The sequence below is a fragment of the Lepidothrix coronata genome, unplaced genomic scaffold (genome assembly GCF_001604755.1).
Source record: "Lepidothrix coronata isolate B3197 unplaced genomic scaffold, Lepidothrix_coronata-1.0 Scaffold172, whole genome shotgun sequence".
Lineage (NCBI taxonomy): Eukaryota > Metazoa > Chordata > Aves > Passeriformes > Pipridae > Lepidothrix > Lepidothrix coronata.
In genome coordinates this window covers 2,007,509-2,069,553 of record NW_016690352.1, presented here as the reverse complement: position 1 = coordinate 2,069,553, position 62,045 = coordinate 2,007,509, and the positions used below count along the sequence as shown (strand labels likewise).

The 62,045-nt window shown below is 37.6% G+C and overlaps 1 long non-coding RNA gene across 1 annotated transcript; it reads left to right on the top strand.

Annotated features, from left to right (window-relative positions):
- The first annotated feature begins 21,393 nt into the window (after positions 1–21,393).
- On the top strand, positions 21,394–33,327 carry LOC108504663. The gene is made up of 4 exons (XR_001877201.1): positions 21,394–22,000; positions 23,466–23,539; positions 32,327–32,392; positions 33,221–33,327. It is a non-coding gene; the product is annotated as an uncharacterized LOC108504663 (long non-coding RNA).
- The last annotated feature ends 28,718 nt before the right edge of the window (positions 33,328–62,045 follow it).

The window sequence follows — 62,045 nt, the reverse complement described above, 5'->3', positions numbered from 1 at the left end:
TTTATTCTCACAAAATAAAGCAAATTGCTTTCCTCCATCCTCAAAAATGATTAAAAACCAAGAAAGAAAAATTTTAACTCTAAAAACGAAATGAGAATGTGAACTCAAGCAAATAAAAGGGTTTTATTAAAACAAGGTTATTTCAAAGATTTACAAATATGTATGTATATTTCTAAGAAATTGTTACTAATTGCTGGACTGAACTTTCAAGTAAATACATATATGGCAGATTACTTATTAGTTAGTGGAGTATATACTTTTTAAAACTGTTTGATTTTCAAGGCAAGCAGCTGTCCAATCTGACCTTCTAAGATGTTTGTTCTGGGAAGAAGAGCTAATGAGAATATCACAAAGAATAGGATGCAATAAATAGAAGCTCCTGGTAGGGATTCTAGGGAAAAATGATGAATAGAGTATTTATCTTTCATGTACATTCTTTGTTTCAGTCTTTTTCTTCTTCACCACATTTTTTGTTTTTCTTCCTTATCTTTTCCCTATTTTTTTCCTTTCTTAGCCTTCTCTCAGCACTGCTTCCTGTTCTTAACCTACACCTAATCTTTCTTTCTCTCTCCAACACTTAATATATTGCCACTGAAATATCTGTCTAGAGCCACGACTTTGCTAGAGGTAATGGAAAAGAGGAAAACGTGGATAGTAGCTATCTTCCTGCTAAAGGAACTGTATGTGGAAGGTCAGTTCAGCCCACAAAAATGTCCATGTAAAAGTGCTTACAGAGAGATGTCTTAGAAAACTCCTTTCACACAGGACTGGCATATAATGTGGTTCCCAAAGTAAAATGCACTTTTCCAGCAGTTGGTAGTTCCAGCAGCTCCCTAATCTGCGACTCCCTCCAGTGGCTGGTCTACCATAGTTTACAAAAACAGATTTACAAACATTTTTTTTCCATGAAGCTGGCTATGGCAGAGGCTAGGCAAACAATGCTGCCAAGAAAATGATGAATGGAGGCAGGGGACAAATAGAAGCAAACCCCTTCATTTTTGATATCTGTTGTCACAGAGGACCAGAAATAAACACCGCTCTTGTGATGCTCCACTGAACAAAGCCCCTCAGTCAGATACTGTAAGAGATAGGCCAACCTCACATCCTTCTGCTGCTGCCAAAATCTCTTGCTGTTGCCTTGCATGAGGACATGTCTCATGTCCTAATTTTGAAGTTAACATGCTTTATTTTTTCTACAGGAGTTCATATTGTTCACCTGAAAAGCCTAACTGGTGCAAAATTATGCAGAAAGGAGAGAAAGGTAATTTTTGAAGTGGGCACATGGCAAAAATTGAATATATGACAAAAACTTTCCAGTTTCTGTTTCTGACCCTATATAAACAAATGAGATTTTAAAGAGAGAGTAATTTTCAAAAGTCAAGATAATATTGGGCCTAGAAAAATCAAACAATTTAAAATTCATGAAGGTACCATCTTCCTATTTATAAAAGGTTAAGTTCCCCTAAGCTATGAAAGAAAAACACCCTCTGAAGACCTCGGAAGGTAGTAAACACTGGTGGCAAGTGACAGGAATTGATCCTGCTTTTCTGTGCCTGTCATGTCTCTAAATTTTATTTCCACCATTTCTAGGGTACCGTGATAAGAGGGGCAGAAAGAGGAAAAAGATAGAGCTGAGGCAAGACTATGGCCCGAGGGCAACGGTACCTGGGTCTCTGACTTTTTCTCAATTAGTAGGTCTCATTGCCTGACTGCGAGATGCGAATCTAACTGGGGACTTAGACTGTTGCAAGGTATTGATTAGCCATAATGTGAAGTCAAATCTGAATAAAAAAGCATTGTGATCAAAAGCCTTTCATTGGAGACAGCATGCCCTCCAAGTCAAGGGTCTGCAGAATCTGATGAGCTCTGTTTCCTTTTTGTCTGAGAGAGATTTCCACGGTTTACTCATAAAGGCTCTCTTGATAGGAATGTCCAGTGGACCCTCTGTCAAAAAACCTGATGTCTCAGATTTGACAGGTGCTTGTTAGTTTTTCATCCCAGATCACTCAACGTGCACACAAAACTAGAACAGATGATGGCTAATAATGCTACAGTTCAAGTTGACTGCCTCGTCATTTTTGCTGGAAAATTCACTGATTCAATCACTAACATTAAATTGTCTGCATTAGAGGAAAACAAAGCATAGCCAACCATGAAACATATTGGTTTTCTGGCTGCTAGGATTTACACAGCTCAATAGAATTTCTCAATGCAATTCATTGCATTGCCTTGTTTGATAGGAAGAGTTTATCCAGATCACATATAAAACAAAATAAATTGCTGTTCTATGAAAGAAAAAAGACAACAACAAAACCCCCTGCAACTGAGAAAATTGAGAGATCCATTTTAATTCATTTTGTCTTTTCATGGAAATTAGCTTTCTTCTCACTAAAAATGTTTCCAGGGAAGGAAATGATCCTCCACACCTTTACTTGAATGAACAATGTACTTTCAAACAGTTCCAGTCCACTGGGATGTCATATGAATGTGGATTTCTGCTCCATCCCTTGTGAGTTGGGGTTGGTTTCTCTCAAAGCTCAAGGGAGGGTGGAGGTTTATTTTTATGGACTGCTCACATGAAGAATTTACAAGCCAAGGGTTTAGGCCAACAGAAATGATGCATTTTGGTAATAATATCTCTGGGCATTGTTATAATAAAGTCCACGGTCTGTCTCTTCTTCTGTAGTTTGCAATCTAAACCCCAGGGCACAGTAGGATGATGTTATGATGGTGGACTGTGGGACTCACTGGAGGTAACAAGAGTTGCGATTGATAAGGGTGTATGAGAACACTGGAAATGGAACAAAAAAAAGATGAATGTTTTTGCTGAAAAATATCTCACATTACACATTCTTAGGTATTTTTGAGCCAATTAGTGAAATGAGTGCTCACTCTGAGATCTTATAAATTATGCTTTATACTTGAATAGCCTTCTCTCGTACTTTCAACATTTCTTGCTTCCAAGGAGCTGCCTGTACTTTATATCAGGAAAAAACAACAAAAAGCAAAAAAAAAAAAATATCCTTCTTCCCCACCTCCCCTTCCAGCACTGATGAAAGACCTTCCCAAGGTATCACCCAGACAGTCTGGGATTAGGGCTCAGCCCCTTTCTCTGCTCAAAAAGATTACAATATTAGTCTCCCTTCCCATGGAGCACCCCAACCACAGGTGTATGAACTGCCAGTCCTGCCACAGAGCTTTCACATGTGTATGCGTTGGCACAGGCACTGTTCTGGGGCCAGGGCAGCCCCCATCAGAGCAGGGACTGGGGGTACCTCATGCTTGTTCTAGTGACTGGGAAATAATTTACCTGACAAGAACAGAAACCAAACAAGGGCAACAAAAAAAAACCCAAACAAAAAAACCCAACAACAACAACAACCACCCCCCCAAAAAAAACCCAAAACAAAACAAAAACCAAAGAAACAAATAAAAAACAAAAACACCCACAAACAAACAAACAAACCAACCAACCAACCAAACCGTCCCCCCCAAAAAAACCAAAAACCCCCAAAAACCCCAAAAAAACCCAGAGAAGCAAAATTAATCAATTCAAACCATGCTCATAACATGAGCTGTTCCTGGCTAGGTACAGAACTGCAAAAGCCCTGTTAAAGAACTTTTGGTAGTTACAGTAACAGGTGTACGATTCCTGGCAGACACATTCACGGACAAACACACACACAGGGCAAAGAACAGAGAGAAAGGAGAAACAGGTTGCTCTTACAAAACTGGGGATGAGACGGAGCCTTGAAACACAAGCAAGCAAAACATGATTTGTGGTGTCCAGACACAAAAACCTTGCAGTGGTTCCAGGATGAAAACCCTCTGAGATATTCAAGACAAGGCCCTGTTACAAGATGGGCCTTCAAGATGAGCCAGTTGAGTCACAACAATCCAGTGCAGCATTGCAGGCTTGGTGCATGCGGCTGAGAAGCTGCCTAGCGGAAAAAGACCTGAGAGTGCTGGTTGACAGCCAGCTGAACATGAACCATCAGTGTGCCCAGGTGGCCAAGAAGGCCTGTGGCATCCTGGCTTGTATCAGAAATAGTGTGGCCAGCAGGACTAGGACAGTGATCATCCCCTTGCACTCAGCACTGGTGAGGCCACACCTCGAATCCTGTGCACACTTTTGGGCCCCTCGCTCCAAGAAAGACACTGAGGGACTGGAGTATGTCCAGAGAAGGGCAGTGAAGCCGGTGTAGGGTCTGGAGCACAAGTCTTATGAGGAGCAGCTGTGGGAACTGGGGTTGTTTAGACTGGAGAAGAGGAGGCTTGGGGGAGACCTTATTTGCTCTCTACAACTACTGAGAGGAGGTTGTAGCAAGGTGAGTCAGTCTCTTGTCCCAGAGAAGTGACAAGTGATAGGATGAGAGGAAATGGACTCAAGTCGCCCCATAGGAGGTTTAGATTGAATTTTAGGTAAGATTTTTTCACAGTAAGGGTTATCAAGCACTGGAACAGGCTGACCAGGGAAGTGGTGGAATCACCATCCTTGGAGTGTTCTAAAGGTGTGTGGATACTGCACTTAGGGACATGGTTTAGTGGTAAACACAGCGATGCCAGGTTAGCAGGTTAGCAGGACTTGATGATCTTAGAGGACTTTTCTAGCCTAAATGATTGTAGGATTCTATGAAATGTCTCTCCTTCTCCCCAGTGGTGTTTTCTATCACAGGAAGACAGCCTGTATGGGTCTTTTCCATCTATCTTCTAACAAATGGCAAAATTGTGAGTGACTTCTCCAGGCCTTCAGCCCTCATTGCTCACAGCACTCTATTTCCAGCCCTTTCCAGCTCAGCACAAGGTTGTGAAAGTATAATGGATCCCAAAATATTTCTTGCTGCAAAGTATTCGTTGTGGTAAATGTCAACTATAGCAATAAGGCACCAAAGGCTGTGCATTAGCAAGCTATTAGTGCATGCTGAGAGTGCTCTGGTTGCCTTCTAATGCACACTGCAATAGCCATTATGGAGTATGACTCATTATTTTTACATTTATTTCACATTTTTAAAAATTGTTTTCAAAACACTTTTGCACAATTTCAGGAGATGTGTTTTTTCATAAGGAAAAAAGTGGTCCTTATGAACAAAATGTGAAGAGAAAATGGTAGGCAGAGATAGTCTTCAGTGCTTCTGAGTAAATCTGAAATTGACTGATTCTTTCTTACCTCACTCACTTTCTTGTGGTTTTTTGACTAGCATAGATCGATCTCTCCTCACAGAGTCATCCTTCTGCCTTTGCAGTTTCAGTTTGCAATAATCTTATTTGACTAAAAATAGCACTTTGGCAGGTACGTGACATTAGGTTCCTGTGTTTCACACCAGAAAAACTCAAAATGTCCATAAAAGTAATACCTTGATCCTGGAAAGCAATATATGTCTTCAGAGGGGGAAGACACCGCATGTTCTTTCCTTTAACTTCTCATTTCTGCTTCTGTCTCATAATTGTCTTTGCTTATGTCCCATCCCCATAAAAAGCTGAATTTTTTGCTCTTTGCTGCCTTTTCGTTTTTGGATATTGAATTCAACAATGTGAAAGCCATGCACAAAATGTAGTATAGGTGTAGGCAGGTTGCAATTACAACTCCTAAGCCTGCTATGAAAAATAAGGTTATGATCAATTAGGCTAGGATTAATTCTGCCTAACTTTAAACACCTAACTGAGGTGTTTAAATTAGGACTGTAATTGCTCTAGGCTGCCTTAGTAATAAAATGAAGGTTAGATGCCTCCCAAATATGTTTCATCCAACCTAAGGGCTAAATCATCTTTTACTGACAAGGCTTTACTTGACAGCGCTTCTAATTTTATCAGCTAAATGATACGGGTAATCTGACTTGGGATGAATCTGGGCCCTTTTTTTCCCAAGCTTTGCTACACTATTTAATGGTTTGGTACCTACAGTGTGAATATATATTCTTAAAACCTTAGCTGTCTCCGTAATACTGGAATGTCAAAATAATGGTGTATTTTACTGTTGATATCTGAGTAAAATTCTATGGGGTCCTTTGTGAAAATGCCCTGGAGAAAGGATGTTTAAGGAACAGACTGGAAAAAATATAGAAACTTACAAGGTATTTGGCACCGGAGCATGTAAAGATCACAAAATTCTTTGCAAAACGATTGAGCATGAGAGTGGGAGAAGGTTGTACTGAAGTGCTGAAGCCAATTTTTGAAATATAGGAGAGTTTAAATACATATGGAATCAGACACTGCTATTGAATAAAACTGACACTGAAGGAATATTCAGTGTTATGTTACAGCCTCTGAAAACATAGCAAATGTCAGAAATTTCTCTTTTAAAGAGTCCTCACTCTTGTTCAATAACTTCAACTGTCAGAGTGTGGAGCTGTATCAAAAAGGGTTTCACAGAATCAAAAGGTTTGTTTCCTAGCAACTCTGTCAACAAATTTAAATTGCTGCATATCATGGCTGTTCCGTAATCATTTGCATGCAAGATTTGTAAACACAGATTTTCATTGTGAATCCTGTTGTCATGGCTGGTAGGGAGGCAAAAGCGGACAAATTCTCCAAGGCAGGGACAATACTGGTACCAAATCAAAAGATGCAAGTCAAAATAAAAGGTTCTGTGTAGCTCACTTGACCAAAATCTTTTCTAGTTTACTTTGCTCATGAAGTGCAAACTGCAGAGGCAGCAAACCAAGCCATAGATGTAGCACTGCAGTATTCCACAAAGTCAAAAGACTGAATATTCCTTTTGTGATAACAAACATCGAGGATGATATTTTGCACCTTGTTTACACAATAACCCAGAGGCCCAGCTGCACTGCAAACAGACACATGTACACTAGATTTAAATAAACTTGTTTAAATGGTTTGTTATACCAGTAATATTATAGCTGAGGTGATAAGTGACTCAGCTGCTGGGCATTCACCTGGAATTGGGATCGGCGAAAGGCTTTTGCAGCCTGAACTCAAGGCGGTGCTGGTACAACCGCTGTTCAAGGGCTTCAGATCTTTTCAGATATGACTCATGTGTACCTCAGGGATGCCAGGCTGACATACTTGCCCCTTTTTTTTTTTGCTAGTGTCATTAAATATTATGGTTAGGAAGTGATGAATATAGTCCATTTTAATTTTTATGTTATTTCAATTGTATTTATTATTTACTGAGTGGCTATAACGTGCATGCTACTAGAGAACACACTTTATTTAATATAATGCATTTTAGAGCCACTTTATACAACAGGCTAAACATATACAATATAGGTAAGTCTATAAGTCTATATATGCTCAGTATGATATAATAGACTAAGAGAGTACCCACATTTTATATGTTTATGTTTTCAAATTTAATGAATTCATCTTATCCCACACATCTAATGGCTCATATACAAAATCATAGCTCATTTCACATAATACTTCTGTTATAGGCATTATGTTATTTATTTGTATTGCAGTAATCCCAGAGGCTCCTGCTCAAAAACAAAGCACTATGAAAAACTGGAGAAAGAGACCATCTCAAAGAATTTGCAGTTTGTAAAAGTAAGAGGGCGGGAACATAGATACGAACTGGCAAAATGACATACCCAATTCCATAGTCCAGGCACGAGACAGAGACAAGATAGGGTATTGATTTCTCATCTCTAACCAGGGGTTTAGGAAGCCCAACATACAGTCACTTGGAGTAGTCTATCTCCCTAATTCATATAGCTGTCCTGAACCAAGCCTCCATTTTACTGGAGACCCTGAAATTCCCCTTGCTGCACCTTTATATGTCCAAAATATTATTGCCTGACAAGAATGCTGGCTGGGTGGTGGGATAGGACATGCCTATCTGCCCCACCACGTGATGGGAAGGGAGATGTGTGGGTCTGGGCTTCACTCAGCAGTATTCCAAATATCTTCATTTTTTTCAAACCTTTAATGAAGTTAACAGTTAAATGCCGAGTCACAGATGTGACAACTGTTCAAAATGAAAATACATCAGATGTTGTGATGAATTCCATGCCACTTATTGTCCTCGTGGTAATCTACTGAAAATCACTTAATGCTATTCTTTGTTTATGGCCTAACAGCCTAGAAAACAACAAAACAACTCTTATTGTTGATTGCTATCTAATTATAATGTGGGGAATTTGTTAAGATGTACTTCAGGAAAGGGTTATGACATAATTGCCATGACAGGCACACCACTGTAAATAAAGAAAGAAATAGTTGTCACAGAGGGAGGACAAACACATTATGTACTGCAGCTCTGGGTGTACATGTAAGACGGGCTGTGCTGCTTCTCATAAGCATCTCCAGAGTTCCAGGAAGGAATAGGTGTCACATCAACATATGTGTCTTATTCCACCAGAGTAGCAATGTTGATCGATTTTCTGATGATGCTTATTGATTTTCTGATGATGCTTGTGAACCTCAGGGTTACAATAGAGAAACACAAACAACTGCTCATCTTCTGGGTATGATGAATAACAGAGCTTCATAAATTTGGGAGGATACTACCAAATGCTCTTCTTGAGAAGGAATTAACCTCTAGCTATCACAGGGCTGACATTAACAGATGCAGGTAAGGCCTTAAAAAAGAAAAGTCTTCTTAATAGTGTTTGATAAATTACTTGGTTTCTAGAATCATTTATTCTCTTTTATACTGTTTTCTGTATTGACAAATTCTGTCTTCTGCTGCTTTTAAATTTTTGTGCAAGGCTTAAAGCCTAAAAGCCTGACATCTCTTAAATGGCTGTACAGACTACTGGTAAGCACAACATTTTGCTACTATTATTGAATTTACTGTCCTTGGTAACCTTCCATCTATATGGCTGATTGCCATTTCTTTGACTTTGTTGTGTGTCCTCAGACTGGACCCAGCCAGGCTGTGGAAGTGCCATATCCACAAAGCTCCAAGCTGCACTCCCATCCTCAGAAGCATTGTATTGCCCCAAAACTGATCTTCACAGTACTGTTAGCTCATAATTTGTTCCACTCTTCACTCACTTCATAAATATGTGGATGCATATGCAAGAAATGGTCATTGTAATTATCCCATCCAATCTTGTGTTTAGCATGCACAGTAAGTTTCCTTTAAAATATTCCACTTTGCAGTTGAAAAAAATCTCAGGGGAAAAGAAAAACAAAACCAACAATACTACTTAAAAATTTCTAGCAATGAAAAAAAATATTACTACCAGTCTCCAGAAGCTGGTTCAGCAGTTAGTTTGCTCTGTATTAAAGATCAGTGTATTCTGTGTATGATTTTTTTCCACAGGTTTTTATTGTTTCTTTGTTAAAAGTCAGAAGATCCTTCATTATCAAAGTTCTGTCTTCCATATAGGTTCTTATTGGCTAAGATCACAGTAGATCAGGCATTTTTAAAAACAGCTTTAGCTTCGTAATTCTTTCCTTACAGCAGCTGCTGTACAGCATTCTTTATGCTCTTTTCTAAGCCCTCTTAATTTCCCTAAAATCCTTTTCGAGATAAATATATACAGAATTTCAATAGCAATAAAAATACTTCCAAGTTAGTGCAAGCAAGCAAAAGTCGTTTAATCTCCTCAACTGCTACTTGAGATAGATCTCTTTATACAAACAACAACAGTTGCCCTTTCATTGAACACAGATTCCCTTTCTTTGATATCTCAACCTCTTTCCAGAGTTACAGCTTCAAAGGATTTTCCTGTCCTATGATGCAGTCTATGTTTTAAAAAAACAATGCATGCAGCTGTATCTGTAATATACATTCCTGTTTGCATGAGTGCTTATTATCTGTAGTTCCACAGCTCTTTAGTTATCTTTGGTACAGCTACTTCTGCGCTGGGCATGTATGCTTGCAGTAGCGTCTGCCTATGCAATCTGCTTACTGACTCTCCTCTATGTTTCTTACAAAGTATAAAACATTATGTCCAGGTGGGCATTAACTCATTTACTTCAGGAATTTGTTCCTTCTTTGCATCATCCTTCTTTTCAAAAACTTCTTTTGAGTGGTTGAAGAAAATTTGCAGCCCCACTTCTAAGAAAGGCTTTGATCAACAGAAATAGGATGACTTCCCTTGTCTCAGGCAGCATATAAGTCACCTTTTCCTCCAAGAAATGCAGTGAGCATATGCCAGAATAAATTCAGAAGTGTCTTTTTTTGTACTCTATGAATCAAGGCTTAGTCTGATAAACACACAATTTTTCCAAACATGACAAGCATTTCTTTAAATTCAAACTGGTCACTTGTTTAGCCTTCAGTCTGGTGTGTGCCTCCACATAATTCTTTGTCAAGACTCAACAATTCTTCTTTTTCTTTTTTTTTTTTTTAAATGAGATTTTCTTTTTCCACTTTAATTGATTGTATTTTTATTTTCATCCTAAGAAAGAACAGTAAATTAGGCTACCTTTTTTTTTTTTGTGGGCACAGACTGTGATCACAATGCTAAAAATTTCTTTGGATCTGGAAATGGAGCTATGAATCATAAAGCTTCTGTTTCTGATTCATTTTTAGCTTCAGTATGCTTGTCTTTCTAAAGTTCCTGTCTTCTTGTGAAGACCAGATGTGTGGATCCTGATGTCTCTTATACTTAAATCATCTGTATTTGCAATTGTAAGTGTGTCACAGAAACAACTTCCCCTGTTCAAGGTTTTTGTTTCAAGCTTTCTTGATTTCCCCACTCAAGACAAAGTAACGCTGCACCATCTGCAACCCTCTGGCACTGTGTCAGTAAAACTTCTGGCTGAAATAATTTCCAGCTTCACACTGAATTTGTCTTGGAAATACAAGCTCCACTTAGGTGCCTTCTAATACGCAGTATTAAAAGACTATAACCCAACCCTGGAACTTAAGCCATGCACACAAAGCTATTGTTCTGAACATGGAGCTTGTTTTGCTAGTCACCACATGAGATGTGCAGGAGTGTTACTGTTTTATCTCATCCATTTCTGCTGGGGACTTGGGGTGAGATGCATCTGTGTAATGGACTCTAAGGACATCAAGCTCCCATTTGTTTTACTATTTGCTGTAGGTGGACTGAACCCCTATTTGGCTTTTCTTACACCATTTTGCAATTTAAAATGGTATTAGAGGAATTTAAATACTGTACATTTAATATTTCTCTCTTTATTATTACCTCAGACCATAAACATCCACTCAAAAAATAACGCTTGATATTTTGCTGAAATAAATCTCCAGTGAGTGAGTTTTGCTGCAGCGAGGAGCGTGTGGGGAGAGGAAATCATAAAACCTGTACCCCCAACTCTGTCCTCCCTCCTGACTGAGCTGCTGATCATATTTAGGACCCAATGGGATTGAAATTTGCTATACTGACTGTAATAAGCACCTCTGCAGGACCAAGCACAGCAGCAAGATCACAGAAATAATAGTAAAATAGTAAGAGGTAATAAATGCTCTTTACTTTATTTCTCTTATATAGTGACCTATGAACTTCCTGATGCATCTCTATCATTGTCATCATCCTTGCTATATGCTTCCAGATCTCTACTAGCACAATGTTTCACAGTGCAGAGCACTTTCCATTTTCAAACACAATAAATCCATCCATTATTACTAAATAAATCAGCAAATTAAATACATCAGATGAAGCATTAAGTTAGACAGATTCTCCTATGGCTATCTGCCTTAGTGAAGCTGACATAAACTCTGTATTGACTTTATTAATGAAACCACCTCCAGCCACATATTTGTATGCAAACTGTCATGGGAACTCAGGCATTAGCCACATTTCCCTGCAATTCATACAGTTATGGTCTACAGCTGCTACCTACAATACTTTCAGAAAAGTATTTTGTGGAAGCATCTGCCACTTAGAAGCTTCAGTGCCTGAGCTGCAAGCCTCTGTCCCTTCCATGCAGCTCTAAACAAACCTCTGTTTGCCAAAACTCAGTTGTAAATGCAAGCTATAAAAAAAAAACCCAGCAATGAAGACAGAAAACCTGGCCAATAGCTTCATCAGAAGCTATTTCATCCATGTAGTTTGTCACAGGTTAATACTGGATGCTCCTTGAATCGTGTGACATTTACTCAGTGTTGTGGAAGGTGTCCCTGCGCATGACAGGGACATTGAACTTTAAGGTCCCTTCCAACCCAAACAATTCTGTGATTCTAGGACTGTAGGGAAAGGTGTCACCAGTCCCTTTGCCCTGTCTGCTGGATCTTATGTGCCAGGACCACTGTAGCTCTTACTGTCTACACAGCCTGACAGTGCTTTTGTCTTCCCTTTGGTGAGAAATTTTTTTCTGCAGCTTGATACAAGACCTCAGGTGACCAAAAAGAGAGAATATGCTGCAGATGTACAAGGGGGATCTCACCTAAGGCTAGTTAGCAACATTGCTTCCAAGGAGAATTTACAGATTGGACTAAAGTACAAACTGGACAGATTTCTCTCATAATTTTGCTGACTGGCTTGTTTGTTTCACGTTATCCTGCAAGATTACTTCTTACTTTATTTACATTTTTTTTAAACAGTATCTGCACAGTGATTTGATGAACCCTATGTAATTATTGTTTTATTTATTTCAAATACAAGTAATGATGAAAATAAATAATAACGAATATATCCTCCTTGAATGAGAAAAATAAATGTATATAAACCAGATGAGGAACGCCCGATGAATTATCTTTATTCCTACATCACTGATAAAGACAAGCATACTACTGTTGTTTATCTGAAGTCTTTTAAGCTTTTCATCTAGTGATAAAACACTGAGAGGTCTGTTTGTCATGAGGAGTATGAAACATACTATTCTGATAATATCTGGAACCATTGGTAATAGCTATTGTCCGAGGTAGATGTTGAACACAGGCATTTAACCCGTCCAAACCTTTCCTAATAGATGCTGTTAGTTGTGGGCTCTCACAGCCCTGCAGTAATAATATTCGTTGTAATTGACCCACTGTCTTAGATACTGGGAAAGAAAAAAATCCTGTTACCTTAGCTGTCACTTAAATTTACATATTAAACACTGCAAAATAGTGTTTTTTTCAGCCAGATGGTGTTACCAAAAGGAAAGAAACATGAGAATCTCTAATATTCAAGAATCTTCTGCCCATTGTCTTAATCTTTCTGAGTGAATGTTTGAGCTTATGATACTCATAGAGACCTGCTAAATCTTTGGATTTATTGCTCTAAATCAGTGTAGCCATTGTCATTATTAGACCAGTTGCTAGTAAATACTAAAAAGCATTCATTAAAATGACAGAAATGGTAGTACACTATAGATTTTTTTTATTGTTGTCCAGAATGCATGCTTCCTTTTGAAGGGAATAATGAGAGAAAAATTAAATGAGAGGTCTATAAGGATTTTACCAGTAAGGGGAGCAAAGTGGTAGGAATCCCTTGCTATTGCAGCATCTTTCCTCATTTTTCTCATTTTTGATATGCATACTAATTTGAAGACAAAAGGAGCATTGGTAGTTTTTGTGGGTAACTGGTGGTGAAATTAATTGATTTCAGTGAAAATGTGAGGAGTAATTGCCTTTTTGTTCTTTTTCCTTTGCTCTTGGATGGCCTGTTTTATTTGCGGTACAAGATTCATGAGTTATTTCTTAGTTCTGACATCCCTCAGGCTTGGGCCTTTTCTCAGTTGTGGATATTTGCTCTGATTTAGCATGTTATGAATTTTAAAAGTCCTGAGTTGGGCTTCTCAAAGGTGCTGGGTTAGGTCTTCCCCTTCTATAGCCTCTGCATGGGAACTGGGCACCTATATCCTTTAGGTTCCTTTGAAAACCTCAGCAGCAGTTCCTCCTGAAAAGAATAACAAGGAAGATAGACTTGACAAAGGAGTTGGTCCTTAGTAGCTTCCTTTGTTTTCAATGGAGCTGCAGAGTAATAAGCCTCTGCGAAAATCTTTCTGTTCATTTCACCTTCTAACTGGGAGCTGAGTTCTTTGGAAATGCTGGCCAACAACTACTACATAAGGATGATATCTTAGGATGACAGATACTTTGACAGTTCACAACAGTTAAACAAAAATTGCTGAATTCATGTTATATTTGGAGGTAACTACATTCAAATTTTTCTTCCCCATTTAAAGAGAGATGTTCTGTTTTACCACCCAGCAGGCTGACTGCTCTCATTTTCTTTTTAAATTGAACTCAAAACAATTAAACATTCAGATGAACAGTTCTTCCAGTGCAACACTAACACGATGACATGATAATCAAAATAATTATAGTCCTGGAACATTATTTTCTTTTTAAGCAGTCTGAGTCTCCTACAGAAGAGCCTCCTTAAATTGCATCTTCAAAGAGAAATTTATTGCCACCAATATAAGAGTTGATATTAAAAACAAAAATTGTAAAACTGAAAAAACAACAACCTAAAGGAATCTAAGCTTATTAGTGAAATATTAACTTTTAAAGATCTAGGCAATTTCCAGAGATTTTATAATTAGCAAAGGAAACATTTGGAATTCATTGCACTTTCTGATTGTTAAAACTGTCATAATTCCATTAGCAACTTTAAAAAGAAAATCATTAAAGAAAATATTACCTCTTTGGAAATTTTCTTCCCTTCTCTTAATTACCATGGCATGAACTCCTCTTTTGATAAAAGGGTTTTCCTTGCTATTTGATGACTGACGATTAAGGACATTGTTTTGAAAATGTCTTCATTAAGCATAAGTACTTGAGCTATAGAATTTTTTTCCCTATAACTTGTAGACTAATCCATTGAGCATCTCATTATATGAGCAATTTTAGCTTATGCAGACAATAGTATTGACTTCAATAAGTATGGGTCTGGAGACTAATCCTTAGAAACAAAATAGCAATTTTAAAATATGGATATATGGTCAGCTTTGGATAACTGATTCTAACTGCATAAAGTAAAAGAAAAATGATAAGGGAAAAATGCCTACAACTCTTATTCAGCAAAAGCTCCTGTTTAAATAATTAAAACAGATTGTGTCCAATGTATAAATTTCCCTATAAGACCCTTTTTTTCCATGGAGAGTTGAAGTTTTGTTGAATCTTCTATTTCTAACTCTGAAGTCAATTTGTAGGAGGTGGTGTGTAAAAGCACTTTAGTAGGGAAAAGCAGCAATCTCAATGCATCAAAGTTAGGTGGTAGCAGGGTTATCGCTCCGTGAAAAATCACATAAACATTCCACATATGAAATATTATTCATCAGGGCAAAACCCTCCAAGGGTTTCAAAGATGACAATGGTGTCATGAAACCTTTTTTTGAAAAAGGAAAAATTTATTCCACTGCTAAGATTGATTCTGTCACCATGTAGCAGGCAGTGTGACGAGGCAGAGAATGAACATAATTGAGAAGAGAATTAGCAAACCTTAAATATCTGCTGCTGCAATATCATTACCCATAAACTTGCCCTTTTTCCACCCTCTTTTCCCCAAAGACTGACATCCCATAACTCTAGTGAAAAAGAATGTATTCTTTCAAACAGCTAAATCAACAAGGTCTCACATGAGTAGTGTTGAGTGGTGTGGTTGAATGATTTCATGAAAAACTAATCAAGTATTCATCATTGAGATCAAACACTTCCCAAGTAATTATTATCAAAACCAATCTGATAAGACCTGAAGAAGTGGCATTGCTGATCTAATCAGAAGTAGAACAGAAATAGTTCTCTCAGCTCTTGTAATGTTCAGGTATGAAAGTACAAAAATGTAATTGTATTTTATAATTAAAAAAGAGAAAGCTGTCATATTGTAATCAATTATTTCAGATCAATCATAACAATTTTATTTTTGCTGGTTATTTTATAAGAACACACATTTACAAATTGACTTTTTCATATGTAGATAATGTAATACAGGGAAAAAATATGCCTTAGAAACAAACAATATAGTTTAAAGCTATTTCAGACAAAAAAGAAAGAATCATGTGACTATAGTGACTAACAGAACTAGTAAGTCCATATTTGTCATCTTTTTTCTATAATGATGATTTCTTTTTAGATCAAATTTTAAATACAGAATATTTTTAAAAACTACCATGATATTTGCAGTCTAAGTAATCTTCTATTTTTAACTTGTCTTTATGGATTAGAATTCCTGAGGACAATCTACAAAATTTAGGAATTTTAAAGAATCTTACATGTATTTTAAGCTGCCAAAGTAGAAATTGCAGTACCCTACTCAATTTCTGGGAATGTATTTATCTGGTCATTATTTTCAGGCAAGAGCCAAAATACATTTGAGATAGCATAATACATCATATTTCCATTATCCTGGTTGATTTTGACAATATAGAATTTCAAACAGCTCATATTGGGAAAAAAACCCTATCCTAATTGGTTGATTTATTTAATAATACCAGGCTAGAATCCCAATGCCACTTGCATAAATCTTAGTTGGTCCTAATTCTAATAGCTTTATTAGTTTTAGCTCTAAGGTTATATGATTTCTCAGAAAATATTTTTCCATGTAGATTACTGAAACATATCTGGGTGACAAAAGTCCTTAGAAAAGTGGCCCTTCTTCAGAGTGTCATTTCTTGGATGAGGAGTTTAAAAACTGAGTACTAAATTTCATAGATTATTTTGTGAACATTTGAATTATTATGAGTATATGAATGTGGCTGTGGAGTTTTTTTTGAAATTAATTGATACGTAGAATGCCAGTATTTTAAAATAAATTGCTGATATGTAAATAAAAGTATTAATAAAAATGAACTCTGCTTCTTAAACCTAAGTTCATCATTGTAATGTTGTTTGGGGTTTTTTTGATGCCTTATTCACACTGTGTGATCATAGCCAGGTAAATACGACAATTTACAGAGAGACTAATAAAAGTTAATCCAGATGGAGGAATCTGGTCCAGCCTAAAAGGTAGTGTTTTCTAATGGGGAACAACCTTCTTTCTATACTAATCTTAAAATTAAAACAACAGTAACAATTCTTTTCTAGGCAGGCAGGTCAGTGGTATATATTCAGTAGTCAGAAATTCTTATTATTTATATTGTTCTCAAAGAAAGATTTTGGGGATCTCTTTAAAAAAATATAGGTCTAAATGTGGTTCAATTTTCATTTAATATTTATTTTTAAGACTACAAAATGAAAGGAAGGACATTTTATGTCAACAGTGAAAACTATATCCTTTGTCAAAGTGAAGTTCTGTACAGCTCTGAAAAAAAACACATCTGAGAAAGTTGTTTTACTGCAGAAAATGGCATCTTCATGTCACACTGTTTCTGCTGATTACCATTGATGACAAACATCAGTGAATCATTCACTTGAAAGATAGATCTTGCCAGCCTTACTGTTGACAGGAAGGTTCTACACCCAGAAGAGGCTTTGAATGCAGGCTGGTGCCCTTTTGTCTCATACAACTGGCACAACTCTTTCTTGCAGTGTGATCCAATAAAAAACATATTCTAGTTTCAGCACCTCACAAAAAAGAACTGCTACTCTCTACAGTAATGTACAAACCAGATCTTCAACTATCAAAGCTATTTAAATATTATGTAGTTATTGTAAGAAGCCAAAGTATTTTTTGCTTCATAGACTGTCAGCTGCCTTGACCGTAAATATACTCTATAAGACCTGTTTCTATAGTTTGAGCCCTAGATGATTTCCAGCTGTAGTTTTAAGTATCCCTCCACCTCTATGAGCAAGAGCCTCTATGTGTGTTGAAGATCTTTGTTACTCCAAACACGCAGGCTTCTATTTGTCTTTGAAACCATAGAACACTGGTATAATAAGAAAATGTTTTTAAAAGTGAGACAAAAGCAGTAGGCCTGAATTCTCTGAACTTCATTTGCAGCTGATAGCCCTTTATTTGTAGATAGTTAATCAATTTATTTGATAAGCATACTTTTGACTGGTTATGAGTACAATAACATGAAGTGACTCAATATTAGCTATAAAAACTGTTAATTGCATTCATAGTTGCACACTGAACATCTGCTGTGTTTAAGACTTCTGCCATTAATACATGAAGGAGAGCAAATTATTATTTTCCTTTCCTAGGCACATTTTTTTTGAATGTCATGCCTTCACTGAAGCTGTTTCTCTCCTTAATTGTTGCCATACCAGTGCTGTATTATATTTATATATATATTTTTATACATATATGTAATTATTTTCCTGCAAGCAAGGTATGTTGCAGGAATACAATTCTATGTAGGTCTTATAGGATATGTACTATAGTAACCATGAATTAAGATTTTGTAGTAAATAGCCACAACTGTGTCAGGCTTTACTTTTATGAAGGCTGTATTGAACACAAGATCACTGCCCCTGCACAACTTCAATAAGAATATAAAGAGGCTCCGCTGCTCTCTCCCCACTTCTGCTTTGAGGTGATGTCTCATTGATGTCTCATGTCTTCACTGACCCCATATTTAGAAAGTCCTTAACCTCACAGGACCTTGGATGATTATTCTTACCGTAAATCTGAATTCTTAGATTTATAACCTTTAGATGTTTAAAGCATAAAAGAATGCTTACTCAACATGCTACATCATCCAGGATGGGATGGATCAAAGATGTGGTGACACAATTCAGCTCTAAGTTTTCACTTCACCTCAGTTCAGAGCTTATTGAAAATGCCTGTATCTAATGCTCATTTAGACGGCCAATGGGAATTTAATGATGATCACTGCCCCACCATTGTGCACTGATATGGGGGTTGATTTCAATTTCAGCAACAGAAAAAGTCCCAAAAGATCATTATTTGTGTACTCTCCCTCTAATTTCTAGAAGGCCAACCCTGGCTTTTAGTCTGAACACACTCTGAACACACTCCTCTAATGCCTATAAAAGTAATCGTATTTTAGTCACACTCACCCTGAAAAGCCACATTGTACTGTTCAACAAAGTCCTTTTGAAAGCTATCTGTGACATGGAGTTTTTATAGGTAGAAATAGAAAAGAGACCTCAGATGGCATGTAGCCAGAAAACAGAATTTCACCTTAATACGTTTAAGCAGTGGTCCTCTGCTATTTCTAGGAACCCATTCAAGAGCTTTCCCGAGACTTACCAACATTATCTCAATGGTCTGCCACAGTTAGAGCGACCATCGGTTTGTCAAACTCTGGCAAGACAGGTCAATCTTTCCCATATCTGACCAAGACTATCTCTAATCTGAAGTAAGCAAACAGGAGACTAGCTCTGAGCAGCATATTGTACGTTACATCGTGCACAAGATCTCCAGTCATGGGAAGTCCATAAATCCAGTGGGACATCCAGAGGGTTTGCACAGGTCATGTACATTGACAGATGCTCCTCTGCCTCTATTCAAGGGTTTCTGACTGCAAGAAGGAGACCAGACCGTTATTTTCTTTATCTAAGCAAAGAAATTTTTCTAAATACCTGTGGAAATTCTTGAGGAATGTCCTAGAACCTGCTCAAAGCAATGGAGAGCAATGGTAAAACTCCTATGGTGTTCAACAGAAGTAGTGCTTGGAAAGAAAAAAGGTTGTGGCCCTTCTGGCTGCTTCACATCAAATTCCTATCAATTTTGCCTAATGCCTTCATCCACAGGAGGAGAACTAGATAAGATCTGGCAGAAGAGTCTCTGTAGTACATTCCCTCTGCCAAGCAATGCCTCTGTGAAACTTGACAAATCACATCACTCGGCTGTCTGCTAATTCCCTTCTACTCTTCCTCTGCTGAGGATAGAACAACTATTTCTTCTGTTCTTCTAGTTTTTCTTGCTATGTTTGCTTAGACATCCTTTCTTTAGAGCACAAACTATTTTTGATTTGTGTTCATGTGCTCAGAAGAATACTAGATAGAGTAGTTTCTGGAGAGACTGAAGGTAAGTGTCTTAACAACTCTCCAGACTACATGGACTCCATCTAGTGCCACTGGAGACACACTAAGGAGCTCTAGATGCCTTGTTGGTCTGACAGCTGTCAGACAGGACCTATCATAGATCCTTACCTTCCTTGAGTGGCAGTTGAAGATCAACTGAAACACCCTATGGCAATTTAAATGGCACTATTTGCTTGTGAAGGGAGACAACTGCATCTAATCTGAGATCATTAGTGACTACAGTGGGGTGAAACGTAACTTGTGTGCTGAGAGCTACATGAAGATCTAAATTTAGATTCCTGAATCCTGACCCAAGTCTCACTGTTGGTTTATCTTCAACAGTTTGGAATTGATGTGGGGTTACAGAAGATCAAAGGTCTCCAACAGGTTTTGTATCACACCTGCTAGTTTCATGTAGAAGTCGTGGACATCACTGACAGGATAATTAAGTCTGGGATATGGAATATACTTTTACTGGGACATGCTCCAGACCTGTAATGTCAGCTGTGGCATGCTGCAAAGTTCATTTCCTCCAGTGCTAGAATACTTGTTAGCCAAGATTCATTGTCAATTTTTGTTGCTGTACATTTAGACTGTTGATGCAGTCCTATATGCACAATGGAAATATTGTCAAGTCATTCTCTGAGGAAAACTGCAATGTGCTATTAGAATAATTTTCTTCTTTTAAATGGGACTTTTACAGTAACCATATTATTTCCTGTAAATTATCTGCAGAGTCAAATGTCTTTAGGATGCACACTAGCAAAAGTCAGGATTAATGATTCCCTGATATAACGTAGTTCTTACCAACAACTGAAGACAAAAACACTGACAAAAATGTATTTTCCTTACACTTCCTGAATTATATTAAATTAGAAAATCAATGTAAGTCACCATGCCTGCTGGTAGTTTGTGAATGAATAAAATGTTAACTTTTAATTTTAGGCTTGAAGACTACTTTTGAGCAAATATCTGTGTGAAGCCACTAAAATACCTGGATACAAAGAAAAAAAACCACATGCAGAGCCCTTGCCCTTACTCAGAAATAAAACCAAGCCTCCTCAATGCTTCAGCTCAGTCTTCTTAAATGTGTTACAGATACTGCTGAGCACGGACCTTCTGATCTCTAACAATCCTAAATGCTGCTTTTGACCTGCAGCTGCTTAAAAAATAAATCTGGTTATGATACAGTACCTGTGTTTTCTTAACTTAGCTGCCAAAGCACTGCTTTTCTTTGTGGTCAGGCCACATTACTAAGAACATATAAGAATGAACTTGGTCTATAGGGAAGAACTACAAGAGGAGGTAAGGCAAACAGTGCAAAGAAGATTTGAGATTGCAAGAATTAAACTTTGGGATGAGTAAAGAAGGCTCTGGAAGAAAATCATAGAAGAGGTGAAAAAGAAGCAAAATAATAGAAATGCCTAAAGGAGGCAAACTGGGAAAAATGGTTTTAGAGAAAATGTAAACAGAAACAGTGAAGAGGCATGACTGCAAAAGACAGAGATAATGATGAAGGGATGAAAAAAATCCTCTGAGAGGAGTATCGGTAGAGAAGAGGAGGAGGAAGAAAAAATGGCTTTATACGAGACACTGATCATATTTGAGTAAATAGAGTTGGTTAATGTTATTCTGTCGTGCTTTGAGCCGACCCCCCCGGGAGGGCTGGAAGCGATTGTTCCCAGGTGAGTTTCTGATCAGGGGCCAATCAGAGCTGCGTTTCGCCCCTGTGAAATTAGGATATTACAACAGCCAGAAGGAAGTTGTTGGCAGTGAGAAAGAGAGAGAATCGGAGCCACAAGGGGTGGCCAGGGGCCCCCGAACCCAGGGGGTCCCTGGGCCTCCACGGCCTTGGTTTGGCCAGGACTGGTGTGGTTTCTTCGCTGTTTCACCCCACTACCCTGAAGAGGCAGTGTCACAGGGCTTGAGAGGCCAGCCGGGGGTTGGAGTCAGCCCCCTTCTCCCAGCAGGCAGGCAGGGCATCGGAGCCGAGCCATAGATGGGCCGACGGGTGGCCCGGGAGCTGCAGAAGCAGCGGAGACCGTGCAGAGCTGGAAGAATTCCAGGCAGAGGATGAGAGAAAGACTTGAAGCAGTCTCGCTGCCACTTTCCACCCCCCCACACAATGGCGGGGGAGGAGGCGACCCTGAGTTGAGACTGAGCAACGGAGAGACAGGCCGAGGGGCTCGGAGGTGATTTGGGCGGGGGCAGCCGAAAACCAAAAGAGGAATGTGCGGGAGGAATGCCTCCTGTGACATGTGGAAGTCGAGCTGAAGCTGCAGCTGAAACAGAGAGAAGCCAAACCAAGCAGACTTTTTCTGGGTAAGGACTTTTGTTGAAAACTATTTGGGGTATAATAAAAGACTGAGCAAAACCCAGAAACCCTGCAACCTGGAGAGGAAGAGTGAACATCTTACTCCTTGGGAGGAACCTTCATGAACTAGAGTGAAAGGACTCAAAAGCTGACTCCCTTTAGTTCGTGATGAAGACCTGGTGCAGCAAGTGTTCCCTTGCAGTCCAGGAGGAGACCTCAGCAGAGGCCGAGGAGCTGGTGGGGGTGCAAAAGACACCTTCCTCGATACCCCAATGAGAGAGAGACTTTAGCTATCGCCCTGATGGTTTTTCTTCTTCTGGTTTGATGTGGGAGAGTCTCAGGGGTGGTAGAGATTGTATTAATACCATGTATTTATTTGCTTTTTAGTTTCTATAGTATTTATTGCATTAGTAATAAATTTTACTATAATTTCCCCCCGCTAGCAATTGTCTTATGTCTGAAAACCCTCTCACACTGAAGCAAATTGTGGGGAAGCTTAGAAACTGGATTTTTGGGGAGCTCAAACCACGACATTTTCATACCCAAAAAACTTTTTGTTGGGTCAGCATCCTAGGCATTATCATTTAATTTATTTCCTCCCAACCAAATAGCTATTTAAAAATTATAGTTAAAGCCCCAATAAAAGTGCCGGTAAGAAACAGCACAGTAAGTTCAATTAACATATGTTTACTCAGAACTCACTTAAATGGAAACAACTTTCACAGGGTTAACAGTTTTTTTATTTTTTTTAAATCTTTTTCGTACAAAAGTTATGGGTTATGCAGCCTGTTACTTCCTAGCTCACAGAAATAGTGATCTTTAAATGGCTGCCATACCATATGTTTTCTATTACATTATAGAAAGAAATACTCTTCACCTTCTTTTTTAGAACGGAGAAAGTATCTACAAGGCGGAAGGAACTGCTGTCTGATGATTTATCAATTTTCTCTAAAATATAGATGGGAGGGATGTATAGTGAATGGATAAATAGATAGACTTGACACCATCACGTGACTCCAGGAGTTAAATCTCTAACTTCTGCACCCTTTTCAGACCACAGTTTGGTTAACCTAGCACTATTTTTGCTTTGACTAAGAGAATACCAACAAATCTTGTTCATTTAGATATCACTAGATAATGCTTAAGTAAGCTACTTTTTCTTAAAAGAAAGCTATGTAAAGCTCGATTACATAGATGTAGAAAAACAGTGTGTATAAAACTATTTCTGCCTCCGTTCTTTAAGATCATAAACAGTAATTAAATGGATTAAGAGGAAGCCATAATATCTCTGTGTGGGACGAGGGCAGAAGTGGCAAATTGCCAGCAGAAATCTAGACCTTTGGAGTACATTGAGTAATACATGTGAGTAAGTGTTTTCTCAGCATGAGCCTTTTGTTAGCCAACATTTCAGAGTATTATCCAAATTCCTGGCCTCTGTTTTGGCTCATGTGTAACAACGCTGTGCCCCTGCAGGTGAAGCATGTCAGGAGACAAGAGCCTGAACTACAAATGTGCTGTGAATATTGCAGCCTCCACTGAGCCTCCAGGTAAGATACTTAAAATCACCAGTAAATGCATTAAATGACAGCTATATGGCCAATTTTAACATGCTTTAGCCTGGCAGTTAAACATCTAAGCCTAACCATTATGGTCCAATATGTATAATATTGTCAAGTTGTCTACCTGCCACAGATTTTAACATACTTTTCTAAGCACTTTGATGATTTGAGTACTGTAAGGAGATGGCTGCAGAATCAGAGCTCTCACACCAAGCAATGGAAAGGCAGTGCACACACAAAAGCAAACCCAGCTCAAATACTGATGCAACTACACATAGATGAATGCACTGGACATACATAGCATCTCCCATGGAGTGGTGTCCCCATTGCTGAATCATTAGTGTCTCTGTCCTAGTGCATGGAGATGAGTCTGACACTGCTGTTGTTACCTTTCACATGTAATTTAATGCTAACACTGGTTTTGCTAAATATTAATTGGAAAAATATGTAGTTTGAATGAATATGGAGAAATCAGATTTGTACTATACATAGTATAGTACAAAGATTTCAGACATACACGCAGCAGAGTTAACCAGCTCTGACGATTTTTTTTATACATCTGTAACATTGCTAATAGCAAAAGGAAGCCCCAGACTCACTCCTTTGTGGAAAGGAAATCAGTTGAGAACCTGTTCCTAGTGTAAGTCTGGTGCACTAATTGTGAATCATTTTGAGAAGCTGCTCATTGACAGCTTCATGCTGGGAAGTCTAAATTACTCTGTCCCACTTTTCTCAGAGGGAGAGAATCATTTGTGTAGGTCTTTCTGCAGCTTGAATCCCAGCCTCTACAAAACAAGATGTGCTAAGTAAGGCAGCAGCATTTAGGAGCCTAACGAATGTGCATACACAAGTACTTGTAAACTGGCACTGGTAAGGAAGAGCGCATTATTCAATGTATCCTCTTTGAAAAAAATCAATAAAATTCATATACAGTATGCTCATTGTAAAACGACATGTGCTGCATTTAATACTCACTGACGTGACACTTAACAAACAGTCTTGAACTGAGCTCTATTTGCATTTGATTTCTGTCACAGCTTGGCAAAAAAGTCTGTTGCTTTCATCTGCTTTTTCTTTTTAACACTTCTAACCAAAGATGCACAGGTGTACCTTGCAGGCAGACTAAAAAGCAAAGTGCCCTCTAAAGGGTCTCAAACCTCTTTCCCCATGTGTTTGTAATGTACTGTAATGTTCAATCACTTGCGCAGCCAGTAGAAATAATAAAGGATAATTTTAAGATCTATTGAATATTTTTTGAATTTTAATTACACATATGTAGACAAAAGAGCAGGAAACACAGAATTGTCCCAATCTGGAATGAGGGAGCAGACTTTTAGTAGAAGTCCACAGGACACTGCGGTGGGAGCAAGAAAGGATCACACAACAAGAATAGAAGAAAGTGTAAAAGACTAAAAGACCCAGATTGTAACAGGAGATTTGAGATAATCTGAACTCATGCTGTGACCAATCCCACACATCTCAGACATAAAAATAGGAAGTTTTCCCACAGAGTGATGCCTTTTACAGATCTGCAGCAGATCCGCACTGGGTGAGAGGGTACACTTCTAATAGACTCTAACATGTCTGTGGAAATAAGATCAAAGGTTTGACCCTTAGGTTTTGTGTTTTACTTCAACATGTGAATATTTCCATAATTCTGGTGACTTAGAAAAAATGTGAAATGTTTAAAGCACCTGCATTAATTTGTCTCATGCAAAAGTTCAGTCGATAATACAATAGTAGTACAATTGCATACAAACTAAATATGAGCAAGCTATGAATGGTTCGAAGAGTTGGACTTGATGATCTCGGAGGTTCCTTCCAACCCAGCTGATTTTATGATTCTATGAAACGTTGACAAGGTTTCAACAGCCACTTCCTCTTGCTTGAGGAACTTCCTCTTGCTGCCTCAGAACTTTGATTCTTGCTGGTTTAATCCACCTCCTAGGTGCTCTTCCATGTGCTGACTTGCCAGAGCTCAGGCAAAACTACCCAGGGATTGCCAAGTTTTGGAACTGGATCAGAAATACTGCTAATGTTCCATAAGCGAATCTTAAGTACTTCAGTGTAAAAAGTACCTGAACAGCAATGCCTAACTTTTCTACTCAGGTGAATTGATCCAACATGGGAATTCAATGTATGTAAGAATATTATCTTTGCCTGCTTATCTGTCAGAGATACCATCAGTTTGGTTGAAGTGTGTGACCTGATCCTTTTTCCTGTTTTGCTGAGCAGAAGCCCTGCCATTTCCTTAGGATGTGAACAATTCAGATGGTCTCTGATGACTCAGAAAACCTACTGGTCACATTTAATTTACCTCCAAGCTCACTTCAGGAACACTTTAATCGAAAGCTCAGCCAAAAGACGAGTGAGAGGTAAAAACAATGCTCTCCCTATGACAACATTATTACTATGACAGTTACTCAGAAAGCAAAGTCCTGATCTCCAGATATTGCTCACTTTGATGGGGTTTCCATTCATTGCTCCAAATGCCTAGAAAACCACTCCTGTTAGGCTACAATATATGTCCAAAAATTGCCCTCTCCTCTGGACTGCAGCATCAGCGCTGCTCAAACCTCCAGTCTCTCCGGTTAGGCAGGCCACCATTTCCTCCTCCTTTTCCAAATATCTTTCCTTAAGATCTGGAAATGTCATAGAAGTGATTGATGCAGCCCTGAGTCAGATAGGAAATTCCAAGACAGAATAACTGGGAGGGGAGGATACAGGACATAATCAGAGAAAGAAAAGCTGTGAGTTCAAATATGTTTTGGCAGTTCTGGGAACTGCCAATCTCTGAATTAGCTTCCTGCACTAGCATTATAATCCGTAGGTTATAAGAAAAGTTGAGAGAGAGAGAGAGAAAGGATCCATCTTTTCTCCATGGAAAAGAAAAAGAGAAGGCTCTGGGAGGAGCTTAATCACAGTACACCAGTACTTACAGGATGGTTACAAAGAGGACAGTGTCTCTTCACAAGGAGCCGCATGGAGAAGATAAGTAGCGGTGGATACAAGTTGCACCAGTAGAGGTTTCATCTTGACGTAAAAAAGAAACGTTTACAGTGAGACCAGTCAGTCACTGGAATAATCTCTGCAGGGATGTGATGGAGTCTTCATCACCGGAGGTTTTCAAGATGCAATGGGATAGGTTGCTAGACAACATCATCTAGGCTCCCTTTCCCATGAAAATTTGGACCAGATTATCTTTGTAGGTCCCTTAGAAACTGGGATGTTCTGTGATTCTATGATTGTTCGGGTCTCCTGTGTACATACTCTGGACATGGCCACTGGATTTAGTTATCTGGCTCCTGATTTGGGTCATACATGAGATGAAATGTTATTTTTCATTCTAAATAGCATGGTAGCAGTCAGAAGAGGGACTCCTGAAGACAGGAAAAATAGTCAGTAAAAAAGTAAGGAATTTGGAAAGCCAGTTGGCATTTGGGATTTTGGACCATATATTTGACCTCCAGTCCTTTGAATGAGGTTTTGTCTATTTGAGATAGATGGTTACCTTAAAATACCACTCCCCCAGCCCACCCGTTAAAATCTCTTAAACAGTATATGGTGGGTACTTCTCAGTCCCAATTCCTAGTTTTGTGAGTGGAGATGTTTCCAGAATAGAGACTGCAGAGTCAGTGTGCTAATTTGAAGGGCTGGAAAAGAGTATTCATTTTAACGGAAACTTGTTCCAATTCGTTACAGAAAATGGGACTCCATATGTACAGTAACTGAATTATTAAGTGGACAGATTATATGCCTGAGGACATATTTATTTGGCCTACAAAAAAATCTGTGCATTGTGTTGCAGTAGTTGAGTTCTGGCTAATATAAACACATGCCACACATTCCCCACTCTTTCCTTTAGCTTGGATTTTGATGTTTATTGCTTTAAACATAAGTGTTCAGAAAACAGACACATGCTGTAGAGATTCATGAAAACACTTGGAAGGCTTTTGCTGCCCAGTTTATCCAATAAGAGAACATGTGGCCATACCAGCTGGGGACAGTGGAACTAGCAACAGACATTAAGCTGGGCACAGGTTTTAATTCATTGAGGAATTAAGTCCCCAGTTATCAGATGAGTGCTTCAAATTCTGCAGCTTTCTGAGTCCACACATTTTTACCTTCTAAACATTCATGTATAAAATAATTTTTTACAGCCTGTGTTAATTTCAAATTATGAATATCGAAGGCAGAAAAATGCCTCTGTAATTTATGTAATATTTATTTAAACCATTAAAACAGAATTTGCTAACAGCAAGAAAAGCTAACAGATATTACTACTCAAGGGTTTTTAGCAGGTATGAAGCCTTCTTCATAACAGAGTTATGGAAGACATTCAGAATTTGTAATTATTGAGTTTCAGTTTTAAATTGTTCTGCTTCTTTTATGTACAGATATAGCAATTTTCTGGTACTAGTTGAAATGCAGTTTGGTTGTAAGGTTTCAGTGAAAAAAAATTTGTCTGTTTCTTAATTAGATATAAGATTTCCCTTATTCTGCAAGTTTTCTCTATAGCAAGAATGTAATTTTCATCCAGCCTGTTTCTTGTCTTTGTTTCCCCCAGTTTATCTTGAGTTTTCAAAGGCAATCTTAATATATTTTTATTAATTTTATTTTATTTAACAAACACCCTGCAAAAAAACCCTACTGAAAACTTGCTTTCTAGAAACTTTGCATTGACCAAGAACTTATTAAAGTGTTGCAATTGGCTTAAATTGCATAAAGATAAAAGTTTAGAACAATTGCATGTTTTTTTAAAAGGACCAATTAGCATCCACAAAGGGTAACCTGTCTGAGGGACCTGAATGCATCTAGGTCACCTTTGGGAATATATACTGCACAAATATTACCTGCAAATTCATGCTTTGCGAAAACATAATAACTTTCAGATGAGAGAACTTGAGTGTAGTCTGTTGACATTTTGCTGTTTATCTCTCTAGTTGCTTGTGGCCAACCAAGGTAACCTGTTATGTATATATATGTTTTTATATAAAAATATGTATGCACCCCCCATCTCCCCCAGTGCATGCATGTGTTTATGGGTATGTAGACTGAGACGTATCACTGATTCAGACTGGCATGTGGATCTGACATCACCTTGCCCTGAGTGCTCTCCAGCTCCCAGCTGGTGTTCATTTGTGCTGAGCCCTGACCATATGTCAGGGTAATATTGAGGCATACACTCCTCTCCTTCTCCTTGCCCTCTATGCCTCAGTTGCTGCAGGAGGCAGCCACTGTGGTCTCCAATACACCTCCTTGTCTGGGAGCTTGTGTGATGTGGGACCTGCATGTCAGATGTAGACACTGGAATACAGGGGTTGCATCTGTGCTGTTAAAGGGAAGAGGGAGGGCACATGGGCAATCTCAAGACCAGGACCCCTGCCACTGCTTAGTTTTAGTTTTCTCCCAGTCTCTTAGTCCTCAGGGTTAAGAACATAGCCAATCTGAAACCACTGTGTCCCAATGTGACCCAAAGATCAGTACCTAGTCTGTTCTTATTCAGCAGTGCAGACATACTCGTTAGTCAGGCAGGAGGAGAGGAGCTCAGAGAGCTAGAAGTTATGGTGATCACAGGATCCAGTGAGCCACAGGTGGGGACATATCAGGGTTGCCTTGGAAGCAGCAGCAATAAGCTTTTGAGGGTTCTGGGAGAGGCAAATGGTCACAATGAAGCACTGAGGAAGCAAAGGGGAGAAAAGGTCAGGAACATGCTACTGGGTTCATGGCTCAAGGAGAATAGGAAGGGCAAGAAGAAGAGAGAAAGATAAGAGCCCCGATTGCAGGAACATTTGAAGCAAAAGGAACTTGAAACTTTGAGGACCAAGTCTGAATACTCCCCTACAGCAATGACTATTAGAATGTATATAGCAATGAATATTTATTAGTAAAGAGAATTTTCAAAAGGTTAGTACATATGAAAAATTCTGCCAATGCAGCCTAAGAATTGTTTTTAATAACAGGGCTGGAGGTGGTTGAAATAAATAGAGTGTGTTGGATATCCAGTCTGTAAAGCAGTCAACATGATGAAAAAAGAAGTTCAGTCACAGAATCACAGAATCAACCTAGTTGGAAAAGACCTCTGAGATCATCAAGTCCAACCCATGACCCAACACCACCCTGTCAACTAGACCATGGCATTAAGTGTCACATCAAGTCTCTTCTTAAATACCTCGAGAGATGGTGACTCCGCCACCTCCCTGGGCAGCCCATTCCAATGTCTGATCACTCTCTCTGTAAAGAATTTCTTTCTAATGTCTAACCTAAACCTCCCCTGGCACAGCTTAAGATCGTGCCCTCTTGTCCTACTGCTGGTTGCGTGGGAGAAGAGATCGCCTCTCACCTTGATACAACCTCCTTTCAGGTAGTTGTGGAGAGGGATGAGGTCTCTCCTGAGCCTCCTCTTCTCCAGGCTAAACAGCCCCAGCTCCCTCAGCTGCTCTTCATAGGGCCTGTGCTCCAGTCCCTTCACCAAGAGTGCCAGACTTCAGAACAAGAGCTGCTATGGCCAGCCTCCATCCCCATATACCTGTAATTATCCAGGTGCCTTGCAGCCTTAAAATACAAACTGAAAGCTCTATTTCCTGATGCAATGCATCTGATCTTTTTCTTTCTTCATTTATCCTACTTGTCAGAAGCAAACAAAATTACTGTAACTGCTAGATCATAACTGAATAGCAGAACTAACCTTCTCTGCTGATGAAGGCTGATATTAGTAAAATAGCTTGACTGATGAGAGAGTTCTATGGATACCTTCTATTTTTGAAAATGGACTTTGATTAAAAAAATGATTTCTTTTGATTCCACTCTTACTGAAATTATTTTTTGGATTATTTTAGTCCCATTTTTGTCTCAGTTTAATCAATAGCTTTCCAATATTTGTGCAAATTTTCCAGTTTGCTTGCAAAGTGGCTGAACAGGTTGGTTTTTCTGTACTTGAAATAGGAGATTTCAATGGTTTTAACTGTACAGTGCTAAGTACAAAAAAAAATTTTTTTTTTTTTGGCTAATGAAATCAAAAGAAAAAAACTACATAAGAAGGTGATCTTTAAAATATATTTAGAGAAAGGTGTTTTTTGAATCAATCCTTAAATCCAGAAGGGTTTGAATGAAATCATGGCCCATTGATCTCATGAGTTTTGGAAGATTTTAGTGGGCCATTTTGGCATTCAAAACCAAAACCAAACTCCTAAATATTCTAGGACAAATACAAAATAGTTCACTACAACCAGAGCACCTGATCAATAGTTCTGCTTTGAGTAAGAGACTGGACTAGATGCCTCTTCCTTTCCAGGCTAAAATTTTATTTAAATCTGTGAGTTTATCTACATATTTCACTCTTCTCCTCTAAATGTAAAAGGCTGAGCAAGACAAGTAGTGGCAACAAATGTTAAAGATGTGAAAGAAAACTGACAGCTGATCATGCAAAAGAGACCTATTACTTTTTGTCTATCTCTCTCTTAGCTTTAGGGAATGGGGAGGGATAACTGACTCATGTATCATTAAAAAGTCCTTATATGGAGAAAATGTGTTCAAAATTAAAATCTATAATATTGTGCATTGTATTAAGATGTCTGCATAATTAGACTGTATTTTGCAGGATACATTTTTCATTAAAAAGCCTGGTCTGGGATACATTCATATGTAATTTCAAAGAGGCAATTAGTATCAACAGAATGAATTAGTTCCTAAGCCAATAATCATTACAAATTCCAAGAGATATTTTTAGATATTATAGCCTGTGCACACACTTCATATTACATTAGCACACAGGAGGGTACGAACATCACTGGATTTCTCTTTTATCTATATACTTTACCTATGTACATTATCTATATTCATATATGTATATTTTAGTTCTCACTGCAACTAAAGAAGGTCTTGGAATTCACCTTAAGGGTACCTGAGTCTAACTGTATCTGGATAAGAACATATAACTCATAAAAGATCAGGATAACAACTAGCTCAAATAAAGCATGAAATAGTGCACAGAATGTAGGACCAAACTGAAAGCTTACTGTTTTAGCTGAATTTCATTCCAAGCCTACGCAGCCCATGAGCATCCTTATGCAAAGACACTCAGACACAAATTCATTCTGTTGAAAAGTGATTACTCGAGGTGTCAAAGGCAAATAGTCACCCCAGAGTTCATTTGCAGTCAATAGTGAAGGAACTATAACTGCAGCTTGCCTCATCACCACTTGAGAAACCTGTCAATTACGAGGAGTAAAGAATGGTCATGTTTTTAATTTTACCGCTTCACTTCAGGTTTCAATAAATGGGCTCTTTAATATCCCATAAATCTACATAAAATGTGCAGGTATTTTCTATTCAAAACACAGAAGCTGAGGTTAATGAGGCTGCAGAATACTTGTATGATACATTCTCATGTATTTCTAAATACTCCATATTGAGAGACCAGCTTGTGACTTGCACAGGGTTGTTTTAATTTTCACAAATAGTTCTGATTATACCTTGCATAGTCAGCATTATCAAATACAGTAAAGAAATTTACCTCAGTATTTAACGACTTATTCCCTCAACAAATTTTGTGTGAGAAAATATATTATTATACTCATTGTACAAAGAAGAAATGCTTCACTTCTGGAAGAATAAATAACGCAGGGCACTGAACTTGTGTTGTTAACCCAAGTGACTCTTTACATCACCTTCCCGATATGCTAACAGAAAGAAATTTGTTTAATTTTATGCATTAGCATATGCCATCTTCAGTCTTTCCTCTAAAAGTCAAATCTTCTACTTGTTACATCACAGGTGATTGCTATGGGAATTATTACGATGAAAATAATTTAGGGTGAAAGGCAGATGAATTCTTAAGAAGTAAGTATACTCTCATGCAACAGTAATATTGTCATGTCCCTAATGATAAAAATGATAGAAGAAAACCCAAAAGATACATGACACCCAGACAAAGTGTTTTTAACTAGAACATTTTTCAAAGTTTTCCGGGTGACATCAATTGCTTTTTAAGCAAATTGTTTTGTACAGAACTCCAATGGGAGAATTACAAAACTCCCCTCTTCAGCCTACAATTAGTTTAATCAGGTAACTGAGGGCTTGAATCTGTGCACATTCTTATTCAACAAGAATATCATTCCTCATCAGTTATCTGCAAGAAAAAAGCTGCATGAATGTGATTTGTACACAAACACCTATCCTGTAGTTGCTCCTTACTGCCAAATTCTCTCTTTCCTGAAGAGTAATATTTTATCTCCTTTTCTTGAAAAAAAAGAAATATCTCTTAATAAATATTTAAAAAATTAAAAGTAATTTAAAAAAAAAAGTGTTTGTGGTGAAAGGTATTGGTATAGGAAATTGAAAGCCAGTTAATCAGATTATCTGGACATTTCCCTGATACACTGCTAACTTTGTATAAAAAAGTTGTAACTCTGAGGTGGTTTAATTTACATGGAAAGTGATGGTGGTGCTTTTGTATCTAACATATAGTTCTGTTGTTGTGATGGTTTTTTTCCTGATTTATATAATTTTGAGTAAAAATAACTACAATTTAAGAATATGCATTAGGTCATCTACAGTCTTCCTCTTACAATGACAAAATTAGTTCTTTGGAGGTATCAACACTAACACAGATAGTACTTGGAATAAATGAGAATGAACTGACAGCTTCCCTGTCTTTGTGCCTTACAGCTATTGGGAACTTGAGGCTCCCACGCACATAAAAGTCAGAAGTGGACCCATACCAGGTGAAGATGTGCTGTGGTGGTGATTACAGCTCTTAGTTCTCTTCTGTCTAGCCATCTCCTTTTCCCTGACTCTCAGACAGAATAATGAACAGCAACCACAAAGAGGGAAGTTTTCAAACATTCCTTTAAAGCAATGGCACCACTCTCCCTTAAAAGGATGAAGCGTTCCTCCTGGATTTGTCACATCTTTAACAGGGATAATGTCCCTTTTATAGACATTTCTAGTTGGGAGGTATGTTTTAACATAACAAATTGAGCATATACTCAGAGCTCAGTGCACATAGGACACTTCTAGTCTAAACAGCAGTTAACGTATGCTGGAAGGGGATTGCAATCACAGTTTTGCACTTAGATATCTTGGGCCTGCCTATATCCATGTCTGGGTCTAGATGCTTTATAAACTCTTGATATTAGAAGGAAATCTGGCACGTGTTGAAATAACTGACAGTATTTTAACCACCTTAAACTGGGCTATAATAGCACCCTTCAAATTCGGTGGATGGGGAGGAGGAAGAGGCTTTGCATATTATAACCCTGTACACTAACTGGCACAACTGGTTTTTATTCTGACTGTGAACTAAGCAGGGCTGGAATACAAATAACAATAATAGTGAAAAAGTTAAGTGAGAATTATCAAATAATTTAATGATTGTGTCAGGCTCTTACATTTATAAAGGTTTGTATTGTGTCTATGAAATCAGGGTAAGATAAATCAATCTGGTGCATACCACCTAGTCTTTCTGTGAGAACAGGGGATTATTTCTGAAATTATTATGCTATAAAAATGCTATATAACCTCAGGAGAAGGTTTCATTGATAGTGCTTAGTATTATCGGTATTATCAACTCTAGCTTCTTCAGTCGCAGGAGTTACACAGTTAATCTCCTTCAAATTACATGAAATACATGAGGAATAACTCATTCTAAAAAATGAACTGAGCTGATTTGGATCTGCAGGGTAGATGTCTTCCTCATTTTTTACTAGTCAATTCTTTGATAACTGCTGAGGCAATCAAGAACTCTCTTACCTGCCTAGTTCATATTGCCATTTGTTACTCCTCCTTTACCTTTAATGAATCCATATATTGATTCCTAAACTACTGGAGATGATTGAGCTTATATATTTTTGCATCAATAAAACAGCCAGATCTAAGTTTGCCAATGGAGACAGAAACAGATATGCTAAGCATAGAGAAGTTTAACTTTTAAGGCAGCCTTGCAATTATTCCATACTCTAGCAACTGTAAAAACTGGGTTAGTGGATAAATAGCATTTGTTTCTTTTATTTCCACTTACATCTCCTGTAAAATATAACCCAGCAGGCACACTCTTTAAATACTTTCTAGATAGAGTGTCTTAAGAAACACAGATGAAGACTGCTCAGTCTGTGAGCTCTACTAGGCGTAAAATGTGGAAAAAACACAAGGGTTTTGACTGACTTTATTCTGAGCAATGATGGAAGAAAGAAGATTAGAAAGACCAGCAGAGGTTCACAGAGCTTCATAGTGAAAACCTTGTTCTCTAGAAAACTTTAAAAACTAGAAAGTGCAATGATGAGTCAGAGGGTCTAAGTTTTGGTGTGTCAAGCTCTATTTCCTATTTCGTACTGATTTATTAGCATAAACAGCAAGTTTAGGATCCTATGTTGGTTTTTAGAATGCCATGTTGCATATGTACATATTAGTACATAATTCTCAGTCACACAACCTCAAGACTATACATGACTTTTAGCCTAATTAACTAGTTTTAAGAATTCTTATATGTGTGGTCTTCCTTTGGATATAAAAAATGGACCAAGATCTAGATGAGTCTTCTGTTCTTGAGTTTTGGTGTTTCCTCTTCTGTGCCTATTAGCTGTCAGTAGAAATGGTTTTGATATTTTTATTACTTTTTGGAATTTCTTTAGCTCTGCTTTTGAGAAAACTCATGAAATTTAAGTGAATCTGTGGAAGCATGCATTATAAAGAAGTAAAGTATAAAAAGGCATGTCTGAAGTTCTAGGCTGAGCTAATTTCATTCAAATCACACTTAGACCACGAATTAGTAGCAGCATATGCTCCGTATACATGATATAGAATACAATGAATTTTCTATGTCACAAACTTCCAACCAATTCAGCTGCATCAATGTATCTCTACAATAAAATGAATAATAAACAGCATACACAAATTTAGGATCTAATAACCTTAAATTAATATATTAATTAATTATTCAGGTCTCTTTAAAATCAGAATTATAATTGGGGGGGGTATTTGTTTTGGTTTGGTTTAGTTTGGTTTAGGTTTTTTTCCTTTTTTTTTTTCCGTGTTGTTCTTTAAGATGCAGGATAAAACACATCTCCTTGGGCAGAAGGCTGGAAAGTGATTATAGGAAAACAAAAATATAAGTAATCTAAAACTAATTTCAGAGTGAAAACCAGTAATAACTCTTGCTGTGAAAACAACACATTTCTCCCTTAACAATGCTAAGTGGTCTTTAACAATTCCTGCTGAGCAAGAAACCAATGATGCATTTTGATTTCCCCATATTTCCTTAACTTATTGGATAGATACATCTCTACTTGCTGTATGAGGTTGTTCTTTAATTTTTACAGTAACTGTGATCTCAAATTTTGGTTCTGAATTAAACTCTTGGTCAAATTACAATGCCATGTGTTTCATAAATTACATTTGTAGCTGTTAGCCTCAGCAACTTGCCTCTCAGCAGTTGTGGAGCTGTGTAGTTTTAAGAATGTAATAAACGCCATCCACAAAAACTGTAGATGGTGTTTCCAGTAAAAGCATTTTCAAAGAACTCTGGGCCAGCTACTGGATTTTACTGGAGTGAAATACCCTTTTACTCTTCTTACTAATGCTTCCCCTTCCTGGCACATATGACACCAAGATATTTATAGTTACTCTTCATTTCTTCTCTTCAAATATTATTTCAATGTGTTAAGAGAACAATCTCAGTCATTTCTCTATATCTATGTATATCTTTAGTACTTAAGGTTTGTATAATTATAATTTCACTCTGAAAAGCACTGAGTTTTAGATTAAAAAAATTTACTGAAACAATATATAGGCCATCAGATATATTTTGATGGAGCTTCTTTCACCACATGTTTGTGAAGATATTCACCCATTAAATCATGTAATATTACACTTTCTATAGCACCTTAAAAACCAGTTATAGGGGAAAGAGAGCAGCAACCATGGATCTACCTTGCAGAACTGTTTTCTCTCCATATCAGCACATAACCACAAAGCTCTGTGAAGGTTCATCTTGCATTTTCAAAGGCATAATCATTTGTTTTCCTGCCCAGCTACAGCCAATATTCTATTATGGCTGTAACTTTACTAGAATGCTCCTCAGTTTCACAACAATATACTCCAGCATTTAATCAGATCTTTGTTATTCTTTATGAACACCATGGTACCATGCAGAAAGACCCATTCTAAGAAATTAATTTTCCCTTTTAGTGAATTTATTCAAATATTTATATAAATCCTCTGCTATAAAGGTGTCCACTGAGACTTTGGATTAAACCCACATGAAAAACTGTGAATATCCGACCATTGCCCCCATCCTCTGACTGCCCACCAGTTTATCAACTTCATTTTTCTTATTATTTAGTTTTATCCTGGTCACTCCCTTCCTCATTCAGACTAAATCAACTGTGGAAGTCAAAGAGGAGCACTCTTGCCTGCAAATTCTCCTTTAGGGCCACTTTAGGCTTCTGTCAATCATCTTTAACTTCAGATAATCCTTCAATTTTATGTTACCTCACTACATGAAAGGAATTCATGTGCAACAGTATCATCTCTGAAGGTCCAAGACATTGCAGAACTGATATATTGCACTGCAGTTTTACGTATGCTGCTACTTTCAAGCACATTTATTACACCTAAAAAATAATAGTGTTTGGTTTTTTATATATTGCTTCTTAGTAATTGTATGTTCATATCAAAACTTGATCAAACTTCTCCATACCCCAAAAGCAAGTGGAAGAGCTAATAAACTTTTGAAACCAGCTAGTGTGAAGTAAGCTGGTTAATATATGCACCGATATTCACATCAAGTGAATTCACAAGACCATTTATCCTCTCTTCCACAGCAGTAATTTTAAAGTGTTAATCCTTGTACAACTGATCTTTTCCAAGAGCCAAACTCTCTGAAAAACTCAGCCAGCTAAAAAATAATGACCCATCATGTTTTGAACTAATAGTACAGACCTGTACAAAAAAGAATTTTCTCAGAGTTTCTGCTCCTTTGCCTAGATTATAAAACAGGAGTGCTGAAGACTCCCACAGAGAACAGACTGAAAATCAACACTAGACCTGGCACCACTATGTTGCTATGATCCCAGAGAAGAGGCAGGTAGAAATCTGGGAGAGGAATGCCTTCTTTAATCTTCCTAATGAACCTCTTCTTCTGTGAATGTGCTACATTATACCCCATACACTATTTAAAACTTGGGTTACCTAATAGCCCCTTAAATTCCATTAGTATGCTGCTAAAAGGAGGTTGAAGATTTCACCAGTGTCAGTTAACTGGCAGCTATTGCATTAATGTCCACTGTCAGTGTGCTTGTATCAAAACTGCACCCAGTGAAGTCACTAACTTGGCCTTTAAAGATTCTGAAGGGACGTTGTGTTTCTAAGTGTACTGACCTCAGTAGAAGTGGCAGATAGTGTGGTGTTTCTAAGGGTAGTTCCTTCATTTTCAGAGCTGAGTAATCTGTAGACCACAGGCATTATAGACCATATATTCTACAGAATTGTGATGTTCCAGTTTTTCATATCTCTGATAAGAGAAGAAAGAAAGATCATACACTTTTGGTATGGTCTTTGTTAGTTAATCTCAATGGAATTATCTGTCTTCAACAACTGATTTAGCTTGTCTGCCTTCTTTTTGGTTTTACACTCATATTTCTTATGACCTCTGTTTACAAATGGTTGAAAATCCCTTGATGTCTGGACAAATGAATAAAAATTAACCTTACTCCTGAATGCAAGTATAGCAAGCTATACTTATTTATGTACCATAGCTACTTGGCAAATAATCTTTTTGTTATTACAGCTGGTAAAATACTAGTAACTAATAACTTTAAACTGAATACCATGCTATGTTTTGGTTTCCAATACTGTCCAAATAATATAATCCATATTTTTTCAGTTATTTTATTTCAGCATAAGACAGAAACATTTGCACCGTAAGACGTTTACATAACATTTTATTATTTTTTTAATATTGTTTGTATAGGATTCTTTCTGTGCTCCTTGATGGATTTGCACTCCTTTCTCTGCTAGTGAATAATAGCATGCTCAGATGTACCTGTGTCATCTTGCATTTGGTGGTCAGAAAAGACTCACAGAAAGTCTCTCTGAAAGAAGACAGTTTGTCTTCCTGATGGAGGGACTTCATGCTTTCTCATTTGATCCATCAGTCACATAGCTTAAACCCCAGAATCTCTCAGGTGTTCCTGAACTATATGTTCACATGCTGAGCTGGTAAAGCGCTTCTCAGATGAGAATGTTTCATTCATTTAGAATCCACTTTTGTCACCAGCAGTAGTATTTTTATCTCAGTAAACCCCATTTACTGATAGCAACAAAAGTCATGGTCAAAAGTGTAGGTAGAGAAGAAAAACAAAATTCCCAACAGGAATATAGTCTTACTGACTTACATATAATCTATGTTTAGAGTACTATGGTACGGTACAAAATTAACATACAGTTGATTTTGGCAGCATTATTTGTGCACTCCTCAGCTTGTTCAGCCATTTGAATTATCTCCGATTACAAAAAAGAAGAGCCCTTGCTCCCTTCAGTATACAAAAACTTTCTATATGCTCTAACTTTAGCAGTTATGTATCCATTTATTATAAAGAAAGATCTGTAAGTCTTGGTCTTTCACAAGCAGAAGACATCCCAAAAAGAGATCAGCTAACTTTTATAAAGAATGGTGCACAGATAACGACCTTTATTCTGCCTGATTAAATGCAAGCACTTAAGTTAGATGCCAAATCAGCCTAAACTTTTTTTTTTAAATGGGCAAGAGAGGCAGAGATTTCAGATAACAATTTTTGTGTGTGTGTGAATTGAATGACATCTGCTCTGTGGGAGTATGGGGCAACTGTGCTTTCAACTTGGCTATCTCACATAGCCTGAAATTAAATAGGGTGGATGCAGGTCTAATAACTTCCAGTGAGATGGACTGAATCTTCCTTGTGAGCATCAATCTCCATACAAAACTTTCAGAAAGTTACAATGAGTTCAAGTAATACTTCTGGAAGTGGTAAGAGCAGGATGGGGCTTTTTGCTGTTTAACACATGAAAAAAGCCAAGTCCTATATTGTACAGCTCCCAGGCTTAGAAAGGAAAACAGCATAGTACTTGGCTCACACCATATATTGAAAATTAACTCTCATGCAGCAAATAAAGCACCCCCTCTAATATGCATGCTGTGACTGTAGTTCTGTAGGAACTCTGTAGGAAAAACCTGTAAATCAAGAATTCTATGACTGATGTAGCTAGCCAGATTTACACTGATGGCCTCTTCTTTGTTTTAGGATTTTAAATGTATTTAAATCATAGAATTAATGAATACACTGAGTAGGAAAGGACCCATTAGGATCGTCCAGTCCAACTCCTGTACATTAGCAACTTTTACCTGTCCCTGTAATTAACATTCCCTGATATCACCATTGCCACTGCTTTGAACAGGAACATTCATTTTTCTACAAAAGTTTGAGAACCACTGGTACCTCAATATGGGACCACAGTGCACAGACTGGGACCTTCATAGCCTAAGTGGTCTGATGAAACACTCTATCTGCATTAGAGATGCCTACTGCTCTTTATAGCTCTCCTTTTTACTTTCTTTCCTTTTCTATTACTATAAAAGACCAAATCCATTGCTGGCATAGCTGCTCCGAAGGCAGCGAAGTTACTTCAGGGATGAATTTGATCCATTTTGTGCTTTTCAAGAACCTAACTAACAATAAATGTCACATCTCTGTCACAGCTCTAGTGCTGTTCAGAGGATGGATGTACAATACATCTTTGTCTTCTTCCTGCTCGTAATGAGTAGTGTAGGTCATCTGCATCATTAACATTTGCAGCTGATGCATTTATGTAGTCTGTATACACTTCTTGGAACTGCACAAACCTTCTCATTGTTTTCAGAACCTTGATTTTTCCTAGTATTATCATCATCCAAATGTATTTAAAGATAAAACTATTAGAAACACAATTGGTGAATTAATGTCATGAGGACTGCTGCTGGCAGCTCATCAATTTTTGATATGCCACTCAGACAAATGAAACATAAGCCACCCAGAACAAGGGGACCTTTTGACACTTCAAAGGAAACCCCTATGGGTGGTTTCCTCTTGAAGCTGCACTAAACTGGCTCAATCTCCTCAGCTGGAAGCTGCCAATGTCTCATTAACCCCTAAACAGGCCCTGCATGAGCTTTTCTTTTCAGCTATAATTATGCCATGCACTCCTGTTATGCTGTACTGAATTGCAACACTGTCACCAGCACATTATAAACATCCACCCTAATTGAAAAGCAGATTAGACTCGTGTTAATTAGTGAAAAAGCCCGCCCACTTGCATGCATTATGATTGCCTCTTAAATACTGAGGATGTTGAAATCCCTCAGAAAGACAAGGCAGACTTAATTGCAATAACCTGCAAATTAAGTTTAATTTACTTTAAATTTACCGGTTTAGCAGGCTCATTTGATGGTGTTAATGTTCTAGCAAATTAATTATCTGAATTAGTCATGCCTGGTGGAGTTTTGCAGCAGAATACATTGTACAGTGGCCTATTAATAACAGACAAACAGGAGAGGATTAATGAGAAGCTTATGCTAAAGTTTTTTTAAAAAAACAAGGATCTTTCATGAATTCAAATATAATCACCAAAGTGCAAATACAGACACAGAATATAAACAAAACTGAAATTTATTACACTCTATGGCATGCCATCTAGGAGAAACAGTAAAACATTACCGGTGAAATATTTGATAGAAAGAGGCTTCTTCTATGCACTCAAGTAGATCACTTCTCACAGCAAACCATTTCCCATTATCTGGTATCTCTCTATGAGACTTCAAATACGTAAGTGCTTTCGAGAGTACTTGTACTACAGAGAGAGAGCTGATAAATAAATTAGAAATAACATCTCATACGTTAATTCCATAGTCCACTTTGTGGCTTATGAGGCAGTAGAATTGCTTTTTTGTATTCCATTGCTAACCACTGTCTGCTCCAGTTTAAGAAAAAGAAAAAGAAAAAAGCCCTCCCCAGAGATACAGCTGCAAGTAAGCTGCAAAGCAGCATCCTTACTTGCCTCTGCTCCTTATAAAAATACAAAAAATTGAAAAAAAATCTTCTAATAGCCTTCGGAATAGCTCTCAAAATAAAGATATAATCGGCCTTGTAAACAATGTCAAGGTACAATCATTCACCCTGCAGAAAGTGTTGGCTAACGCTGTGTAAGAAACGAAGATAGCAGTGACAAATATCCTTTTTAATTCATCTCAATCATGAAAGTTTAGTCTGCTTATGTGCTAAGTGTTGCCTCTTCCATTAGGGTCCAGAGCCATCCCAAATATAATGAGGTATATTCAATTCAACTCTGTCTCCCTGTGGAGGACAGGAAAACCTATGGGAGCACAAAAGATAATCCTTGATGAGTGTGAACTGAATGTGATTAAATATAAAATTCTGGATTATTGATTGGAATGTGTATGTTAAAGCCATCATTCACTGAGAATATCTGTGTCTTGTGTTGGTTTTAAAGGGCTTTCAGGCTGCTGTGCGGTGGCCAGTGAAAAAGCCCAAATTTACATTATTCTTGCATATACTGTAATGCCTGGAAAATAAAAATGTCACCCCTTGAAAAGAAAGACTGAACTATGCATTCCTTAAAAACACAGTATCTCATTAAAGAAGGAAAGGTTTGGTAAGGGAAAAAATATACATAGTTGTTTTATGGGACATATTTTAATTTTTGAGGAAAAAACTTTAAAATAAAAAAATGGTTTCAATATATTTTTTGTATTGTACTGATATATCATGTAGACCTTTTCTGCTTTCCTTATTTCTTCCTCTCTCAGATAAAATTACAGTTCGAAGCACTAAATGAAACTGGCACAAAAGCAGCCATTATTAAAACTGGGCCGAAAAATGAAAAGAAAAAAAAAAGGAAAGTAATTCTGCTTTAAAAAGCTTGTACAGGAAGGTTTGAGATGACTTTAGTAAGAACCCATAGGGAATAAGAACTACACAATGAAGAAAATGGATTCCTGTGTCACATAAACAAAAGGCAAATGACTAATATATTTACATATAACATGTGGTGTATTCATTGCACACCATGGTGACAGAATTGTTTATTTCATTTATAATTTATACAGCAAAACCTTATTATATGTGTAACTAATTTGCCTGATGATAATATGCAGTAGGAGATTAGGTTTCCATTATATTCTGTCATTAAGAACAAAAGATTTTCATTCATTGGTTAGTTTTTTTCTTGGTTCCTATCCACAATATAAGTACGTTTCTATACATAAGTACATTTCTCTTAAATCATTATGATGCTGAACTAAGTAGAAAGCAGCTAGGAACTTGTGAAAAAAAGACCCCTACAAAATCCCTCACACACAAATCCCCTTTAAATATTCTTCCCTTCTGGAATTTCTTACAATATCAGTAATGACAATATACAAAGAACTTCTCACAGGTGATGTGCATGCACCAAAAAAAGAAATGTCAGAATAAATATAGGCTCTAGAAAAGCTTTTCTCTGAGAGGGGGAAAAAAATAATCAAACATTTTACCAGAAGCAGCATTAGAATATGTGACTAGACAGTTCATCTCAGACTACAGGGAGCGGGTGGGTGAGTAGGCAGTGATGAGGGAATTATCTTGATGTATTTTCCACTGTGGCACACAAGACAGTGCAATTCTCTGAAAGGAATTGCTAGCACCAAGTCAGTAATTCCCCTTTGTGGTATTACAAAGTGCATGTATTACAACACAGGGGGGGTTGGAGCAGGGAGAGGAATCTGCAAAGTGCTATACATGTTGCCAACACTGAAGCATGTATGACCTTGAATTAATACAAATATGCTTATCAAAATATGAATGCTGTGTCAGAAGCACACATACATATGTTGAATTTATATCTTTGTTACCTTTTAGAGAACAAAAAGCAACTCTAACAGATTTGTTAGGCTTGAACTTGCTTAACCCTTTGCAAGTCTACTTTGCATTACATAGTGAAATCGGCCAATTGCAGAAAAAGATAGCTGAAGAGAAAAAATATTTTAAACAACAGGGGATATTTTCCTGTTTAACTCAAAGCTCTCAATCACATTTTAAAACAGTAAGTCACACCATTTCAGTCTAAAAATCTTTGCAAAGATTTGATAGTTTCAAAAGAGTGTGCTAATACAAGAACTTTGGATAAAGTGGCAGTCAGTTGCAGGTATACATAAAACACTGAAACCTTTTACAACTTAAATTAATGTACTGCACAAACATCTTCTCAGGGACACCCTAGGAGTCATCAGAGTCATAGTTTTTTGACCATGAATACTGAAAAGTCTGAAAGTTCAGGAAGCAGTTGAGAAAGTGCATCTCAATAAGCAGACAGCAAACAGGTAATGGACACTGCCTGCTTTTGGGACCAGTATGAATAGTATGAGCATGCAATAATACAGTCTGGGCACCAGCCAGCTGGGCAGCAGTTTTGCTGAGAAAGACTGCAGAAAGGTGTTCTGGTGGACACAAAGTGGACCATGAACAAACAATACGTGCTCCCAGGAAAGACGTGCAGCAGCCTCCTGGGCTGCTTTAGGAGCAGCATTGCCAGGAGGTGCTCCTTCTCTGCTCAGCACTTGTGAAACACATCTGGACTGCTGATCTAGCTCTGGGTATCCTAGTACAGTGGAAGCATGGACATACTGGAGTGAGTTCAGTGGTCCATGAAGGTGACTAAGGGACTGAAGCATCTGTCATACTAGGAAAGAATGAGACAGCTGGGACTGTTCAGCCTGGAGAAAAGAAGGCTTCAGGGGGGTCTGGTGAGAGTGAGTAAAGATGGAGCCAGACTCTTTTCAGTGGTGCCTAGTGACAAGACAAGAGGCAATGGTCTCAAATTGAAACACAAGAGTTTTCATTTAACCTTAGAGGAGGTCAAACACTGGATCAGATTGCCCAACGAGGTTGTGGAGTCACCATTCTTCAAGCTGTCAAAAACTAAAATATGTTCCTGGGCAACCTGCTCAGGTTGTCCTTCCTTGAGCAGGTTGGGGGTGTACTAGGTGGTCTTCAAAGTTCCCTTCTGATCTCAATGATTCTGTAGTTTTGTGGTTCTGTGATCTTTTCTGCACTGAGCTGCAATAGAGAGAAGACTGTATCCCTGAATCCACACCTGTTTCACAGCACTGTCTCCTTTAGATTCTCATACAGCGGAAAAAAGAACAATCATGAAGATTTCTTGTTTGTTAAAGTAGAGCAAAGAAAGAAGACATCAAAGAGGGTTATCAGAGATATCCAACAGGGATGTTCAAGAGTATGAAGTTATGTGACTTTGTCCTATGCCAGGTTTGTTTTCTATCCTTTCATTGCCAATAGAGTTTAACACTTATAATGGAAATCATGCAAAATAAGATATTCCCAGGGAAAATCTGACCACAGTATGTGCTATTCAGAATATCTGGGGAAATGAATGTTTACACAAGCCAAAGTAAAGTGTTGAATATGTTTCCTTAAAAAATGTTATGCTAATCTATTTATCTAATTTTAGTATATCAGCTGCCATTGAAACCAAGCAGATAGAAATGGAAGAGATGAATGAAACTGGTTTTGTCCTAGATTTTCTAATCAAAGCTTAGTCTCCAATAAGGCAGGACTCCTACCACTTTCTAAAGGATCAGTGCTATTAGCTTGATCACAGAAGTATGCTAAAGTGGAAGTATGACTGCTGGTCCCAATGCCTTGAGCCTGGAGTATAAGCCTGAACATACAGAAGGTCAGTTCAAACACACTTGCAAAAAACTGTACATGCATACCCAATACAGGACCTGAGCATTGTCCCTTGTGAGAGAGAGCAGTGAATATTCAGGAGGAGTATTGAGGGATGGGGGAGCCTTAGCTGAATTTTGGAGATTATTTGGCTTGTGTACATAGATTAAAAATACTTGGTCATTCAGATTGTAATATCTAACTGCAGTTGAATAAGTTCCTAGTCATGTTAAGACTGTTTCAATACTGTACAGCATATGCAATTTATTAACAATTCATTAACAAGTCTAATACCCAATCAGGGTAAACGTCAGTTGGAATACAAGTTATGCAAGACTGTTCCCTCTGCAGAGATTTATAAGGGCTGGAAAAGACCTAAAGATTTGCAAAAAATGTAGACATGCTTCATTTGTCTACAGACAAATTGAATCTATGCAGTACTAAAAAAAGAAGGACTTAAGGACATCACAACAGATCTTGTTTAGTGTTCTAAGTTAACAGCCTAGCTTTTCTGCTTGGGTAACAGAAGGAACTGGGTTCTTCAAGAAGATCCTTCAGAGCATCTGATTATGATTATATAGGTCAAACACACCTCAAGCTAAATACCTAAACACAACATTAACATGCCATCTGCTATTTTAAATGGGACTATAAAAACCTGACTAAGAAGCAACATAAACCCATACATGTATTCAGTGAAATTAGACTATTTTATCCATTTTTACCCTTTCTTTGTACTGTAGAGGATGAGGAAACCACAAGTTTTGACAAAATCTCCATTTTCTGACATTTTAAATAAACTGAATGGATAACATTTTTGGTGCCATACTAGCAGATGATTGACTCTTTCCTTCTTGCATCCAAGTGCATAAGAAAACATTAGCAATGTCAACGTTTTTGTAATTGTGAGGGTCTTCTACATATTTTTATTCCATTGACTTAGACACAAGAGAAATGTACACTAAAGTCCAACTAGGACTGCAGTCTAGTCCGGACCTACTGCATTTTAGTTTGTGTGATTCAGATTAATAACCTCTTAATTTAAAAGGAGAACTGAGTTCAACACATGACAAACAAATGGAAACAAACAAACAAAACAACAGAAAAGAATGTGAGGAACCATAGCAGACTGCTTGAATTAAATCCACATGTGAACAGACTCTTCCCATGCAAATTTATGAGCCCAAGTGATGAGTTTGATCTAAGTAGCCTTAGGCACCCAGTGTAGTTGTCAGAAATGAGGCAGAGGTGGAAAATTCACATCCCACCTTGCAGGGTGGTTATATAAAAGTTGATTTGATCACTGGGAATGCTTATGTCTATCCATGGATTTTATGTGTACCTTGGTCAACTCAGCTAGGCACACAATGTTATTTGGAGTTAATATTAAGTTTAATTGTACTTTTTGCACACCAGGAATACACAACAGTAGTTAATTATCCTGCCCCATGATATTCTTAATTATAATTTTTAAAAGTTAGCTGCAAGCTTTTTCAGAATATAAATAATCTTCTCAACACCACCCTCTGTCAGGTTGTCTGATACATAGATACAAAAAGTTCCCATGCTTTTTTAAAATTTTTTTAAACATCTGTCTTTGAAAATAAACTCTTTAAATAAAGATGGCTCTAGAAAGGTAGCCTTTTGATTAGTTGTCTAGTGAACAATGAGAGGAAAGTGAGCCTACTTAGACCAAAACTCAACCTTCAAATTTAGTACCTTTCTGTTTTTTCCTGGTCCTTCTCCAGCTGACAGTGTCCCCCATACTATGAAGAACTTCAGTGTCCCAATTCAACTGCATGTCTGGGGACCCACGGTGCTGAGCTGTCACTATTCAAATGTCTCTTCCTTGCAAATCCTTTAAGTGCTACTCAACCAATGTATGAAAAACTCGTGCACTCTGGTCCTTGCAGTAGCAAAAGTGTGCTTTACACTATGCACTGGGCCCACTATTGCAGTGGATCAGAAGTTAATTCTAGATCTGAGGTATGTAAATTGTGCTCCTTAGGAAGATGCTGAGCTCTAAGTGGCAGTCTCTGAAGAATGAGACATAGGATCATGAGCAACTTCAACTTTCTAGAGTTGGTTTTGAGCAGTTACACCCCAAACAACTTAAAGCCATTAAGTGCTTGTTTTAACTGCTTGCCTGCCTCCTCTCCTCTTCTCCCTGTAGCTGCCAGAGCTGTACATGTATGAACTTCAATATTGATGGTGTCATGGTATCATATCAATGAGGTTACTTAAGAGTAGGGTGTTTTTTCTTCACTGAGTACCTACGCTCCTTAGCTATGCTAGATCAGAATAGCTCAGGTAGCTTCAACAGAGCTCTGATGTTTTAAATTGGTATGTAGTGTGTGTGTTCACTTAGTCTATGTTGGAAACCCTTGAAATAAACTACAAAATTGTTCCCTTTTTCTGTCCATCATCACTGATTTAGAAATAACAATCTGTAGGAAATTTTGGTTTTTTAGTTGCAGTATGTGTTCTTATGGCATTGTCTGTGGCCATGTAAACACTCAGTGAAGTATCAGCTAAAAGAACCTAAAATGCAAAATTTTCAGCACTCAGAAGCTGCATCTGATTTGCACTGAATGTAGGTGGCAAGGGCAACCCACTACAGGGCACAGCTGACCCCCTCAGCGATGATAGGGGCACCTTGGGGAAAATCTATTTTTAAAAAGGGAAAAATGTGCCACAGAGGCAGAGAAAGAGAAAAATAAGTGAGAAACAGCAGTGCAAGCACCTGGGATTTTTCCTCAGTTAGAAAAGAAGGAGGGGGATTAGGTGCCTCAGATGTCATAGCAAATATTTCCCTGCAGCCCATGTAAGAGACAACACCAGAGCAGTTTCCTGCAGCCCATGTAAGAGACAACACCAGAGCAGTTATTTCCCTCCCAGAGCAGTGGAAAACCCCATGCCAGAGCAGGTGGATATTTCTTGAAGGAACTAGGATCTGTGGAATAACCTACACAGTGAATCAGCTCTATCCTGAAGGAATGCAGACCATGGAGAGCCTATGCTGGAGCAGGTCTGGAAGGACTGTAGCCCATGGACAGTACCCATGCTGGAGCAGGGGAAAAGTATATGGAGGAAGGAGCAGCAGGGAGGAGGTGTTTGCAGCCCCTATTCCCCATCCCTTTGCACCACTCGTAGAGGAGTAGAGGAGCTGGAAACAAAGGAGTGAAACTGAGCATGAGAAAAAAGGAAGTGGGAGAGAGGTGTTGTATTATTTTGGCTTTGCTCCTCCCTCTCCAGATCTATTTTAAATGGCTGTAGATTAGTTTTCCCCAAATCAAGCCTGTTTTGCCCATGATGGTGGTTGGTAACTGTTCTACCTGCATTTATCTGAACCCACATTCTTTTTCATCCTGTTTTCTCACTTTGCCCTTCTGGGGAGCTACGGGTAGTGAGTGAGCAGCTGGGTGGGAATTTGGACCTTATCCAAGACTAAGTCACCATGCTATTTTGAGGTAAGACATATTTGCTAACTAGCTTTTCTGATATATGGCCTCTATATCTCCCTAATTCAAATTTTTATTTTGAAATAACACTGAACCATTTCTATTCATTTACTTATCTACTTGCTTTTGATGGACAGTGAATTTGTTGAAAAATTCCCTTTGGGAAGAACTTGAAATATTCAAAAATCTGGGTCAAGTTTATGGTTTCAGATGAGTAATAAGGATTACATTTTTATAATCTTTAAAAATGTTATTTTGATACTTTGAAAACAAATATTTTATCTTTTTGTTTTGAAATTTTTCATTTTACTTAAAAATTCACTTTCAATTTAAAACAAACAAGGAAATATTTATATCCTCTCCAGTGCCAGTGTGTATCCTAAAAGACTCATTTGTTTATGCTGAACAAAATTTTTAAGTTTAATCCAAATTAATTTATGAATTTTTTCCCATCTGCAACTGGAAAATTAAATATTGCTCGTTTCCAATGTGTTATGGTTTGGTTTGCTTTGCTTTGCTTTTCCCCAATCTCCCCATCCAATACAGATATTGACCGAAAGTATCTTTCATCCACTTAGTTCTCAAGTGCAGCACTGGTTGTAGATTCTTGCCATGCTCCCACAGATGTTAATTTTAGCTGCCTGTACATTTCATTTTTTTAAACTTTTTGAGAGAAATAGTTCATTTGCAAACTTCCCACTTCAAATTTCCAGTTCTTGTTAATGGTCTATGCTATTGCTATAGTCTTTGACTAGTAACTGCAATCCCTAATTTAGATGATGTAATGGGAAAAATATTTTCAATAAACCTGATATTATGTCTTTTAGTAGTGATTTAACTGCTATTTTCCTGAAACTCTTTAAAAATCCTAGTGTCCTACATTCATATGACAACATGACAATTCAGTTTACATTTCAAAAGAAAAAAATTCAACCGTAGCAATAAGACTTATGGAGAAAATCTCAAAAATTAAAAGTAAATTAACTCTCCAACTTTTGAAAATTATTCTTTCGAATCTCAAAACTATAGTTCAGTCTTACTTTATTCTTAATTTTTTATTCTCCTGGTCTAACAAGCATTATCTTGCCAAGAATTCATGAATATTCCAAATATAATAGGTTTGGGGAAAACATTATACTATTGTTTTCAGATTTAAATTCTTTTATGTTAGCTCTTTGTCCACCTGGCATATAAATTACTAGGTCCCTAAGAGGCCAAGGAAGTTTCCTTACACAGATGTAATATAACTGAGAAAGTGGTAACATTCTCTTTTCAGGCTCATGTTCTCTAGTCAGTCCATATGGCAATTTTGGCCCATGGTGAAACCACATCAGGAGAAGCATAAACAGCAAATGTGACCTGTGGAGGAGACACACAGAACAACCTAATCCAAAGACGTCATTAGTCTCAGTGGCTGTACTCTACACTGCTGACTGAATACACAATCCTCTACTCTGTCCAGGTAAGGCTGCACCATTTTGGTACATGTACTGTAGCTCCATATAAGTGAGGTAGAAAAAAGTGTAAATAGAATTCTTCAATAGCCATAATACAAGAAGTTTTGGTACTTGGAATGGAGTATCAGGAGATCATCCTGGACCTAGCATTGTCATGGACTGTGAGCACTGAACTTTTCTGAAATCTTCTTCTTTAGATGCTTTTTCCTTTCCCCCTAATGAAGAGGAATGCTCACAAATGCAAAAGTCCTGGCCCTCCTATAAGACAGCATCAAGGACTGAATAGGTCAAACATTCACTTTTAAGTGATTTAGGCATTGGACATATGCATATTGCAAGGTGTGTCAAGAACATTAAAATCTCTATATGCTTCCTATTGTGACAGAGTAGTGACTTTGGATGTAAAAACATGCACTTTAAGTAAATATATACAAATTTTATCTATTCCAAACCAGAAAATGCACAACTGATGAACATAAAGACAGATAAATATTCTGTCTGCATCATATATTGGATTGCATTATATATTGACAAATGGATAAAAGAGAACTGGCTGTCCTGGGGCTTCCTAATGAGATATGGACTCCTTTACCTTTAGGTCACCCTTGTGATTCCCAGCAAGGTCAGGAACTAACAAAATGTGGCCTGAATTGATGATGGCAGTCTGGTTCCTTACTGCCAGATGTTCAGTTAATAAAAGTAACTACAGTGATTGGCATCATACTATAGCTTTGTTAGAGAACCCAAATTAGCTTCCCCAGCAGCTACTGAAAGGCCATGGAAAGTAGGTCCTCCAATAGCTGGTCTGAAGCACATTGTGAGAAAGTTACCAGAATGGCTTCTTGTGCTATATCCATTCTGCAGATGCACAAATGAGTCCCCTTTCTACAGCTATCAAATCAACACCAGATTAATTTCTGTTGCAGATTTAAAACAACAGGAATAAACCCCAGTTTTTGCTAACATCAACCATGAAAGGGAATAGGCAGCTAATATATCACTCCTTTCACCTGGGTTTTTTTGTTCATCATAATTCAGTATATAATGGTAAACCAACACCTCACACTGCAGAGCTTATTTTCTGTGATATTGCTTGAATATCTAAGGTTCCTTTCAGTGGACTAATAAGCCCTTTTTATTAGATGTGACTGTATATTCATGATCCTATTGGGATAGATAGATTCTCTATAGTTTGATAATAAAAACATGTTGCTAATGGGTTTCCTTGCTCTTGACTTCTTACATGAAGAAAGAGGAAGAGTGGGCATTATTTGCCCACAGGTAAAGTAAAAACTATAAAGGTAAAAGGCTTTTCCATGCAATATACTGCTCAAATGTAATAATCCCTGAGATGCTTATTTTAGTAAATGAATCAGTGACACAGAGCCAAGGAAGGGAGCCATCTATTACTGTGCTATAAATGTTAAAGACCCTATTTAGAGCCTTTATGTCTGGAAGAAACAAAGCCATTTTTGGTGATATTTGTACGACATCCATAATGGTACCTCACTAAGTTGTGAGTAGATGTTACAATTGCAGTTTGCCCAATTCTTTTTCACTGATCATCAGGGAAATTCATCTAAAGCAACCAAAAAACCATAAATATGTTTGCATCATATTAATAAGAAGAGAAAGCAAGGTAGCTGCCAATTGGCAGCAGAGTATGTTTTGGTGGTTTGATAAGGATACTAAAGAGTTTATGATGTGACAGATGTTTCACTACACTATTGTGAAATGAATAGATTATGAGAAGTAATTAGATGTACATTGGAATCAATGCTGTTATCATCGAGGCCTTCGGGCGATGCAATAGATGAGAGTCATGGCAGCAGGTGGTCCAATGGCTCGGAGACAGGAAGACACACCGCAGGAGACTGAGTGACAGGTTTCACAGATCCAGGGGGTGAGAGATCTGAGCTATTGCCTGCATTTGTAATCTTTACTCATGTATAAATAATAACAACTACACTATTGACTTCATATGCTATGTCATACCCTCTGCTACCCCCTGCACACACACATACACACACATATACAAACACACACTCACGTGCACACACATTCTGCAACTTCTCCCCTGTGATAAAGCTATGCTTTTATTTTCATGTGAATAAAAAGAATGCATTCATCCCTTTGATTCCAGTGCCACCTCAAATTCTTTGATTAAAATACTCAAATAGGAAACCTGGCAACAGCTTTGAATATAGTGCAGTGTATTGTGTGCTTAGTGCAGAACTATATATGCACTTTCCACGGGAGACTTAACGGGAAGTGAGGTGCAATAGGCACAGTTCTCACTATGCTGCTCATTTTCAAGCTTTTCCTTATTTTATTTCTTCGTCCAATAGGTCCCAAACTTACAGAATCATTAGGATCATGCCTGAATTGCCTTTGCAAAGGACTAGCAAGCTGAGTCATCAGGATAGATAACATACAACATCTGCTGACTCTGGGAAGATTTGGGTCCTGACACAGAACCTCAGTTGTACCTGTCCCCAGAGCTTCAGCCTGGAATTTCTGGGCTCTCCTGCACCGAGTGGGCAGCAAAGGAGACCTAAAGCAAATGTTACTTACACTCAGCCTCTCACTCCACGAATGGTTCATAGTAACAGGAGCTGGCTCTGGAAAGCCCTTTGGTGCTGCTGCTTGTCAGTCCATGCCTGCAGGTGTTTGCTGTGAAATCTTTTATTTTATTGTTGAGAAGAGTGACAGTAGGATAAAAGGGAATACTGAAACATTAAAATGTATATTTCAATATTCTGAGTGTAAACATAAATACCAGGATTTTTCTTTGAGGTATATGAATATCAATGCAAATACATAGTCATATATGTGATGTGTTTTTGGATAAATCATTTGTTCTGTGTGAATACCTACCATGGACTGAGATTTGTATAATTTAAGGTGGTGAAAGGAATGAAATCCAATATTATGGAAAAGAATAATACTTAACCATCAGCATAAACTGATGAACTAGGATGGGGCTTGCTAAAGAAGGATATAGGACAAAACCTTCAGGTCTATATATGTGTAAGGCATGGCAAAAAGCATGTTGGTCTAGTACTGCAATTTATGGAAACTTGACTTAGCTTACAAAAAACCAGGATGTACGAATAACTAAGTGTCTTTACAGTGATAGTTATATTTAGACAAATTGGTCTGGGAAAAACATAGAGGTTGGGACACTGTACAAATACAAGATAATACCCTGAGATCAGAAACATATGTTTTCCCTGTGTGAAACAATATACAAACAATTATCCACTTATCAACAAATACATCCTATTGCTCATGTCTCCCAGAACCATAAAGAGCTTCGCCAAGCTATCACCACAGAAGTAAAGAAGCTGTCAAACCTGTTGAGCCAACTTTCAGTGAAGTGGCACCTTAGTGGGACTAAGTGTCAAGGAACACTCTGGGAAATCAGGTAGAACTTGTCCAGAGTGATGGGACTGCAAATCCAAATTCCCTTCTGAAAACCTTGTCATTGCATGTGCATTACCTGCTAGACTAGGCTACTAATTTAAATGGTGAAGCCTCAAGAGACTCATGTGTTGGGGTAGCCAATCTATATCAAAAGAGGTGAGGAAACCTATTGCTTGGTTGATTGAATCTGACTGAGGTTCAATTTTCTGTACTGATAACCTCCTTTTTAATTCTTTTGTTCCTCTTCTTTCCAAATTATCTACACCCTCGGGTACTCTGAAAAAAAGGAGATCTTATGCAGTAATATTCATGCTTTTGTTGGCCTGTCTTCATCCCTGAGAGGTTATAGGCAGCACCACTAACACCAGTGGGTGTACTGAACTGCCTATGTCAGGACTGAATCAGTCCCACTAATTCCAGAATATCAATTTCCTTTCAGGACTTTGTTCAGGAAGAGCTTGGTAACTGTGACCAAACTTGCACTTTGTGAAATAAACAGCAAATATTAAACATATTAAAAATAAATGTATGTCTTTAAATTGTACAGCAATATACAGTGCACAATGGATTGTCCAGAACGCAAATGCTTTATTCTTCTAAATATGAATTCTAAGATCCTTCTTATTAATTTAGTACTATGAAATAGGCAGACAGGCACATGTTCCCATTTTTTGGACTTTCAAGTATCTTGAGTACAACCAGATATTCAGTTTCTACCATCAAGGCCTACTAATCAGATTTCATGGGTCAATGCAATGCCCCCAGAGGAAGAAACTCTGAGTGCAGCTCTCTCACTCTTCAAGCAGGAACCAAATCACTGTGGGGCATTATCTTAACAGTATTGACATTTCTGACTTTTTAAAAGGAACTGGCTCACAGACACCCCTAGATGTCTCTGGTGTCAATATAGAACCCAGGGAACTGTGAGGTCTAACAGCCTTTCCCAATTTCTTTCCCTGTTCCCCCACCTTCACATCTTATAGCAGGATTAACTCTATCCCAGGCAAAACCATTACAGGCAGTAACATCACTATGGAAAAGTACCCCGTACACACACCAATATCAGCCATTCAGGGATATCCTTGATCTCAATATTCTTGCAACTTTCTCCTAGTGTCCCTTCTGCATTTGGCCTGTTTCCGTTATCTTGCCTTTACTTATTTTTTTCTCTTTTCTTCTAGACCTTGGAGCCCACCACCAGATCATGTCACACTTATGTTCTTATCACATCCATGCACATCTAACCCAAAAGATAAAGAAACCCAGTGAACAAAAGGAGAAGCTCTTGAAGAGAATTGGCTTATGTAATAGCAGAGTGTGTCTCAGTATGTTCAATAGCAAAAAAGCAAACCTTATATTCATACTGTTCGCCTCTAATTAAATATTGAGATTCCATTTGAAAGTTGTATCCTTTATAAATGCTAGCAAGTGCTTACATACACATGCTCAGTTAGGACCTATAAGGACAGTAATGCAGGTGCTTTTCTCAGCAGAATGATGAGTATCATACTTTTAGCAACATTCATACCTTAACTTGCAAATTATTTGGGATAGGAACCTGTGTGTCCCTATGTTGTTGAGGACTATTTAGCTAAAAAGGTCCTTGCAAACACAAGACAATAGGGATGATAAATAATAGCTATCTTCTAACAGTAGGTCTCTCACAGTTAAGGTTTAAAGGCTCTTCCACTGTGAAATGTTGTTGAATCATCTGCCATTTGCTGAACTTCCTGACAGAGCTCCTGCCTAGAGAAAAAAAAAAATCAGGAAGAGTTTGAGGATAATTATAAAGTTGCTGTGCAATAATAATTAATATGTGCTTAGCTCTTGCTATAGGTTTTGCTGCAGTCTTGGCTTTCTACCATTTGTGAGGCTTTTTTTGTCCTGTCACAATTCCTTTGTTTTCCAGAGAGTTGTCCTATATAATCACTCTTTTCAAGGAGGACTATATTATAGGCTCCTTCTGCCACAATGCCAACATTTCGACTTCCAAGAAGTCATGTCTTATAAATTCCAAGCAAAGTATTACAAAAATTACATATCTCCAAGGCTCATTTTTAAACCTTTCTTTAAAAATCTCTACTCTTTCGTTGCATGTTTTGTCTTTACACATGAAAACATGCACACATAGTCATATTCAAACACAAATATGTGCTCATGATATGTATGGCCAAACATAAACAAACTGCTTTAATTTTTCCAGTCTTTTACTTGTCATCAGTTTAATGGCTAAGTCTATTTTCATGGTAGTACTGAGAGTAAAGGACTTAGTAGTTGAAGCACACTGTGGGTGACTGACACTGGCAGTGCAGGGGTAGTTACACCGTGATGCCAGCACCAACCATAACCATCACAGGGCCACTTTTATCACTGGTATTTCCTTGGACAAATTTTCTTGTGCAGCTTCACTTTTCCTATCTCTCCTTCAGACAAACAGAAGTGATGGAGAATGTATTTCCATAAAATCCATGGTACTCAAAAATCAGACAAGGTTGTAAGAAGAATAGTTATGTGATGTATGAAGTGCTGTAAATGCTAAGTAAGTATGTTCAGAGTGTATGACATGTATAGAAGCTGATTATTTGTGCATCACTATGATTTGCCACATCTAAATAACTCATGCATAGAAAAGACAGAAGATGTTTAAACTTCAGTATTTTATTCTGCTCTGAAACTTAGGCTGCCAAAAGATGTATGCTGGACAGTTCACAGGCCACAGCCTGGAAATGCCTTCTATACTCAGATTCCAGCAGATCTGGTTTTCTTGAATCCTTGAATAACTAATGTACCCCAATTTTCTGCAAACTTAAAAGTAAATTATAAAAAAAAATAGGCAAGGGAAAAAAAAAGTAACTAGTTCTTCATATTTTGTTTTGATATGCTCGTTTTATAGTCTGATTACTAAGAAGCATCAGAAAGGCAATGAGAATGCTCAAAAATTCATCATGGACTAATACAATGTTGATATTTAATGCATGCATGTCCAAATACTTGTTGAGTTACCAGGGCAAATACAACACCTGATTAACTCAATTAGGAGCTTGTACAAAGGACATAACAGACAGAAAGATATTTTAAGGGATTTATGAGTTCAGCAGATATGAAACCCCAAAACCATTGGGTTGGCATTCTTTAGTTTCCTGAAAGAGCATGAGCATTGCTGATTTACTTGATTTACTTTGATGGTAGTATTTTTTGCTTTTTGCTTTCTACTTTTGAAGACCTATACATGAAGAGCTGCTTCTTCTTGTCAGACACAAAATGTAATGGCAAGAAATATGCTGTCTTCTAATTGTTGGACTATTTTTCCTGCAATTGCAGGGCAAACTTACTGTCAGTTTTCACTTGCAAGAAAAAGTTTGCTCTGCAAACTTATAAATGAAAAATGCTGGAGTATAACTAGCTAATAAAACTAAATTACTTGGGAATTTTGAAGGAATTTGTACTGTATTTTACTTATATGAATGAGCAAAGGAATAATATTCATGAAAGATGAGCTACAACTGGATATGACTGCAGCTACTGAGAGGGTATCATACCTAAAATCTAGACAATGACAGAACTTGTCTGGCTCTTTGCTAATACCTGAGATCAAAGAGAAAGAAATAATCTACCCTGCTTGCCTGTTTCTGAATTTACTGAAAACATACCTAAATATCTACCTATGGAACTATATAACACATTAATCTCGTCATTTTAAGAGTGGAGTAACTCATCTGAAAACAATGGAGTCAAACTGGTGTAAATGAAGGTGGGATAAACTCATGCACAAAAAGTTAGTTGGTGGTTAGTACAAGGATATACCTTGTACTAATAATAATACCCTTGCTAGATGAACATTGAGAGACATCTACTTTATAATAAGAAAATAATACTTCAGAATGCTCTTAATTCTCTACTGGCATTCTATTCATCAGCGCACAACAATAATGCTAGGCCCTTTGTCAGGATTGCTAAAGTAAACATAGCAATTTCATACTTGCTTTTAATATTGGAACCACTAATAGATGCTATGTTCAAAAAGTATAAGCAAACCACAAGACCCCCTAATCAAGGTAAGTGCCATATGTACAAAACAAATGGAGTCTTCCTCACCTTTGGCTCGAGAAAACAAAAAAGAAAGGGATTTCAATAGCATTGTCTTTAATCCAATTTACTTTGGATTTAATCTCCAAAACAAGGCTGGCCTGCTAATTCCCAATTATAATGGCACATGTAATCAGAGTCCTCATTAACAAAGACTGACTATATTGTCTATTAGGAATGGAAATCTGAAATGCAAATTCAGCAAATCAAAACGTTAAATGAGCTCTACCCAAGATGCTTAGAGCTCCTGCCAGGGCAGCGCATGCTGGCCGACACCTGCCCTGAATTCTCCCTCCAGCTGAATGTTTCATTCTGTTCCAGTCTTTGCCTCCTAATTGACCTGCTTATGATCTCTGCTACAATTAACATATGCTTATTAGTAATGGCTGGTTAAAGATTTCAAAGTGCCGCAGTTTACAAAGTCTAATAGAGATGGCACACCACAGGAAAGATGAGACCACTGTTTTCCTCATCAGCAGTGTCTTAGTGGTTTGGTTTCATGTGATTCAAATGAGATAATTTTTCACATCATCTGATGTCTGCAAACCCATTCTAATTGAAACTGGAAATCTGCACACAAAGTGGCTTAAGGCTCCTGGTGCACTAAATGAAAATCAGTTAGTGAATATGATTTTTCTCCTCTTTAACCACATGCTTAGCAGCCATGGGAAAAAGATTTTTTTAGAAAGAAGAGGACAAGGAAACAAAGAGGGAGAGAGGGGAAAAAGCTAGTTTCAATCATAACAAAAAAGAAAACAGTCTACCCACACTATTTTTGGTCAAATTCCTTAGTCCATTTCTTAGCTCTTAATGAAGGTTTATAGATTGATGATTTTTTTTAATATGTTGCAGAAGCAAAATAATAATTCTGTCATTCCCAGAGTACTGATTGCCATTATTTTTTCTCAAGCTCCTTATCCAGGAAAACATTCTTAACTAAAACAAACAACCAAACCAAACCAACCAACCAACCAATCAACCAAAAAAAAGCACCATCACTTAAATATGCAGGTGTGCTCTTATATGATGATTACTGTAATACTTTTATTAATGTCAGGGTAATGTCACATTACCTACACTTTCTTATATGAAAAAGATTATTGCTGATTTGGCAGGTCAGTCTACTTTCATTAAATTTTCCTCATCTTCAGTGTTTTCCCATATTACTATCTCCAGTTTGCAGGAGCCAGTGGGCGACAAATAGGTCTCTCCCACCTGGTTATATTCCAGCTTCATTAACAATGCATTAATACAGCAATTATGTCTAATTCTTCTCTCCTAACTGCATTATTATTATTTATCTAAGGTTTCTTGCTGGCCATATTTATTCCTTTTAATTTTGTTCCTTGATTTCACTTGATCATAATGCATTCTTAAGGAGAGGATTGGGCATTTCACAGTCCTTGCTTTGTATACTTATCTTTGATTATATAAACCACTTATCCCTTTGAAGTCTCATACTGCCAAAATCCCAGAAGGCTGGAAAGAGGACAAGAAAATATTTGGGTCCAGTGTTTCTCTTCTGTAATCCAACCATTTCCACTTCTTACAGACAACTGCAGGTAATATTTTTTTTTTGTGGAGACTTCGATCTTTGTACCAAATGAATTAAATGGAAATTCTGTCTTAATTTCCTGAATGACATTGCTTAGAACTAATGATTCATGCTTCATTAAAAAACCACATACTCATCAACATGTTTTTGAACTCAGAATGCAGAATTGTGTAGTTAGTATAATCCCCACATGCTTTGCAAAGGCATAACAAGACACTTATTGCTCCCGAAAAGGCTACAGTTTAAGTTGGGCAAATACAATAGGAAGAAAAGATTAGGTTCTAGCAAAGGAGAGAACACCAGAGAGCAAATTCATGCTCGGTTGTACAATTGATTTGTGGGCTTTATGTAAGGATCTATTGGAGTTGGAAGGTATAGTTCAGTTTGTAGGGAAAAAAAACATTATTGCAATCTATAGGAAAAGGTACACATTAGGAGGCAAAAGAAAGAAACAGAGGTGTCTCCTTAAGGGTAGCACTAACAATTCTTACACTTTTTTATTTATGGATATTTTCTTGGAGAGCGATGCCCCCATTGACTTTTTATCTTCATTTTGAAGCTGGTGAAAAACGGATAGCCCCAGATGTTCTGGTGTAACTGAAGTGAATGGGGTTGTAGTAAAAAAAAACTTATGTGTTCCTTGAAAAGGAAATTCTCCCATGCGCCTCAGCTTCATGACCATTATAATCATTTTAGCACCCTTTTAACAAATTAAGATTAAAACTTCCAGGACTAAATACAGTTAGCATATTCAGCTGCAGTGCTCCATTAACTTTTTTTGCCCTTGCTGCATCTGAGTATTAACTTTATAGGAAAAAGACTTGATCCTGCTTATATCAGAACTACCTTTTCCCTTTCCTTTCCATTTTCCCTGCAGCTATCAGTATAATCAAAGCAAGAGGGGGATTAAATTTACTGAAAATTAGCTAAGTCAGGGCTCTCACTTCAAGAGTTCTACAAGGCTCACTTTCTAATCAGCAGACAGAGAGACATAACCACAGTGTGATTCAACACACCCCAGAATGGGTATTGAAGGCAGGTAGATAATCTGGTGTTTTTAGTAGACTGTAAAGGAAGGCTCAATGGTAACTTTAAACTGTTCACTTAATTTCAAGGAACTCCTGAAAAAACAGATTATAATATCCCTTGGTAACATAACTTCCCACTGTGTGAAAAGGTATCTAAGAGCAATCAGAACCTAGAGTTTTGAACACAGTATTTGGTACAAGGAGTTTCCCACTGCTCTTTCTGCTACCATTCAGCCTGTTATCACATTTCCAAAGGGATTTGTTTAAACAGTTTCCTATTTTTTCTGCCATCTGAAGCGAGTGCAATTCTAACCATCTTACAGCAAGGCCTGTAGTTAAAATTAGCAATATCCTTTGATTCGATTTAACAACCCCTTCAACTGCTCAGCAGCACATCGCTGTTGACCACACCACTAATTTTTCAGAACAAACAACCAGAAGTGGCAATTTTGTGAAGTTATAGGTCAGGATTCAGGATTCACAGTTCTTACCTGTGTTATTTGGAAATCAAGGAAAAACTAAGGGGGAAAAGTGAGTGCTCAGTCTTTTCAGTATGTATTCAGTATGTACCTGATTAAATCAGGTACATAATGATAAGGTCTTATGGTTGCTCATAAGTTCACAGCTAAAAGAACTACCAGTAGCAAAATTCCTGTCACTTCATTCTGTTTGAGATTGAGCTGTGTTAAAAGTACTTAGACTCCTCTATGACATGGGATACTTACTTGAATAAAAATATTACTAAAGCTCCAGGAAAACTGCGCACACCATAAATCAATATAGACTTTATTTGCATTTAATTTTCATCCAAGCTTATGCTTTGAAGGACAATTTCTTAAGTTTATTTTAAATGTAATAAAATTAGATGCAGATTATCACCTGAATATGAAATAAAACAGAGAGTTTCCCATTTTTTATTATCAAAATCTCTGAAATACAAAACCAATATCTCATAGATGTTGATACATTTGCATTGACAGAGGAAAATAGCCATACAGTTAAACTCTGGCCCTGGTACACAGTTTCTGCAATTGATAGAGATTTAGGCACTTGGCTGAAAGCAGAGTTCAGCTCCCTTCTTTTTTTTCCCTAAGTAAACCAAAATACCGTAAGTGTCAGTAAATTAATTTCTTTATTTTTAGCAATCTGAAGGACAAAAATTTGAACAATGATCACCCATACTTCAATATAACTTTTCACTCACCCATATGCCATTAGATGTGGTGTTTCAAGGTAACACATGTGGTTCTTCCTGCAAATAATGTCAAAGTATTTTTTTATTCTCTGCATAGTGACAAATTCTCTTCTATGAAATCATTCAACTAGAACTCTGTAAATCTGACCTATCATTCAAACTCTGCTACAGACCTTCACAAGAATCTACGATAACTTGTGATAGGATCTATCCTGAAGAACTGTAAAGGAACAAAACCTCAGGGTGAAGCTGATGTGAATGGAAAATAGTCAATACCTCAGAAATACAGGTGCTTAATCACTTTGAACTCCAGTTGACTGCTTTTTATTTTTTTTAAAAAAGAAGGTAATACTTCCCAGATTTACAGTTTTTTGGAAAATGTGTTTCTTCTTATTTATGAAGTACTTGGATATTGTAGTAATGGGAGCCCAGTGGACAGAAACATGTTCCTGTTCTGCAGCTGCTAATGAAGTTAGCTCTTGCACATGGAATTTTCTGTCTATAAAGAAGGAATAGTGGTACCAGCTACCAGGG